The sequence below is a fragment of the Cornus florida genome, unplaced genomic scaffold (assembly GCF_030987335.1).
Source record: "Cornus florida cultivar Cherokee Brave unplaced genomic scaffold, ASM3098733v1 CherokeeBrave_3.0.0_Hap2_Chr04, whole genome shotgun sequence".
In the NCBI taxonomy this organism is placed as follows: domain Eukaryota; kingdom Viridiplantae; phylum Streptophyta; class Magnoliopsida; order Cornales; family Cornaceae; genus Cornus; species Cornus florida.
Genome location: NW_026775574.1, coordinates 85481372 through 85553460, shown reverse-complemented (window position 1 = coordinate 85553460; position 72089 = coordinate 85481372). Strand labels below are relative to the sequence as shown.

The window sequence follows — 72089 nt, the reverse complement described above, 5'->3', positions numbered from 1 at the left end:
CTTTTTCCGTGATAGAACCGTTAAGTTGTTGTGAAATGACAGTAATGCCCTTGATAGGATGATAGTATTTTATAAAACATTTTTGTATAATTTTGAAATGCCAAATATGCCCTTTGTGTGAACCAAGAAAAATATGCACAATACTAAAACTAAAATGATGTAATCCAACCGTTAAGTTGTTGCGAAATGACAATAATATCCTTGATATTATAATAGTATTTTATAAAACATTTTTGTATAGTTTTGAAATGCCAAATATGCCATTTGTGTGAACCAAGAAAAATATACACAATACTATAACTAAAACGACGTAATCCAACCCTCAAATGTAGCTTTGTGCAGAGGGTCTGAAAATGTCCATAGTTGTCTCCATCCCTCTTGCTCTAACCAACCAACCATGTTTTGTCTCACCCACCCCTCTCCACCTCCATTTTCTCTCTCTCCTCTCTTACCCCTTCGACTACCCACCTCTCTTCTCTCCTCCCGACACTGTTCTCGTCCACTCCTCTATGCTCCCCGTCGGCACATCCCATCAAGGCGATCTCCGGTGTTTCTTCGCCAATCCTGGCCGACACATCTTCAAGGATGTTGTTGTCTATCTCCTTCGTCGGCCTTCACATCGTCGAATCCCCCTTGTTATCATCAAAATCACGCAAAATTAAAGGCATAACCACCATAATCGGTGGTGGCAACACCACTATAATTATATATTTCAGAAAATAAACCACTACCACCACAGCCTTCAACCCCCATCCACAGCCTGCCCAAACCCAAACTTAAGACTCATAAATTCTACGAACTGATCGTAGAAACCAGTCATAGGACCTAAGACCCAGCACTGTTCGCCTCGTTATAGCACTGTGCCTTCGCCTTTGCCAGAATTTTTACACCATCATCAATCCATTCATCCTCAAACACATGAGAAATTGCTACTGGAATGAATGGACACCATGGTCACCAGAATCCATGGAGCCTCTATAGTCGCCATGGTTAATCACTGGAATCAATGGACACCATGGTCATCGATTCGATTTGCAAAGAGGCTAGGAATTGAGCATATCAGCCATTGGCATGGGACATTGTTAAGACTATGAACCCATGGACGGAATGACAGATCGACTTGGGTTTGGTATACCAATCTCATCCAAGCCTTCTCTTTTTCCCTAGCCAAATTTGTCAATAATGAAATCAAAACCGACATTATCAGTGACGTAGAAGGTCACGTGCAATCCTTGTGGTGTAAGAAAGGGTAGTTTGGTCATTACGTCATTACAAAGGTAATTTTGTCAATTAAAACTACTGTGATTTGCTAATATAATAGTTTATTTAATTGAGAAAGTTAGTTGATAATTTTTGTAAACAACAGGCAGTTTTAAGATTTTAACCCTAAAAAAAAGTCTATATCTCCTCTTTTTCCAAAATAAAAGATAAAAGGTTTGAGTCTTGAAGTGTACAGTAGGAGTTATTTATCAGATCCAATATATGTCAAACAAATTTAATTTATTGGAAAAAAGAAAAATAAAAAAAGTTTCCAAAGTCAATAATCATGCAAGTCCAACCATAAATAGAACAAGAAAGAAAAATGTTTCAGCTAAAAATAAAAAATAAAAAGTTTTATAATTAGCCAAATTTTGACAAAACAAATTCAGGAACTACAAAAATCAATGAAATTAAAAATTAACGGAAACTCTCTAAACCTGAATATCCACCCGAATACCCTACTCTTGCATGCACGAGATCAGCTGCCGGAAATCGGGCCCCATATGCTGATGGATCAAGTAATCATCACCGGGTGATAAACCAAAATTCATGTTCTGATGATGAAGAAACTGTTGGTTTCCTTGATTGGCCTTTTGGAGCTCCTTTTGCCTCCGGAGCTCCATCACCTTCCGGTGCGAATTCGAGTGTTCGGTCAGCACAAATGTTGGGCTCGCAGCGGGCCGGTACTCGGGCACCAGCCGACCCGACTTGTACCGGACTCCACATGCATTACAAAGCGTTTTCGGGCCCATTGGCCCGGTACGCCACTGTGGGGTCTTATCGGTGGCGCAATGCAGACACCTCCGCCCGTCGCCGCCATCCATGGAGGCGGTGGCATTATCTGTTTCTTCTTTCTTTTTCGGTGTAGCTTTCACTGCCTTCTTGCCAGTGTCGGACTCTGTGGACATGGTTCGGGTTGGAGAGAGGACTAAGAGGTGGGACGTCCAGTTGCATGGGGCAGCGCGCGAGCGTTTGCTGCGTGCTTTACCGGGAACTGGCATATCGGGATGAAATATCGGGGCATGTCGGCGAGTTCCGGGTCGAGATTTCTCGGTTTTGGATGCTTCTTGGGTCGGAGCTTTCGTTCCGGTTATGAGATGCAGCTTCTGCAAATCCTCGGTTGAGAATGATTCTTCCACCAAGTTTGATAGCCACTCCAGCTCAGCTAAATCATCAGACTGCATGTCAAACACAATATCAACATATATTTTGTTAAGCATATGTATAATATATATTGTTAGAAAATAAAATTTTGAACTCTTTATTTATTTTTGGATACACCACAATTATCAAAAGAATCACATGTGACAACTTCGTTATGTGACATCATTTCTGTCATGCATGCAATTAAGGCTAAAAATAAATTTGCAGTGAAATTAATTTTTGTTGTTTGAAAGCTCAGAAATATATATATATCTATATATATATATATATAAGAACTATAATGCATGCATTTGCTTAATAGATTAAATTAGGAAACCAATACGACATGCCATGCATACGCCTAAAAACTTATTTTCTTATCTTCTCCTTAATTTCCCAACTAACCAAACAGACAAAGTTTAAGTTTTATTAAAAGTCATAAAAATACACGACTCCTTCAGCATTTTATTATTATATAAATAAATAAACCACTTACCAAAAATAATAATACAATAAACTGTTGAAACCATACACAAGAGATATATATACATATTGATATATAAATATACAAAAATATTTACTTGCACCTGGTCAGCAGAAATATGCATGGATAGTATTAACCGTCCGATTCAATTGAATAGTTCAAAATTTAATTCGTGGATGAATTTAGTGAGCAGGTGAACAGTTTTAATAAAAATATATTCATATATTATATATATATATATATATATATATATATATATATATATAAGGGTATGTATGTATGAAATAATTGAAATTACCGGCACACAGAGGTCGCCAGAGAATTGGGACTCAGTAACCCGCCCGCAACCCACATCACGGGAAAAGTGAGGTTCACTCCCAGAGACGGAGGAGTTGCAGCTGTCGACGACGGTGACGGTGGGGGAGGAGTCGGTGGAGATGATTCCGGTGACTGTATCTAAGCCACCCTCCAAAACGATTGCATCGTCTTCGTCGTTGGGGACATCGAGGAGGAGGTCTTCGACGACGAAATGGTCGCCGGCCTTGTTATCGGAGTGGCATTTTTCCGGCGTGTAGTGGGTGTTGTAGTACCCTCCTACCAAGAATTCTGGTGTATCCATTGAATTTTTTTTTTTTTTTTTCCTACTTTTTCAGAATAGTATATGATAAAGAAGAATAATGTGGAGAGAGAGAGAGAGTTTGTAGTAGAGAGGTAATGTTATGGAGGAGAGAGAAAGAAGATAGAGGGTTTATTTGCGTTTGAAGGGGACAGGGGCATACAGCTAAAATGGAGGATTTTGACTAGGAAAATATTTGGCTAAAAAACAAGCAGAGATTTGATATACATACAAATATATATTGATATATATGAAGTTTCTTTATTCGTTATCGTATGTAATCACAAATAGAGAGAGATTTTTTATTTATTTTTTATTTTTTTGGTGCTGAAGTTACATTAGTGTCCTTGTGATGGCCGGTGGTTGAGATAATGTGTGTGATTTACCATTTTTGTCCTTTCATGGAGATTTGAAAAAACTGCTCATGAGAGGTGATGATCATGACTCATGACCATACTAGAGGTAGGGACCAAGATTTGTTGTCCCAGTAATAGTTGCAGTCGCAATGTAAAAGATTTGAGTGAATATTGGTATAAATGGACTGAATTAATCTATTCATTAAGAATATATAATAATATCGAATCCTTAAAAAATGACTACAAATCGGGTGATAAGTCATTTATCCTAATAGGACCCTTCAATAAGGAACTTCTCCTGACTAGTAAAGTGAGATATCACAAAATATTTATATCTCTATTTAGGTTCGAACTTTGGACCTCCTTTATGTGAAAGAGGACTTATACCATTTAGATTGTTATCTATCGAAAAGAACTATGAACTTCTTAAATCAACCACTACGAGGGCATAAATTTTCCTTATTTTGAAATGGCTCGATCTAATTAAATTTATTTAGTAGATACTAATTTTTTTTTTAATAAAAGAACGATCCAAATGGCTTATACTTTTGAAGTATAAAAAGAAAATTGAAAATTAGAAGTGATCAATGTTTCAAATTCAACCACTAGGAGTCGATCTAGTAGCTAGGTTTGTTTGCAACTTCTCCTGAATTAGCATCCAAAGTCTACATCGCAATCCCTGTCCCTTTCATTTTCCCTAGGGACTAACGCTTTAAATTTCATAATTTAATATAAAAAATAATTTTTAACCCTTATTTTATTTTCCACCCTTATCTATTCAATTATTTAATTCAAACCCACACCACTTGTAAGCCGGTTCTCAACTTTAGGTCATTTATTTTAGAAATTTAGGTAAGTATATAGTACATGTAGGACCGATTCAGAAATTTGTCCAAGTAGACATGATAAAATAATTTAACAAATCGACGCAACAAGCGAAAAATAAAAGCGTAAATAAATTATATATATATATATTATTAGTTTTATTTTTTATTTTTAAATATTCTCAATATAAAAATAAATACTCACTACCTCTTAAAATAGATGACTGTTTTACAAATTGTAACTCACCTCCCACAAAATTTTGTCCGCTTACACTTAAGGACGCGTATATAAAGTTAGTCTCTAGTTAAAAAGAGGTTGATAATCGACTATTTTTTCTTTTTATTTTTTTATTTTCTTGAAATTTTTGTTAGATAATGTAACATGAATGTGATCACTGGGTACAAAATCGAACGTGATAGGGATGGAGAATGTGTCGGCAATCCATGTGAGTGCTTCTCGTCTCGAAAGTCAAAAAAAGTCGGTGGTCAACAAAGAAAAAGGACACGTGGCGGGAATCTATACGGCAGCTTCTTACGTTATCGATTGTTTCGCTTAAAAAGTCCATTTATTGACCCACGATAGAACACGTGTCTTTCGGTTACGTAAGTTGGTGGGGAGTGGGATGTTCTGATTTTTGTTTTTTATTTTTAAAATTTTCTACGAGTCCAATATTGAAATATGATAAATAAATGTCTAGATAGATATTGCAAAATCCATTATAATTTGGCAAATGGCAATGCATCTTTTTTTCTTTTTCTTTTTTTCCTCAAGTAATACATCTTTTAGATATCTCTCTCATTCTTGGTCCAAAATTGGCTTTGATATATTTTTTAAGGGTTTATTATTACTTTATATTTAAGAGATTTTTTATTTTTTTTTAAAGAGATGGATCAAAAAAGAACTTCATATATAAAAATTAAAATATAAGAATGTATAAAAACTAATGGGTACATTTGAGCCATGTGTACAGTCACTTTGCTATGTTGTATAATTGTGATTTTGGTAATTCATGCACAGTTTCTCTAAGATTTTTGGAAATTAAAATTCTTTTTAGGTGTCTCGAGTCTCATTAAAGATGAGGCAAAGCTTAAATAATGCTCGTGATTTACATTCAAAATTTTACAAACCTTTTGAGAGTTAAAAATAAGTACTAATGGATGAGTTAATTCTACTTTACCATAATTAAAGATTTATTTAATGAGATTAAACATGTTACAACAATAGCAAAACACTATCCTAACTTTACCGGAGCATTTTCTTGTCTAGCTAAAAAGAAGAAGGGAATAAAATAAAATAAAATAAAATAAAAATAAATAAAAAAGCAAGAATGCATAGTTGGTTAAAAATAGCATGCGTGCTTAAATGGAAAAGGATGTAAATAGTCCAATTTATATACAAATAAGAGGGAATGTCAATTTGTTGAAGAGAAAACATATATGTTATCAAAATATACAAGAAAGAAAAAAAAAAAATAATCCAAATGCCTTTTTTTTTTTTTTTTTTGGGAAGGTATTTTCATGCAAATGTTAAGAAATAAGAATAGTTGTATGTAAATGTGAATGTGGTGTGATAGTCCAGTGGTAAGGCATGTGGTACTTGTGGCCAAAGACCCAAGTTCGAATCTCCACTCCATCACTAAGTTTGCTTTAACTTCCAAATTAATAAGAATAATTGTATTCCTCTATTTTTTAATGATATATTTATTGAATAATTTAGTGTTATGCACGTTTATTGTCTCAGTCTAAGTTGTCCTAATAGTCTTTAGGGGTTTGGTTATTATGTTTATGCAAAACATGGTCCATGTTACTTAGCTTTCATGTAGTTGGTTTAGCATGTTAGTGTCAATTTTTATATTATTTATGTTGTGTACTAGCCTATATAAAGGCTGCAGAGCCCAGAACTAATATAATGGAGTACAAATTCTTTCTCATGCTCTCTCTTTTACACTTTTATCTTCTTTTTCTTGTTATCATTGGTATCAGAGCCAAGTTGCACAAATGGCTTCTGAAAATTTTGTGCAGCCGGCTATTCCATGTTTTGATGGCCACTATGACCATTGGAGCATGTTGATGGAGAACTTCTTGAGGTCTAAAGAGTACTGGCGGCATGTCGTTGAATCTGGTGTAGCTGCACCTGAGATGGCGTGACATTCACAGATGCGCAAAAAGCAGAGCTGGAAGGACTAAAGATAAAAGATTTGAAGGCAAAAAATTACTTTTTCTAGGCCATTGATCGATCTATCTTGAAAACAATTCTTAGCAAAGAAACTTCCAAAGATATTTGGGATTCAATGAAGAAAAAATATCAAGGCTCGTTAAGAGTGAAGCGTGCACAACTTCAAGCCTTGAAAAGGGATTTTGAGACTTTACAGATGAGAGATTGTGAATCAGTTACTAGCTATTATGCAAGAACTATGGGGATAGCAAACAAAATGGGATTCAATGTTGAGAAGATGGAAGATGTTGTCATTGTTGAGAAAATACTGCATACCTTGGCACCAAAGTTCGATTATGTTGTCTGGTCAATCGAAGAATCCAAGGATATAGACGCACTTTATCATGCCCCAAAATTTCTAACACAAGAAACATTTTCCTGTATTAAAATCTGGTACGTGACTCACATATATCGTCCCCAATTATCCATGCTTAAATCAATAATAATAAATTTCATTTAAATATCCATCATTCCAAAAATAATATATGACATCCACTAATAAAATAGAATTTCCACTACTTTGGTGAACCTTATTACAATATGTTTTGCTAAGAAATAATAATAAAATAAATATGTGGAAAATCTGAAAAATCTCTATCTCCCCTTGAGCATCCTTTGCAAGTTAAATCCATGTGCACCTGAAAGTGATCATAAATGGGTTAGCTCACAAGCTCAACAAGAAATTGCTAAACACTGTTATCGTTCAGCAAGTCAATCCTTACTTTAAATTCGTATATACACACACACACACACACACATAATAAAAATGACCATGAAATATCTACAAATCATCAAACTAACTAATAATTAAAATGACTAAATTACAATTATGCCAACTATGATGTCCTTCAATAACATTAACTCAAATTAAGAACTTGTAACTCATCTAAAAATAAATTACTAAAATTCTACTTACTTCACATGAGCCTCGGGCAACCCTCAACCAGTTGGCATTCTATTGGCTTTACCTTACATGAGCCCTAGGCTCCAATCCAATTAAATGGTGTGAATTGCATAGTCTCAGACTACTAAATACACATATGTGGTTAGGTTGTACGTTTACTCACCTAAATGGTTCCCGACCACGTCCACATACTAAGGGCACATTTAGCCCAATGGCCATAACAAAGAGGTAATTCATTCTCGTAGACAGTCCCTGACCGAACTTAACAAAATAATTAATGGGTTAGTCCCAGACTATAGCTCCATTAAATTCAATTATCTCAGTTAAAAACCACAGCATTGCTTAATTTAATTAATGCTCTTTAACCTTTAAAATAATCCTAACTCATAAATCAATGAGTTCTTCAAGTATCTAAAATAATTAATTACATAAATAATAAATTATGTAATATAGACCCAATTTGTATACTGACTGCTTATACCATAATACTCTCTCTTAATAACATTAAATTTGTTTTGTCATTAACTGTACTAATCTTCCTCAATACCAAGGACATCGATGAACTATAACTGCCAATTGCCCATCAACCTACTCTGCCAAACCTTATTTTCCTCCGTACCCAATTAATCATGTACTCATCATCACATGCAATCATCTCACCAGTAAGTCACATGTCTTTCTTTCGCCTTTTCTACATTTCTAACATAGATTAAATAAAGTTTTTCTTTAGCCTTTTCTACACTACTGAAATAAATTAAATAAAGCATTTTCTGCATCTTTCCTCCCTCTCTATACTTCTCTATTTTCCTCTGAATACTCATCCATCGGACAAAACATACATTATATATATATATATATAATACTCCGTATACAATTAAAACCAAATCCATGAATCCCACTCAAACACAAAAGACAAAATGTAACTAATCACCTCCTTGTGATGCACACAGCCAAAGCCAAAAAAATTTAGTCAAATAATCTTCTAATGGGTCCTGCCACATCATCATTACCCTTATTTCATTCCAATTCTTCTCCACCTTCCACAAATCTTTACTCCCTTCTTTTCCTTATTCTTTTATCTTTCCTTTACTAAAACTAACACTAAAAGACAAAATACCAATAACCCAAAATCAATCCTTATAAATCTAAGCTAAACACAACATATCTGAAACTCCAATTAACTAAGTCTCCAATCATAATTAAACAATTAATTTTAACAACAAAAAGAAATAATGAAATAAATATAAATTGAAATTCTAATCAATCAGTAACTCCATGTATAATCTCCTTATTTTCTAATAAAAAATAATTATCATGAGTTTTACAGTTAAATCATAGATATTAATCTAACAATTAAGATATAAATATATATAGAGTTACAAGTAAGAATTAACTTGCGTGCAATCGCAATCATAACTTGAGCTTTTCTTTGCTTCACAGCAATGAACGTGTAAAAATCCCCAGGATAGCAACGTAAGTAAAAAAACTAAATATAGCTAAGTCTAGATATATACATATATATATCTAGTGGTTGAGTTCACCAAAAACTCTTTTAAATTTCAAAATAAACTAAATGATAACTCTGTTATCTCTTTTTAAATACAATCATTTATCTAAATATTAATTAAGGATAATGTCTAAATAATAACATGCGTCCATATATATATATTACTTATTTAGGGTGTATTACATTCTACCCTCCATAAAAGAAATTTCATCCTCGAACTTTACATACCTTCATTTAGAGTTTTGAAGCATCTCCTTATAATCCTCTTCAAGATCATCCACTTCACCTTTCATTTCGTTAAGACGAACTAGGTTTGCATTGGGTCCACAAAATGAAGGCCAATCTCGTACAGAAGAAACCTTTCTCGGTTTGTACTTTGGGATAACGCCTTTTGGAAAAATTTTTTTGATATCCATTCCTACTTTTTGAGTTCTCCCTCGCATACAAGCCGGTAAATTATCCTTTTACTTCTGTTTGTCTCATTAATTTTCTTTCCAGTCATCCTGATTCTAAAATGCAATCAGATATAATAAAATAAAAGCCACCTAACTTTTCACTCATAAAATAATGACAACCATCCAAAATTACCAATGAATGTACAAGATCTATAAATCTAAAATTTATTCAGGTTAAATTGCAAAGAACAAACCAAATGTTCAAAGAAAAACAATGTTTGATAACCATTAATAAGTAACCCTAAACCTCTATTTTATTCCTATGCCAATAGCTAGAAAGAAATAATAATAATAATTATACTAATAAATTCCCACTTCTTCATTCATAATATATTCCTCCTACTTCTGCGGTTCCGTTTCACCTGTCTCAGAACTCTTATGTGGCTTTGGACAAAACCTTGCCATATGTCCGCTCTCCAAACAATTATAACATTTCCCCTAGAATTTATATGGTTCGTATCCGGTTTTTGTCGGCCCTACTGATTTGATTTGACCAGAACCTTCAATTCTTTGTCGCTTCCATTTCTGCTCATTTTTTTGTCTCTTGTACCCCATTGACCACGTTGGAACTGATCACTCTTACTTCCTTGAGCTTCTTGGAAAGTACCCTTTTTTTTTTTACTGTTGCTCTTTTTTTTTTTTTGAAAAATATTGTTATTATTTTCTTCAATTGCCATGGCACATTCCACAACTTTTGCATAGGTGTCACATATATGCCCGACTACCAGTCTTTTGACATGGGAGATTAGACCCAACTCAAACTTTCAGATCCTGTGTTCCTCATTAGCCACTATGTGAGGAGCAAATTGAGAGAGTTCCGTAAACTTTGTCTTATAGTCACTAACCGTTATTGTGTTACTCTGTTCTAATTCCATTAATTCAACCGCCTTCTTTTCTCTCACGGAAACTCGAAAAATGTTTTTCATAAAATCATGTATTAAATTCATCCCAAGTCATAGCGGCTATGTCTACAGTATCCTAGTCATGGTCTGCCACCACTGGCATGCCTCACCCGACAAAAAAAATGCAGCTATTATCTTTTTCTGCACTTAAGTGCAGTCCATCATCTCAAAATACTTTTCCATATCATCAATCCATTTTTTGGCATCAAGCGGATTGGAAGCTCTAACGAACTCAATAGCTCCTAATTTGCGTATGTCTCTTATGTATGTAGTTATGGTTACTTGTTCCACATTAGGATTCAGCATTTAAAGTGCCTCGTCCATCTGAGCCATGCTGCAGCCTGCACCGCCCTAACCGGCGCCTCCCTAACCTTTGCCTCTAGCAGGTCGTCCTCAGCCTCTACCAACTCCCGACATCCTATTTAATAAAGAATGATATAATAATAAGTCTTAATGATTAATCAAACCTAAGATAGAGCATGCTACGAAAGCAGATAATTTACGTATTCCACAAAACATTTCATATCTTAAATTATATCCTTACAACATTCCCTTCACCTTGGTATTCTTAAACCTAGACTCTGATACCAAATTGTCAAGCCCCAAAATTTCTAACACAAGAAACCTTTTCCTGTACTAAAATCTGGTACGTGACTCACATATATCGTCCCCAATTATCAATGCTTAAATCAATAATAATAAACTTCATTCAAATATAATGAAATAGAATTTCCACCACTTTGGTGAACCTTATTACAATATGTTTTGCTAAGAAATAATAATAAAATAAATATATAAAAAATTCAAAAAATCTCCATCTCCCCTTAAGTCTCCTTTGCAAGCTAAATCCATGTGCACCTGAAAGTGATAAAGGGGTGAGCTCACATGCTCAGTAATAAATTGCTAAACAGTACCATCGTTTAGCAAGTCAATCCGTACTTATAATCCGTATACACACACACACACACACACACACACACACACACACACATATAAGTAACCATGAAATATATACAAATCATCAAACTAACTAATAATTAAAATGACTCAACTACAATTGTGCCAACTATGATGTGCATCAATAACATTAACTCAAATTGAGAACTTGTACCCCATCTAAAAATAAATTACTAAAATTTCACTTACCTCATATGAGACCTGGGCTCCCCTCAACCAGTTGGATTCTATTGTCATTACCTCACATGAACCCCAGGCTCCACTTCAAATAAATGGTGTGAATTGTATAGTCCCAGACTACCAAATACACACATGTGGCTAGGTTGTAAGTCTACTCACCAGATGGTCCCTGACCACGTTCATATACTAAGGGCACATTTAGCTCAATAACCATAATAAAAGGGTAATTCACTCCCGTAGACAGTCCCTGACCAAACTTAGCAAAATCATTAATGGGTCAGTCCCAGACTATAGCTACATTAAATTCAATTATCTCAGTTAAAAACCACAGCATTGCTTAATTTAATTAATGCTCTTTAACCTTTAAAATAATCCTAACTCATAAATCAATGAGTTCTTCAAGTATCTAAAATAATTAATTACATAAATAATAAATTATGTAATATAGACCCAATTTGTATACTGACTGCTTATACCATAATCCTCTCTCTTAATAACATTAAATTTGTTTTTCCATTAACTGTACTAATCTTCCTCAATACCAAGGACATCGATGAACTATAACTGCCAATTGCCCATCAACCTACTCTGCCAAACCTTATTTTCCTCCGTACCCAATTAATCATGTACTCATCATCACATGCAATCATCTCACCAGTAAGTCACATGTCTTTCCTTCGCCTTTTCTACATTTCTAACATAGATTAAATAAAGTTTTTCTTTAGCCTTTTCTACACTACTGAAATAAATTAAATAAAGCCTTTTCTGCATCTTTCCTCCCTCTCTATACTTCTCTATTTTCCTCTGAATACTCATCCATCGGACAAAACATACATTATATATATATAATACTCCGTATACAATTAAAACCAAATCCATGAATCCCACTCAAACACAAAAGACAAAATGTAACTAATCACCTCCTTGTGATGCACACAGCCAAAGCCAAAGAATTTTAGTCAAATAATCTTCTAATGGGTCCTGCCACATCATCATTACCCTTATTTCATTCCAATTCTTCTCCACCTTCCACAAATCTTTACTCCCTTCTTTTCCTTATTCTTTTATCTTTCCTTTACTAAAACTAACACTAAAAGACAAAATACCAATAACCCAAAATCAATCCTTATAAATCTAAGCTAAACACAACATATCTGAAACTCCAATTAACTAAGTCTCCAATCATAATTAAACAATTAATTTTAACAACAAAAAGAAATAATGAAATAAATATAAATTGAAATTCTAATCAATCAGTAACTCCATGTATAATCTCCTTATTTTCTAATAAAAAATAATTATCATGAGTTTTACAGTTAAATCATAGATAATAATCTAACAATTAAGATATAAATATATATAGAGTTACAAGTAAGAATTAACTTGCGTGCAATCGCAATCATAACTTGAGCTTTTCTTTGCTTCACAGCAATGAACGTGTAAAAATCCCCAGGATAGCAACGTAAGTAAAAAAACTAAATATAGCTAAGTCTAGATATATACATATATATATCTAGTGGTTGAGTTCACCAAAAACTCTTTTAAATTTCAAAATAAACTAAATGATAACTCTGTTATCTCTTTTTAAATACAATCATTTATCTAAATATTAATTAAGGATAATGTCTAAATAATAACATGCGTCCATATATATATATTACTTATTTAGGGGGTATTACATTCTACCCTCCATAAAAGAAATTTCATCCTCGAACTTTACATACCTTCATTTAGAGTTTTGAAGCATCTCCTTATAATCCTCTTCAAGATCATCCACTTCACCTTTCATTTCGTTAAGACGAACTAGGTTTGCATTGGGTCCACAAAATGAAGGCCAATCTCGTACAGAAGAAACCTTTCTCGGTTTGTACTTTGGGATAACGCCTTTTGGAACAATTTTTTTGATATCCATTCCTACTTTTTGAGTTCTCCCTCGCATACAAGCCGGTAAATTATCCTTTTACTTCTGTTTGTCTCATTAATTTTCTTTCCAGTCATCCTGATTCTAAAATGCAATCAGATATAATAAAATAAAAGCCACCTAACTTTTCACTCATAAAATAATGACAACCATCCAAAATTACCAATGAATGTACAAGATCTATAAATCTAAAATTTATTCAGGTTAAATTGCAAAGAACAAACCAAATGTTCAAAGAAAAACAATGCTTGATAACCATTAATAAGTAACCCTAAACCTCTATTTTATTCCTATGCCAATAGCTAGAAAGAAATAATAATAATAATTATACTAATAAATTCCCACTTCTTCATTCATAATATATTCCTCCTACTTCTGCGGTTCCGTTTCACCTGTCTCAGAACTCTTATGTGGCTTTGGACAAAACCTTGCCATATGTCCGCTCTCCAAACAATTATAACATTTCCCCTAGAATTTATATGGTTCCTATCCGGTTTTTGTCGGCCCTACTGATTTGATTTGACCAGAACCTTCAATTCTTTGTCGCTTCCATTTCTGCTCATTTTTTTGTCTCTTGTACCCCATTGACCACGTTGGAACTGATCACTCTTACTTCCTTGAGCTTCTTGGAAAGTACCCTTTTTTTTTTTTTACTGTTGCTCTTTTTTTTTTTTTGAAAAATATTGTTATTATTTTCTTCAATTGCCATGGCACATTCCACAACTTTTGCATAGGTGTCACATATATGCCCGACTACCAGTCTTTTGACATGGGAGATTAGACCCAACTCAAACTTTCAGATCCTGTGTTCCTCATTAGCCACTATGTGAGGAGCAAATTGAGAGAGTTCCGTAAACTTTGTCTTATAGTCACTAACCGTTATTGTGTTACTCTGTTCTAATTCCATTAATTCAACCGCCTTCTTTTCTCTCACGGAAACTCGAAAAATGTTTTTCATAAAATCATGTATTAAATTCATCCCAAGTCATAGCGGCTATGTCTACAGTATCCTAGTCATGGTCTGCCACCACTGGCATGCCTCACCCGACAAAAAAAATGCAGCTATTATCTTTTTCTGCACTTAAGTGCAGTCCATCATCTCAAAATACTTTTCCATATCATCAATCCATTTTTTGGCATCAAGCGGATTGGAAGCTCTAACGAACTCAATAGCTCCTAATTTGCGTATGTCTCTTATGTATGTAGTTATGGGAACTTGTTCCACATTAGGATTCAGCATTTAAAGTGCCTCGTCCATCTGAGCCATGCTGCAGCCTGCACCGCCCTAACCTGCGCCTCCCTAACCTTTGCCTCTAGCAGGTCGTCCTCAGCCTCTACCAACTCCCGACATCCTATTTAATAAAGAATGATATAATAATAAGTCTTAATGATTAATCAAACCTAAGATAGAGCATGCTACGAAAGCAGATAATTTACGTATTCCACAAAACATTTCATATCTTAAATTATATCCTTACAACATTCCCTTCACCTTGGTATTCTTAAACCTAGACTCTGATACCAAATTGTCAAGCCCCAAAATTTCTAACACAAGAAACCTTTTCCTGTACTAAAATCTGGTACGTGACTCACATATATCGTCCCCAATTATCAATGCTTAAATCAATAATAATAAACTTCATTCAAATATAATGAAATAGAATTTCCACCACTTTGGTGAACCTTATTACAATATGTTTTGCTAAGAAATAATAATAAAATAAATATATAAAAAATTCAAAAAATCTCCATCTCCCCTTAAGTCTCATTTGCAAGCTAAATCCATGTGCACCTGAAAGTGATAAAGGGGTGAGCTCACAAGCTCAGTAATAAATTGCTAAACAGTACCATCGTTTAGCAAGTCAATCCGTACTTATAATCCGTATACACACACACACACACACACACACACACACACACACACACATATAAGTAACCATGAAATATATACAAATCATCAAACTAACTAATAATTAAAATGACTCAACTACAATTGTGCCAACTATGATGTCCATCAATAACATTAACTCAAATTGAGAACTTGTACCCCATCTAAAAATAAATTACTAAAATTTCACTTACCTCATATGAGACCTGGGCTCCCCTCAACCAGTTGGATTCTATTGTCATTACCTCACATGAACCCCAGGCTCCACTTCAAATAAATGGTGTGAATTGTATAGTCCCAGACTACCAAATACACACATGTGGCTAGGTTGTAAGTCTACTCACCAGATGGTCCCTGACCACGTTCATATACTAAGGGCACATTTAGCTCAATAACCATAATAAAAGGGTAATTCACTCCCGTAGACAGTCCCTGACCAAACTTAGCAAAATCATTAATGGGTCAGTCCCAGACTATAGCTACATTAAATTCAATTATCTCAGTTAAAAACCACAGCATTGCTTAATTTAATTAATGCTCTTTAACCTTTAAAATAATCCTAACTCATAAATCAATGAGTTCTTCAAGTATCTAAAATAATTAATTACATAAATAATAAATTATGTAATATAGACCCAATTTGTATACTGACTGCTTATACCATAATACTCTCTCTTAATAACATTAAATTTGTTTTTCCATTAACTGTACTAATCTTCCTCAATACCAAGGACATCGATGAACTATAACTGCCAATTGCCCATCAACCTACTCTGCCAAACCTTATTTTCCTCCGTACCCAATTAATCATGTACTCATCATCACATGCAATCATCTCACCAGTAAGTCACATGTCTTTCCTTCGCCTTTTCTACATTTCTAACATAGATTAAATAAAGTTTTTCTTTAGCCTTTTCTACACTACTGAAATAAATTAAATAAAGCATTTTCTGCATCTTTCCTCCCTCTCTATACTTCTCTATTTTCCTCTGAATACTCATCCATCGGACAAAACATACATTAGATATATATAATACTCCGTATACAATTAAAACCAAATCCATGAATCCCACTCAAACACAAAAGACAAAATGTAACTAATCACCTCCTTGTGATGCACACAGCCAAAGCCAAAGAATTTTAGTCAAATAATCTTCTAATGGGTCCTGCCACATCATCATTACCCTTATTTCATTCCAATTCTTCTCCACCTTCCACAAATCTTTACTCCCTTCTTTTCCTTATTCTTTTATCTTTCCTTTACTAAAACTAACACTAAAAGACAAAATACCAATAACCCAAAATCAATCCTTATAAATCTAAGCTAAACATAACATATCCGAAACTCCAATTAACTAAGTCTCCAATCATAATTAAATAATCAATTTTGACAATAAAAAGAAATAATGGAATAAATATAAGTTAAAATTCTAATCAATTAGTAACTCCATGTATAATCTCTATATCTCTAATTAAAAATAATTATTATGAGTTCTACAGTTAAATCATAGATAATAATCTAACAATTAAGATATAAAGAAAATACAGAGTTACAAGCAAGAATTAACTTGCCTGCAATCACAATCACAACTTGAGCTTTTCTTTGCTTCACAGCAATGAACGTGTAAAAATCCTCGGGATAGCAACATAGGTAAAAAAATTAAATACAACTAAGTCTAGATATATACATATATTTATCCAGTGGTTGAGTTCAATAAGAACTCTTTTAAATTTCAATATAAACTAAATGATAATTCTGCTATCTCCTTTTAAATACAATCACTTATCTAAATATTAATTAAGGATAATGCCCAAATAATAATATGCGTCCATATATATATAATACTTATTTAAGGGGTATTACACATTTCCTCTTGATGAACTCCAGCTCTTTATTGGTCCACGAACAAAAGATGAACAGATTTCAACTACTGAAGAACAAGTTTTGAAGGCTTCTACTGTTACTCATTTCTCTAATGCTAGAGGAAGGGGTAAAGGTAGATGTGATACCCCTCGGATCTGAGACACAGGTTGATCAGACCCAAGTCCAAATCCGAAGGAATATCAAACAATTAATATTTTAACGAACACGGAATACAAATTGAATTAAAGAAATAAAAATAATAAGCTGAAATAAACTAGAATAAAAATCCTCAAAACATAATAATTTAAATCCTTTAATCCAAAACTCCATAAGTTTACAACTCGGGAATCCATATAGTGGACCCCTTATTAAAACCCAATAGAAACTAAAATATCTGAAATAGAATCTAAAGCTAAACATAGAACAGATTCCTACGTAGTCGGAGGAATGAATATCTGTATCTGCTTTGCATGTCCAAGCTCTAACTCTGGAACTGACGGACACCCGAAAAATAAAGAGTGGGTCAGGCCTACGTGCAAGTCATATTCTACTACGATCCAAACAGTAATCCGATACGCAGATACATCCTAGATAGCTCAACAATATCTATCTAGTCCATACATATATATATCCACACTAAGGGACATTCACTGGACTACAGTAGGGGTCACAACCTGAATAAAAGGCAACATGCAAAAACACACCCAAAGGTGGGCATGAGTACCTAGACTTAACAGGGTATACCTCAACCTACTTTAACTAGCTACGCATCCACTGCATATACGCACCCTAACCAACGAGTATGAGACTCAAGTTCATCTCATGGTACCATAAACATATATATAAAGTCCGTCCAAAACCAGGGTTTGTCATTCAAATACTTATTGAGATGACATACAATATACAAACTAGTTAGTCACTCAACTTATTCAGTTGATATGACTTAACTACCATCCATTAATCCAGGAAGCCATTCAACTTAGTCGCAGTTGATCTGACTCAATTACAATTTGGATTCAATATTTTTCAATCCATCCTTTGATCTATTCAGGTAGGTTTAAGTGTTTTGAGATAAACCGTCCCTAGTATGTCACCGTCCCATACCGGTGCATACAATCCTCCATATCTATGTAAATTACAAAATATAATAATAAGCTAGTAAATTACAATCCAAACCATTATCCATATCATTGCCGAAAAGTATTTAAAATTTCAGCAATATAAATCCCAGCATTAATTCATGTAATTGCACTAGATGATTTGATATTCCAACAATTAACATCCAAAGTATGCATAGTTCAAACCTTAAACATAAAATGATCTATCATGCATCCAATATAAGATTTATAATCTTATTATAATCCATTATGTTGCCCAAAATTAAGCTAAGCAATTTGGTTCTTTCCATCCATTATCAGTATGCTAAGTTGTATACTTTTATACTGATTTATCCTTTAAATAATTTATAAAAATTTATTTACATATCCGTATTGTCAAATTTCTTAAGCATAAGAAGTGTATTATGCATTTTAGAACCACCCAAAGTCCATTTAACCCATTTAGATTACTTAAAATAGGTTCCAAAACAATTCTGGGCAATTAAAACTAAGTTCCAGGTCGCGGCCGAACTTTGTGATACCCCTCGGATCCGAGACACGGGTTGATCAGGCCCAGGCCCAAACCCGAGGGAATATCAAACAATTAATATGTTATAGCGAACATGGAATACAAAATGAATTAAGAAATGAAAGTTTAAAGCTGGAAAGAAACTAAAAGATAATCCTTAAATAATTAAATACTTAAAGTTGATAAACCAAATATCCATAATTTGAACAACTCGGGAATCCATCTCTAGTGGACCCCTAATAAAAATCTCACACTAAATGAAAGTAAAAGGACAGATAAAACCCAAATCCAAGATCTGGAAAGAAATCCTACATCGTCGGTAGAATGGAAGATCGTCTCTGCACAGCACGAACAAGCTCAAGCCTGGAACTGACGTACACCTGAAAAATAGGAGTGGGTCAGGCCCACGAACAAGTTATATCCTACTACAATCCAAGCAGAGACTCGATACGCATGTACATACTAAATAGTTCAACAATAACTAATAATCCGTACATAAATATATCCACACTACTGGACTCTCGCTAGGCCATGAAGGGGGTCTCAACCTGGATAGAAGGCATCACACAATATGCACCTGAGTGGGTATGAGTACCTAAACCTAAACAGGGTATACCTCAACCTTCACAGTCAGCTACACATCCAACTGCATATACGCACCCTAACCGTCGACACTGAGACTCAAGCTCATGACACGGTAACATAAAAATATATCTAAACTCCGTTTCTATCCATCCACAAGAAATCCAGTAAGTCACTCGGCGTATTCAACCGTACCGACTTATATATAAGGAGGATTGTATTTTATAACCCGTGCCCTTACTCCAAAATAGGGAGGACTTAGCAATTTGAGCTAATCCAAACCTAGTATGTCACCGTCCCATACCGGTACATACAATCCAATCCGTCCAATAGTTGATAAAGCATCGATAATTATAACAACAATATCAACAATTCCATACTAAACATAATAGAATGCATTAGCAACCATTCTTAAAAATACCCATAATTGATTCACATTGAAAATATAAATATCAATGTCAACTACTCCTTACTATGCATATTGAAATAGCTAATCAACATGCTTATTTACATTCACAGTTGATAAAGTAATGACCATATAAATGTCAATACCAACAGTTCCAAACTAAACATGTTAGAACAGATTAACCAACATGCTTAAGTAAGCCAATTCAGAATCCACAATTTGATCATACAGGCTTTATTTGTAATTATGACCTATTCCCAATTTCCATAGAATTAACAGAGCCTAAATTGATATTTTCCCACTCAAATCTATAGCATGCAAAATAAATATAAGTAATCTATTATACTTATAGTTTCCTGTCCAACAACTTGACGCACTAACCGTTAAATTTAATCATCAACTAATTTTCAGTGAAATATAAATTTTTAGCATAATTTCTATTTCCATGAACATATAATTCGAGTGGACAAGCTCTCACAGAAAATTTCTAATATAATTAAGAAATTAGAAACTCCAAATCCACACAGTCTACAAGACATTCGTAATTAACTCCATGTAATCCTAATGATCAACGCTTTGTGTCCAATTCTATGTTAATCTGGTCTTTGCATATTTATGTTTACCCTAGACCACTCCTAAACCACCCATTACAGTATTCATTCTCCAATAAAACACATTAAAACAATCACTAGGAAGCCTAATCACTGAAAAATTGGAAAAACAACCAACAGAATCAAAAACTCACGAATAAACAACCTGGAGCCGGCTCCAGAATATTGGAGCCGCCTCCAATGGCCCTGGAGCCGGCTCCTAGACCATTGGAGCCGCCTCCAGTCCAAGGGGAGCCGGCTCCAATCCAATAGGAGCCGGCTCTCTCCCTCCTATTCTTCGTGTTCTCCTCTCCGTTCGCCGTTTACGCCTCCAACACTTCACAGTAGAGGTTTTCAGAGAGTTTCACTTAATCCTAGAAGATTCCAGCCCTTAATTCAGTCCTTATTATGCTACTAATATGGATTAAACCAAGAATTAAACAAGAAAGTTCAAAGTTTAAACAGTTTACAATTTTAAAGCAAATTCAGTTTCCGTGAAACTCTGAACATGAAACAGATAGCGTTTTTTATTTTTAAACATGTAATTCATCCTGGAACCATTGAGTATGCAAAGAACACGAGTATAAGGGAGAGAGTAAGGTTAGAACTTGCCTTTTGAGATTTTTGTTAAAATCTCTACGTTGTCTTCTACAATCTCCGGCGATTCCCACTGCAACTTCCTCTGTTCCTCGTTTCTAATTCCACAGACGTGTTTTGGTTGTATTATTTTGTCCCTAAGCAGACTTATCTTATATATTTATAGGCAACCAAAACCCTAAGTCCAATTATATCTAAAGTCTGAAACGCGGCCCATAAACACAACCTAGTTTATAAACCCTGTCGGCGCATTAAATTAAACCTAAACAGAACTAAAACCCTAACCACACTTTTATACCTAGTCACAAATTAAAACATGTAATTACTAATTCAACAATAAAAATTCGAAGTTAACTACTAATTCAATTAAAGAAACAATAAAAATTCCAAGTTAACCGTAAAACAGAAAATAACATACAATTTACAGAGAATTAAAGCCAAATAAATAATTAAAACAATTAACTTAAATAATCACAATTAATGTAAATAATTCAAATAATTAATTAAACCAAAGAAAACAAATAAACTAACTAATTAAGTCAAATAACACAAATAAGTCAAGTAAATCAAATCATTAAAAAGTCAATTAAAACATAATTCAAAACAATTAATGAACCAAAAATAATTAATGAACAGAAAACAATTAAACAAATTACCGAGACTATCCTTTTGAAAATTAGGGGTATTACAAACTTAGTCGGCTAAATTGCCAACTAAGCAGGCTAAGCTCCTAACTTTGTCGGCTAAGTTGCTAACTTAGCCAACTCAGTTTCCAACTGAGCGGCTAAGTTGCCAACTTAGTCGGCTCAGTCTCTAACTGAGTAGGCTAAGTTGGTGCTGATGTCGTCTTCTTCGTCCGTTCAGCCTCTGTAAACCCTAAAACTCCATTGCTAAGGCCTCTAAGCTTCAACCTACATCCCATACGTCCATACTAAATTATTTTAAGTGTTTTAACATGCAAAGATTCAATTTAAACAACAGTTCATGCATAAAGATCACAAAACTAAAGAAAACACGAACAAGTATGTATAACTCTGCAACCCTCTGTTTTATTTTGATTAAGCATGCATAATTAATTTGTTTTAGCATTAATTAAACTCCTAGAGTCTAGCTAGGCATGCACAGAACATGAATTAAAGGTAAAGAGCAAGAACAGAAACTTGCATTCGAGACTTTGGTTTAAAATCTCTAACTGTTGTCTCTATCAACTCCTGTAACGTCAGTTGTGTTACACGACCTCTGCTGCTCCTAGTTCAGTCCAGTAACATACACCAAACTCCCCTCCTTGATTTAGTCTTAGCTTAAGCCCAAAACCCTAGCCTTCCTCTCTTTAGCTTTCTCTGTTTCTCTCTGTTTTCTCTCAGCCTCAATACGTGAATATGGTTTGTTTGTAACCCTTATACAGATGTATAATAACATATATATAGGCTTCACACCACAAACCTAAATTCTAATACGACACCAACCCTAAGTCGGCTACACATACGTGACTTCTAAAACCCTAACTCCAATTTACGCCTTTAATTAATTAAACCAATTAGCTTACTTAATTAATTAAACAATTACCATAATTCAAATAAAACAAATAACAATAAAAACAATTTAATTAATTAATTCAAGTAATTTTAATAATAACAATTAAATAATTAAAAACAATAAAAATGTAAACAATTAACCTATTAACAATGCAATTAAACAATTAATCAATTAATTCCTATAATATAAGCAATTAAACAATTAATTTATTAAAAATGCACATAAACAATTAAATTAAATTTCAGAATTGTCCTTTTAAAATTAGGGGTATTACATTTTTCCCCCCTAACAAAATGAATTCCGTCCTCGGAATTCGCTCTTACCTTCTTCCCATAATTTAGGAAATTGCGAGCGAAAGACGTCCTCCTGTTCCCAAGTGGACTCAGCCTCATTGTGATGACTCCACTGCACACGACCCAAAGGGATAACCTTGTTACGAAGGATTTAATCCCGTCGGTCGACTATACGACATGGTGGCTCCAAATATGTTGCATCCGGCTGCAACTCAATCTCCCCAACATCGATATATTGATACCGATCCTCATCTCGTAGAAATTTTCGCAACATGGACACATGGAACACATTGTGGACGAGATCTAAATTATCCGGAAGTGTTAACTGATAAGCAACAGCTCCAACGCAATCTGTGATCATGAATGGATCGACAAACCACGGTAACAACTTCCCTTTCTTCCCAAGGCGCATGACACCTTTCATAGGCGACACTTTGAGTAGAACCTGATCCCCAACCTGAAACTCCAAAGCACGTGTGCGTCAATCCGCAAAACTCTTCTGCATACTTTGGGCAGTACGCATACGATCCCTAATAAGAGCTATCTTCTCAAAAGTATCCTTGATGAACTCAGTACTCAAGAATCTGCTCTCACCAACCTCCATCCAACAAACAGGCGATCGACATGGTCGGCAGTATAACGCCTCAAATGGTGCCATCCCAATAGTTTTCTGGAAACTATTGTTATAAGCAAACTCCACAAGTGGCAAATAATCGTCCCAGTGGCCCTTGAAGTCAAGAACACACGACCGAAGCATATCCTCTATGATCTGATTAACTCTCTCAGTCTGTCCATCAGTCTGAGCATGATAAGCAGTGCTAAGATGTAACTCTGTACCCAAAGCCTGCTGAAAACTCTTCCAAAATCCTAACACAAAGCTCGAATCCCTGTCCGATATAATAGATAATGGAATACCATGCAGCTTCATAATCTCCGAAACGTAAAGCCTCGCCAACTGCTTCGTAGTGAAGTCAGTGCGAATAGGCAAGAAATGAGCCGATTTCGTCAGTCTGTCCACAATAACACAAATGGAGTTATGATCCTTGAAGAAATTTGGCAACCCTTCCACAAAGTCCATAGAAATGCTCTTCTATTTCCACTCCGGTATCGGCAGTGGCTGTAGTGATCAATCTTGACCATCTGACAAGTACTGCATCGGGAGACAAAAAGAGCAATGTCCCTTTTCATACCTGTCCACCAAAACTACCGCTTCATATCCTGATACATCTTATCGCCTCCCGGATTAAAAGAAAACTCAGAGTGGTGAGTCTAAGTCATCACATTCTTCCTCAAATCATCCGCATAAGGTACCACTAACCGTCCCTTATACCTCAAACCTCCATCAGCCCCAACATAGTAGAATGGAACCTCTCTAGAAGCTATCTCTACAACCTTGTCAATGCACTACTGATCCGTGAGTTATGCCTTCAAAACCTTGTGAATGATAAAAGGTGTAACTACCATACAAGCCATGAACGCATCCGATAATTCATCTACCTTCTTCAACGCATTCCACTCAGTAGTGAATAGAGCAGAAAGACTACCAACAGGTCGGCGACTGAGTGCATCCGCCACCACATTCGCTTTCCCTGGATGATACTGTATAGAAAAGTGATAGTCTTTCACAAACTTCAACCATCTACGCTGTCTCATATTCAGCTTCCGTTGAGTGAACAAGTACTGCAGATTCTTGTGATCACTAAATAATCTGAAGGATTCACCCAACAGATAATGCCTCCAAATACGCAAGGCAAAGACCATTGCTGCCAACTCCAAATCATGTGTTGGATAATTAAGCTCATGAGGCTTAAGCTTCCGAGATCCATAAGAAATCAGTCGCTCCTCCTGCATCAACACACATCCAAGACCCTGCAACGAAGCATCCGTGTAAACAAGATACTCGATCCCGCTCTGTAGAGTAGCAAGAACCGGTGTAGAAGTCAACTTTTTTTTGAGCTCATCAAAAGCTCGCTGACAGTGCTCATCCCACACAAACTGTACGCATTTTTAAGTTAGGTGCGTGGGTGGTCCAGCTATTTTATAGAACCCTTGGATGAACCTCCGATAATATCCCGCCAAGCCGAGAAAACTCCGTATCTCGGTAGCTGAAGTAGGCTGTCCCCACTCAACCACTGCTGAAACCTTGGCTGGATTTACTGCTATCCCCTTTTCTGACACCATGTGACCAGAAACTTCACTTCCCGCTGCCAAAATTTACACTTCTCGAATTTAGCATACAATTGGTGCTCACGAAGCGTCTGCAAGACTATCCGAAGATGTCTAGCATGATCGTCCTTCGTCCGAGAATAGATCAAGATATCATCAATAAAGACAATGAAAAACTGATCCAAATAAGCCCGGAAAACCCTGTTCATCAAGTCCATGAACACTGCTGGTGCATTAGTCGTCCCAAACGGCATGACACGAAACTCATAAGAACCATATCTCGTGAGAAACACTGTCTTAGGAACATCCTGCTCCCTAACCCTTAACTGATGATATCCAGAACGCAGATCAATTTTGGAGAAGTATGTGGCTCCTCTTAACTGATCAAACAAGTCATCAATCCTGGGCAAAGGATACTTGTTACGAATCGTAACCTTGTTCAACTCCCTATAATCTATACACAAGCGGAACAAACCATCTTTTTTTTTTCACAAATAACACTGGTGCTCCCAGGGTGAAGTACTCCTGCGAATGAAACCCTGGCTGAGTAGCTGCTGAATCTGATCCCTCAGCTCTCTCATCTCCACCGGTGTCGTCCTATAGGGTGCCCTAGCAATAGGCGCAGTGCCTGGAGCTAAATCTATCACAAAATCGATCTCGCGACTAGGTGGCAACCCTTGAATCTCCTGAAAAACATCCGAAAAGTCTTGTACAATCGGTATGCGATCCAATGACATAGTAATCCCCTCCTCCTTTTCCTCCTCCACATGGAACAAATAAGTGCTACCTTCACCACTAGGACGTGGCATAGCTACTACATACATAACCTGACCAGATATGGTGAACACAATAGACCTATCAAAATAATTAACTTAGGTATGGTCGTGAGATAACCAATCCATCCCATGCATCATATCATAAGTGTGCATGTCCAGGACCAAAAGACGGCTAGAAATCTGAGTCTGCCAATATCTAGTGTCACAGGCACATTACCCTCAAGTAAAATGACAATATAACCTAAAGGTATAAAAACACCATAAGGTCTATCGCATACTTGTGTCACCAATTTAAACTATCCAAATCAACAATGTTGAATACTCCGTAGGGCAAAACACATAACATATACAATATACTCCGAAATCTACTCATAGTTAGAACGTCATTCTATTTTGAGAATTCTTCCTTTAATATCAAATTTATCATATTGATTTAAACAAGTTCTTTTATAACTCGTTAGCAATCATCACGTCTCAACCCAACGTACCAATTATCAACTATCTGTTTGCCTATCAAAACCAAATCACTCCACTGTGATATTCTTTTATCATCGCATCATACACAGTCTAATATAGTCTAATAAAACCATATGTGTATATATCTCAAAAATGCTATCACAAAACACAATAATGATAGCCAAAACCGCTAGTTCACTTTATTAAGAACTTTTCTAAACCGTAAATTGTCAAACGAATAATCGTAAAATATTCTTTAACATAATCCTAGTGCACACGATTAAATCCGTACTACACTTTTATTAATACCTCCTCTACTATAAGTAATTAAAAGTACTCTTAAAAGAGCAGTCATCCTTGAACTCCGGTGCCCCTACATCTTGGATGCTCTGGTATCTCCTCCATCCTGATCTTCTTCGGGGTCTTCCTCTCCGCTTCGAGCAGCTTCGAGCACCACCGAAGTTGTGTTAGGTCCACAATATGGTGGCCAATCTCGCACACAAGAAACCTTCATTGGCTTGTACTCCGAAGCAACACCTATTGGAACCAATTCCTTGGTTTCCCATTCTGCCTTCTTGGTCGGCCTCCGCAGGGGAATCATCGGAGTAACCTTCCTTTTCTTTTGGTCCCTCTTTGCTTTCACCGTGGACCATATCCTTCTCCTAGTGTCAAACATTCTGAAATTACAGAATAAACTTGACATCAGTACTTTCTAAACGAACCGTAAATGAATTCAATGAATCCTAAACTTAAGCTATAATCAAGAGATAACGCTACGCGGAAGACTTAATACAAAACACCCTAGAGACACTTGAACTTAGAGTGCTCTGATACCAACTGTGATACCCCTCGAATCCGAGACACGGGTTGATCAGGCCCAAGCCCAAACCCGAGGGAATATCAAACAATGAACACGGAATACAAATTGAATTAAAGAAATAAAAATAATAAGTTGAAAGAAACTAGAATAAAAATCCTCAAAACATAATAATTTAAATCCGTTAATCCAAAACTCTATAAGTTTACAACTCGAGAATCCATCCAGTGGACCTCTTATTAAAACCCAATAGAAACTAAAACATCTGAAATAGAATCTAAAGCTAAACATAGAAAAGATTCCTACGTAGTCGGAGGAATGAATATCTATATCTGCTCTGCACGTCCAAGTTCTAACCTTGGAACTGACGGACACCTGAAAAATAAAGAATGGGTCAGGCCCACATGCAAGTCCTATTCTACTACGATTCAAGCAGTAATCTGATATGCAGATACATCCTAAATAGCTCAACAATATCTATCTAGTCCATACATATATATATCCATACTAAGGGACATTCACTGGACTACAGTAGGGGTCTCAACCTGAATAGAAGGCAACATGCGAAAACGCACCCAAAGGTGGGCATGAGTACCTAGACCTAACAGGGTACACCTCAACCTACTTTAACCAGCTACGCATCCATTGCATATACGCACCCTAACCAACGAGTCTGAAACTCAAGCTCATCTCGTGATACCATAAACATATATATAAAGTCCGTCCAAAACCAGGGTATGTCATTCAAATACTTATTGAGATGACATACAATATACAAACTAGTTAGTCACTCAACTTATTCAGTTGATATGACTTAACGACCATCCATTAATCCAGGAAGCCATTCAACTTAGTCGCAGTTGATCTGACTCAATCACAATTTGGATTCAATATTTTTCAATCCATCATTTAATCCATTAGGGTAGGTTTAAGCGTTTTGAGCTAAACCGTCCTTAGTATGTCACCGTCCCATACCAGTGCATATAATCCTCCATATCCATGTAAATTACAAAACATAATAATAAGCTAGTAATATACAATCCAAACCATTATGCATAGTTCAAACCTTAAACATAAAATGATCTATCATGCATCCAATATAAGATTTATAATCTTATTATAATCAATTATGTTGCCCAAAATTAAGCTAAGCAATTTGGTTCTTTCCATCCATTATCAGTATGCTAAGTTGTATGCTTTTATACTGGTTCATCATTTAAATAATTTATAAAAATTTATTTACATATCCGTATTGTCAAATTTCCTAAGCAAAAGAAGTGTATTATGCATTTTAGAACCACCCAAAGTCCATTTAACCCATTTAGATTACTTAAAATAGGTTCCAAAACAATTCTGGGCAATTAAAACTAAGTTCCAGGTCGCGGCCCAACTTAGTCGGCTCAATTGCTAACTGAACAGGCTAAGTTCCTAACTTAGTCGGCTAAATTGCTAACTTAGTCGACTCAGTTTCCAACTGAGTCGGCTAAGTTGGTGCTGATGCCGTCTTCTTCGTCCGTTCAGCCTCTGTAAACCCTAAAACTCCATTGCTAAGGCCTCTAAGCTCCATACTAAATTATTTTAAGTGTTTTAACATGCAAAAATTCAATTTAAACAACAGTTCATGCATACAGATCACAAAACTAAAGAAAACACGAACAGGTATGTATAACTCTGCAACCCTCTGTTTTATTTTGATTAAGCATGCATAATTAATTTGTTTTAGCATTAATTAAACTCCTAGAGTCTAGCTAGGCATGCACAGAACACGAATTAAAGGGAAAGAGCAAGAACAGAAACTTGCCTTCGAGACTTTGGTTTAAAATATCTAACTGTTGTTTCTATCAACTCCTGCAACGTCGGTTGTGTTACACGACCTCTGCTGCTCCTAGTTCAGTCCAGTAACATACACCAAACTCCCCTCCTTGATTTAGTCTTAGCTTAAGCCCAAAACCCTAGCCTTCATCTCTTTAGCTCTCTCTGTTTCTCTCTATTTTCTCTCAACCTCAATACGTGAATAGGGTTTGTTTGTAACCCTTATATAGACATATAATAACATATATATAGGCTTCACACCACAAACCTAAATTTTAATACGACACCGACCCTAAGTCGGCTACACATACGTGACTTCTAAAACCCTAACTCCAATTTACGCCTTTAATTAATTAAACCAGTTAGCTTACTTAATTAATTAAACAATTACCATAATTCAAATAAAACAAATAACAATAAAAACAATTTAATCAATTAATTCAAGTAATTTTAATAATAACAATTAAATAATTAAAAACAATAAAAATGTAAACAATTAACCTATTAACAATGCAATTAAACAATTAATTCCAATAATACAAGCAATTAAACAATTAATTTATTAAAAATGCACATAAACAATTAAATTAAATTCCAGAATTGTCCTTTTAAAATTAGGAGTTTTACAGTAGAGGTAGAGGAAGGGGAGATCGAGGCAATAGAGATGGCAACAGCAACAGGCAACATCAAAATGATGATCAATTTCTAAGAAAAGGCAAGGGACGGGATCGACAATTTGACAAATCCAAGGTATAGTGTTTTAGATGCGATAAATTCGGTCATTATCGTTCCAAATGTTATACTAAACTGCCTAAGGACAAAGAAAAGGGAGAAAGATTGAATTTTACAGAAAAGAAGGAAGTAGAAACTTTGTTGATGGCTGTTCAAGCCAATAAGAAACCTGAGTCAGATGTGTGGTATGTAGAGACAGGCTGCATCAACCACATATGTGGAAGTAAGTCTTCTTTTATTTACTTAAATGAAAGCTTTCGTTCTACAGTGAGCTTTGGTGATTGTTCTACTATGAATGTAACAGGAAAAGGTGATATTAATATTAGAACTAAGAATTGTTTTGTAGAAACAATTTCCAATGTTTTTTATGTTCCTCCTGACTTGAAAAGTAATTTGTTAAGTGCTGGACAATTGTAAGAAAAAGGTTATGTAATAACTATTCAGAAGGGTGCTTGTGAGATATATGATCCTTCTAGAGGAGCTATTGATGTTGTTCAAATGAGTTCAAACAGGTTGTTTCCATTAAAGATCGAAAATGCCCAACCTTACTTAATGGCTGAAGTTAAAGGCCCTTCATGGTTTTGGCATTTTCGCTATTGCGACTTGAATTTTGGTGGATTAAAGACTCTCCAATAGAAAAATATGGTGATAGGTCTTCCTCAAATTGTTATTCCTTCTCAAGTTTGTGAAGAATATGTTGTTGGCAAACAACATCGTTCTCAATTCCCTTGAGGAAAGTCGTGGAGAGCAAAAAATGTCCTGGAACTGGTTCATTCCGACATTTGTGGGCCGATAAATCCATCTTCTAATGATGGTAAAAGCTACTTAATTATCTTCATTGATGATTATACTAAAAAAACTTGGGTTTATTTTTTGCAGGAGAAATTAGAAGCTTTTAGTACATTTAAAAGCTTCAAGGCGCGTGTTGAAAATGAAAGGGAAAAAGTCATTAAAACTCTCTATACTGATCGTAAGGGAGAATACTGCTTAAAAGAATTTGTAGGCTTTTGTGATGATCAAGGTATTCGAAGGGAACTCTCAGCTGCTTATACACCGCTACAAAATGGTATATCGGAGAGGAAAAATAAAACCATCCTCAACATGGTGAGAAGCTTGCTGGTAAGAGGAAAAATTCCAAAGAGTTTTTGAATGGAGGAAGTGAATTGGAACATTCATGTGTTGAATAGATTTTATACTTTTTCTATTCAAAACATGACACCATGGGAGGCTTGGAGTAGGCGGAAACTCGTTGTAAATCATTTCAGAATTTTCGGTTACATTGCTTATGTACATGTCTCAGATGAGAAATGGAAGAAGCTTGATGATAAGGGTGAAAAGTGTGTCTTTCTTGGTATAAGTAAAATGTCCAAAGCATATAAATTGTTCATTCCACTCACGAAGAAGATTGTGACCAGCAGAAATATCATTTTTTATGAGGAGAGCACTTGGGATTGGAATAGGCAGTAGCCTACTCTAATGATATTTGATGGAGAAAACAATGAAGAAAGGCAGCAGCCCCTATAACAACAAATTCCAGCAGTTTCTATCCTTGAAAATCCACCAAATAAAACTCAACAGCCGCTGAAACTTCACCAACAGCAACCTACCGATGCAGCAGCTGAATCACGTCTTCACCATGTTCGAAAAAGGCCTGCATGGACGACAGATTATATGGTAACTAGAATTGACCAAAATGGAGATCCAATCATTCACTTTGCTTTGTTTTCATATTGTGATCCTATAACTTTCGAAAGTGCTGTCAAAGAAACAAAATGGCAGAAGGCGATGGATGATGAAATTGCAGCCACTGAAAGAAATGATATTTGGGAGCTATCTGATCTTCTAAAAAGGCACAAAACCATTGGTGTGAAGTGGATCTTCAAAACAAAACTAAAGGAGAAAAGTGAAGTTAACTAATATAAAACACAATTCGTGGCTAAGGGATACAAGCAAGAGTTTGGAATCGACTATAAAGAAGTTTTTCTCCAGTTGCAAGGCATGATACAATCAGGCTGGTAATCGAGTAAGCAACACATAATTCATAGTCTATCTTCCAGTTAGATGTAAATCGGCATTCTTGCATGGAAAGTTGGAGGAACAGGTATTTGTTGATCAACCTCATGGTTATATTAAGATTGGAAATGAGCGTAAAGTGTAGAGACTAAAGAAAGCTCTTTATGGATTAAAACAAGCCCCATGGGCTTGGTATAATCACATTGAGACTTATTTTTTGAAAGAAGGTTTTAAAAAATGTCCATTCGAGCACACACTTTTTATTAAAATTGGTGATGGAGGGAAAATGCTCATTGTCTGCTTATATGAAGATGATCTTATATTTACTGGCAATGATAGTGTTATGTTTGAAAAGTTTAAAATTCTATGATGGTTGAATTTGAAATGTCTGATCTTGATATAATGCATTATTTTCTTGGCATTGAAGTGGTGCAGTCTGCTACTGGAATCTTTATTTCTCAAAAGAAGTATGTGCGAGAGATTTTGAACAGGTTTTAGATGAAGGATTGTAATCCTGTAAGTACTCCAACTAAGTTTAGCTTGAAGCTAAACAAAGATCATGATTCATGGAGGAAAGAAGTTGGACATCACACTGTATAAGCAAATTGTGGGCAGTTTGATGTATTTAACTGCAACAGGATCAGACATAATGCACTTTGTGAGTCTAATCAACAAATATATGGAGAATCCAACAGAGCTACATCTTTTAGCTGCCAAGAGAATCTTTCGTTACTTGCAAGGAACTAAAGATTTTGGGCTATTCTACAAGAAGGGTAAAAGATCATATTTGATTGGGTTTACTGACAGTGATTATGCAGGAGATTAAGATAATATGAGGAACACTTCGGGTTATATTTTTATGCTGGGCACATGGGCTGCGTCATGGTCATCTAAGAAGCAACCAATTGTCACTTTGTTAACCACTGAAGCTGAATTTGTTGTTGCAACAAATTTTGCTTGTCAAGCTATCTGGCTGAGAAAAATTCTTGAAGAGCTGCATTTCAAGCAAGTGGGAGCTACTACAATTTTTTGTGACAACAACTCAGCCATTAAACTCTCCAAAAACCTTGTGCTACATGGAAGAAGCAAGCATATTAATGTGAAGTATTATTTTTTAAGAGATCTCATTGGAGAAATTGAACTGAAGTATTACAGAAGTGAAGATCAGCTAGCTGATATATTTACTAAACCCCTCAGATCTCTTCCCTTCCACAATCTGAGAAATTTGCTGGGCATTTGCACTTTGGAGAATCATGCTTGAAAAAAAATGTTGTATAATTAAACTGAAGTCCAAAAGCTTTCAGTTTAAGGGAGGGTTTATTGAATAATTTAGTATTCTGCATGTTTATTATCTCAGCCTAAGTTGTCATAGTCTTTAGGGGTTTGACTATTTTGTTTTTGCAAAACATGGTCCATGTTATCTAGTTTTTAGGAAGTTGGTTTTGTACATTAGTGCCTATTTTTATGTTATTTCTGTTGTGTACTAAAATAATATACAGAAAGTACAAGTTCTTTCTCCTGCTTTCTCTTTTACACTTTTATCTTCTTTTTCTTGTTATCAATATTTGCCTTTAAAAAAAAAAAAACACACACACACACACACACAATATCTCGACTCATGAGTTAATTGGCCCTTTAGAATAGAGAAAATTAAATCTCTACTCAAAATGAGTAATACAAGGCTATAGCCATTGTTATCTCTACTTATAAAAGGAAAAAAGAACCATACAAATATCATGGGCATTCCATATGGGCCCACACAACAATGGGCAGAAGCCCAAAGCAAAAAAAAAAAAAACATATAGGCAAACGTCCAAGCCCATACCAAAAGCCTGTGGTCGTATATGATGTAATCGCACAAGTAAGGATGACAACAGTGTGGGTATGGCACGGGTGTGCCTAAATTCATACCCACCATATTTAATTATGGATAGGGATGGCAACGGGGGCGGGTTTGGGCGGGTGTACCCTCCCCCGCCCCCACAATCATTTAAAAATCCCGTCCCCGTCCCCACCCAAAACCGCAAAAACAAGGGAACTTTCCACCCCATCCCCGTAACCATTTAATATATTTACCCCCGCGGGTACCCGCCCCGCCCTTTTTAAAACCATAATTTAATTAATGTTGAAATGGATTTGCTCTTTTTTTTTTTTCTTTTTTTCTTTTTTTTTTCTTTTTTTTTTTCCTCATTTCCAATTCTTCACCATTACAACTTTTCTTTTAATGAAATTCATTTGTTACTTTAATATTGTTATATAGAGTATTTAATATATAGTGAAAAATATACATACTAATAAAATAAAGGTACTTAAGTAATTTGCCTATCTAGACGGGACGGGGCGATGCGGGGCGACCTCCCCCCGCCCCCGCACCAAACCTGCGCGGGTTTTTATTGCATCAAATCATCCCCGCCCAAATAAGCAAAACGATTCCCCAAAACCGTAAAAAACGGGGCGGGGTGGGGCGGGTAACTACGGGGGCGGGTCAAATTGCCATCCCTAATTATGGACAAATCCATATCCATGGCGGGTTTAAAGTTCGCAGTCCATCTCGGCCCCGTTGGGATATGAGTGTACCTGTGTCTGCTCGTTTACGTTATTGCTTAACGTAGAAGAGCTTGAAACGAAAAAAACTGAATGATTGAGTTCAATATCAAAGAGCACTAAAGTTATAAATTATTAAAAAGTTAAATCTGTTATAAGCTTTTTAGAGAGAGGAAATTATATCATCTGAACTAATGTCATTATCTAACACCAACCAAGTATAGTTATTATTTTTGTTTTTCATTTATTAAAGTTTAAATATAAGAATAATAATTTCTGTAGAAGGTAGTGCTCTCAAGTCTTCTCTTCTAGTGGACTAGAGTTTGCCAAAAAAAAAAAAAAAAGAAAAAAAAAAATCTAATTTAGCCGAACGCTTCTACCAAAATAAACGTCGAATCTTACGTGGCTTTGTCCACGTCAAATAAATAAATGTTTCTTTATCCTTGCTCCTTTTTCAAGATCACCTACTTTTTTCTATTCATAAATCTTCCAAGAATAAACCTTTTCAATTCCAGATGAAAAATATGCAGAAATTTTTTTTTTTTGGATAAGTAAATATCCACACAAGAGTTGTCATTAACCCAAAGAAGAGAAACGGATGAAACTTCTCAAAATTTCTATTTGATTTTTATGGATACAAAATCTGAAAAAGGGAGACAAAACCAAAATCAAAGATAAGATTGAATACAAAAGAAAAATCGAGAATGAGAGGAAGAGAGGAGAGAGAAGGGAAGAGGTATGAGTTATCTTTTTAGAAAATAATCTGACGTGGCTGAGCCACATTAAATTTAACTTTTTATTCAGTTGTTTGATTCGATTCTCTTATCATTTTCCTATTAAAAAAATACTCGACCAAAAACATTTTTATGATTCTATGAATGGCAGCGAATGGGCCATTCTTAGTGTCAAGCCATACATATTTAAGCAGGACCAGCAAACCCAACAGGCTACATGCCCCCTTAAGCCCAACCTTCAACTTTTTTTTTAGGCTCCTTTGTTTTGATGAATTTTTATTTTTTATTTTTATTTTTTGTGTTTGGTTATCATAAAATATTTATAAAAAAATAAATTAAAACCTAAAAAAAATAAATTATTCATCAATCTTTGACAAATTATTTTGTACGCTCTGCCTGATGAACTTGACCTCATCCTTAATCTAAATTTTTACCAAACACACAAAAAGTAAAAAAAATTTATCTGAAATAAATTTTTTTTTTTTTCTCTAAAAACATATTTTACGTCAAAACAAATTAACCCTTAAGTTATTTATTTATTTATTATTTTTTATGTAAGAATCCGAACTCCGAACACAGAACCATAGAGGGGTTTGGAGTCTTTGGAGCACTATCTTTATTTGTATCAAATGTGGAAGTTAGGGCTTGGACCACTTCGTTTGCAGCCCAAATAAATATTGAATAGGGCTGGAATCGGGTTCGGGTTAACCCCTAAATCCGGGACGAACGGGTAAAATTTCCATCCTTGGGTTCAACCGTCGAGACTTGAGAAAGAGCTGAGAATGGAGACTCCACAGAAAACAAACATATTCAGAAGAAAAATGGAGGAGAAGCTTCCAAATTGACATGTGAAACCCTATAAACCGAACCAAATCAAAGGGCGCTTACAGAGAGAAAGAATGGAGAAGAACCAGAACAGTAATGACAACCAGTATAATCCGATCAGAATCCTAAATCAAATGGTCTCAGAGCCCTACTACCTCTTCCACTTCCTCGCTTTCTTTTCCTATATTCCGGTCCGATGCTCTGCATCTCAACTTCTCTCTCCTCACTTCAACTCTCGTCTTCTTCACCGAGTATACCATCTCTCTCTCACACACAAACACATACATATGTATGCATAAATTTGAGATTTACCATTGTATATATTCGCAATCCAGATCTATCTTTATGTGTTTTTACAATTTTATTCCTTTCTTGTATTGAAATTTTCAATGTTTTTGAGTTCGTACATATCATGATGTGTTAGTGTTTATTTCCTTTTTCAAATTTGTGTGCTGATGCGCAAGTGATTTGACTGATCCAGCGGATCAGTCTGTGATATATATATATATATATATATATTTTTTTTTTCCCTTATGATTACTGGTGATTGAGTTATTAAATTTCATACATTGTTGTGTTTCCTTGTTAGGAACTTCAAGCGGTTCTTGCATTCTGTGTGTTGACTGTTGTGAAGGTATGATTTTACTGAACTTTATACAAAAGTTGCTACTAATAAATTAAATGCTTATTATGTTTGAGTTTGCCTGCCTTCATTTGAATTAATTTTGATTGCTCAGATAGGTTCTTCTTACTATATGCTCATTTCGAATGTTAATTATTATCATAATGAATTTAGTATTAAATTTGAGAAATTGCTTTTAAGTTGTTAATATAAAGGTAGAGTATAATTGTAGTGTTGATGTTCACTTCATGCATGGGGCTGTACAGTCAGAATTCTTGATAAACATATATACAATATGAATATATCTTCGGTATGTGTACGGTGACAAACTGATCTTTTATTGTCACACGAATTCATATAGACGAAAAATTGCCCTATGATTTGCCAATGACAACCAACCAACCAGGTTATCAAAAGTACTATGTCTCGTGGATTTTTATGTAAATAAACTAATATTTCAGTTTTTATATGTAAACTGTAAGTAGTTTAAATATACTTTGTTTTGAAGTGGTGATTTGTTCTGCCTTTCGATTTTTTTATGTTTGTGACAGATGGTGAGAGAAGAAACATGGGAGGCCTTCACTGCAGAAATTCTGTTTTTCGCAAAGGTAATCCCTCTCTTAATAGCAGATGCACAAAGACTCCATTACCTGAGCTTTTTAACCCTAGAAGTCTGCTAATATTTAAATTTTTGATCTCATGTAAGACGGGTCTATGTTCTAGTAGTAATTAAACATTTCTAAATTGCATGGGCCAGTGAATTATTAAACATAATAGATTTTATTTTAGAGTTGTCATTGAGCTCTGTACTTCCGTTGATCACTGAAAATTTTATTCAGTATATTTAAAAGGAGCCCGATGGTGTTTGTTGGTTATTCACAACATTCATTTTTTCATGACAAGATGAGAAAAAAGGTAATGATAAATTTAGCACTTCTGTGTCATTTTTTTTTTTCTGTCTTATTTATGGATTACTTGGATGTCTTCCTCTTTGATCTATTATGTTGTATAGTTCTTGGATAAACATAATTTTTTTTTTTTATAGGTCTACTGTGTACATAGGTGCAACCTCCTTTTGGTACTTCTGCTTAGTCCCCTTTTTCTTGTCTCTACGTGTGTGTGTGTGTGTTCATGCTGATGAAATCTAGTTAATATGAAAAACCTGAATCTAGCAAGAATCTAGTGAACGATTTAGCCTATTCATTTTCAAGAGAGTTTTTTGCAGGGAAGATTAGAGAATATGCTCTACATCCTCCCTTTTCTTGACATACCGTGATTCTTAATATATGGTGTATGAACCTGCTAAAAAAAGAAGGATGGAAATGGAACTGGCTAAAATAGATTCAATAAAGCCTTTTGTCATTACTACTTGAAAGCTTCACGAAAAATATTTTTGAATCCATTTGTGATCATCTTTTACATCACAGCATTAGCCTTGTTATCACTATTAAATTGAAACAAACCACTTGAATTAGTGCACTGATTGTTTGTATAAGTACATGCAGTCATGTCATCCTGGTTTCATTATTAGGGAAAAGTACCTAATACTTGTGTGTTATCTTCCCGGAAAAATATTAAATTTTGGTAGATTGGAGTAAACGCAAATGACTATGAAATTTATTGAAGGTGGACATTCAAGAGGAACACGATGCATTATTCTGGATTTACAAGGATGGATATAATGAAGAGGATGTCAATCATTTTGCTGAACATGATAAGATGAGAGTTATAGCTCAAGGTCATATACTTAACAATTTGAATGGATGATATATGCGATGAGTATTGGATCAACCAAGCTTTATGGTGCTAGAAGTTTGGTGGTTCATGAATCAACATGGTATGAGAACTACTTAAAACCTAATCAATAGGTATTTAGTGAATATAAATGGGATATGTGTCATTTATCAGATTGATTGACAAGTTGAATCTCTATTGATTTAGAAAAGAAGTAATGGTAATTGATTGAACTCGAGTTAATAAATGACATTTGTGCACCCTTGGTTCACTAATACTACTTTAAATGGTTTATTGATGTTATGGTTCAAGTTCAAGGTTTTGGAAGTACAAGGGGAATGCTATTAGAACCTTGAGTAGAGTCTATGATTAAAAACACAGTGAACAATAATTTAACAAAAAATTACAGTACTGGCAGCTGGATCTAGGAGAATGACAACCAAATGGGTCAACCTCGTGCAGTTAGGAGACGTCTTTTCTGTGTTGAGCTGAATTGGTATATTAACTGTGATACTTATTTCTTTATCTGCTGACTTGAGGTCTATTTTTTCAGATTTTCCTTGTCGCCATCGCTTTAGTCATGGATTATCACTTGGCTATTTGGTACATGTTGGTATTTTTAGGTAGGCCTTATTGTATTTTCTTCAACTTCTACTTGTTAACTAGGAAAAAATAAACATAGTCAAAATAAGGATTATAGTATGTCAATTTCGCACAAGTATGGTTCGAAACTAGCATTTTGCCTTTTGTTGTTAAATCTCACCTAATGAGGTAAATTCATGTTACCTTTTTATTATATCATCTGTAGTAGTTAATGTTACTTGGGGTGTGGCCGATCCCATCCATATGGGATAAAGGCAAGGATGATGATGATAATGAATATTACTTGGGATGTTATGATCAGAAAGTTTTAAGGCCTGCTTGGTTCAATTTTGTGAGAACAAAGAAACCTGGAGAACAAAATGTGTTTGGTTGACAATTTTTTGAAAACTATTATCTGTAAACTGAGTTTAAAAAGCCAAAATTTAGAGAACTGATATTTTTAGAGAAGTGAAGCTAATAGGCCCTTACTCTCTATCTTTCCTACATCATTACCATTTTAAATCACTTTTCTTATTTTGACAGTTTGTTGTTGATATTATGCACTCAATTTTAGATGAAAATGTTTGGTGAATCGAAAACTGATATATTGCACCAACGTAGTCTAATGGAACTTCCTCACCTTCCAAAGTAGAAGGTTGAGGGTTCAAGTCCCAAAAGGGACAAAGTGGGTGTGTGAGCGTGTTTCTTGCCAATGAAAAAAATCAATTATATATTGCCCGACACAAACAAATCAAAGGGGCAACCAACACTTTGGGAGCCTTAAGATGCTCAGATGTAGGACCACAAGAGGTCCCACATCAGTGCATCCTAAGACTTTCAAAGGAATCGGTGACCAATTCGGATGGTTTATGTCAGCGGAAATAGCACTGTTCTTGCTGAAAACATGACATTTATCACGTGTTGAATCAAAGTTTTTCATAAGATGATATATATCCAATGATTTTGATCCAGTTGCTTTCTGTAATGTGGTTTTCCTTTTTTGCTCCCAGTTATATATATTATAGCGCAACAACCTGCGTACAACGGACTAGGTATGACATGAATAAATGATTATGCTCCTTTTAATTTTCTTTCCACTTTTTTCCCATCTACTTTTCTGCAATCAAGTTCATTTTATGACTTACAATTATAACTTGCTTCATGATTTGATAAACTTATTTTTTATTTAATTTTTTCTTTTTATTTTACTTTTGTAGGTGCGTCAAATCAATTGACACCACTGCAGTTGGAAGCTTTGCTGACTGAGGGGACCACATCAAGATTTTGGCTGGTTGGTTCCAGACTTGTTCTTACAATTCTTTATATCATGGTTTCCGATTGAAACATGTTGGATTTAGGTTAATGGACGTATGAAACACATTCAAATCATTAGTTTATTACTTCTAATTGTAGAGTCCACAAACACATACACTGGTAATACTTTCACTTAGTTGGAGGCTTTCAGAACTTAACTTGAGTTAGATCTCCTCCAGTGCATTGGGATTGAGATTCTCATGCTGATTTTGTCATATGATGATTTAATTGTTGAATGAATTCTAAACAGTGACATGCCTCTCCTAATAAATTGAGCAAAAAGATCTGGGAATTTAATTCACAAATCACAACCACTTGTCCAGTTACTGCTGCACGATAATTGTACAACAACTATGCCCGCAAAACGGAGTTACTCGGCCTTCAGCGTGATGAGACTAAAATCCAAGGGAAGATTCTATTATATATTTATCATCGAGAGAGAGAGAGAAAAAATCTCAAAGAACTACCTTAGTTATTTATGCAATATAACTAAAATACTTGACTGATGTTTCAATTTCTGACAGGAGTCGCAATATACTTTGAACTATTATATAGTATATACTATTATATCAATAATTTTTGATGGGAAGATTATGCTCCACATCTTAAGGGTTTGACAAGAGAAGAAACTTACTGCCTTTGTGCTGTTCTGTCTACTTAAAAAGTATTTTACTTTGTCACCAAGTTTATTTATTTATTTAATTTTTTTTTTTTTTTTTTTTTTTTTTTCTCATAATATAAAATATCATTGATGATGTACCCAGTAAGAAATCATTGTACTAATATCATTTTTTTTTTTTTTTTTTTTCTCATAATATAAAATATCGCGTCGACTTGTTCACTAGTTAAGTGTTTTTCCAACTGACCAAGTTTGTTAAGTGGGCTCAGTGGCTTACCTAGAAAGGTGTTCTGCTTCTGAAAGTTTTCTCAACATTACAGATGATTTGGCTTAACTGCAAGCAAATTGTGCTAATGCAAATACCCATAAATTTTCGCAGGACATGAGTTTGCACCAGTTTATGTCACGTGAATATCTAATCTTAACAAGTTGACATGCAAAGCTATATCTTTGTCTTATGTTCATCAGTATCTGTTTTCCTTTTTCTCATTTTTAAGTCATTCAATTTTGGCAGGTAGAATTTCGTGCTTTGTCTTCATCTACTTGCATACGTACCAGTCGGTTCTTTCCCGACCTCTCAATTACGTACGTGTTTTGCCTTACGATACATAGGAATTAAAATGTGACGTATCTAGCGAACTTGTATGGATTGTGAAAACAGAATCATTACCTAAAGTTAGCTGTCATTAGTATTTAAATGTATTCTCAAGTTTACTTTGACAGATACGCAAACAAAAATATATCTTTTGGGATAGTTGATCTGGGCCTCTTTCCAAATGCCGCAGAAAGATTTGGAATCTCTCTTGGTAAGTTATTTTAGCTATTGCCTCATGTCTTGCTTCTTTTGATAGTCCTACTTTTTAAGTAGATTGCTTGACTTTCCCGTAGCAAATAAACTGTCCTATTAATTTCAGCTTTGCCTATTCGTGTCATATATATTTGTTTTAGTGATCCATTTGGGGGATTATACTTATAGGGAGCATCGGCCAACTTCCAGTGTATATATTATTTGAAAATGCAACGGAGGTTACACGCTTTCCTCAGGTCAATTTTGAAGCAAAAGCTTCTAATCCTCCTATAACGAAGGTATCTTCCTCAAACTACATGCATATCTTAGAAAGTTTATGACGTGCCTACTTTAATACTTGTGTATTTTTTCTTCATTGAAACAATGACTGCATACTCTTCAATTGCTTTTACTTTCTTGTATGTATCAACTTGCGTACTTTGTTCACTTCAAAAGTGAATGCTCAAAGATGCTTACTGCTAATTGGTAATTTCTAATGAGTTTTTCTTATTTTTGCCATGTGTCATATAATTAGGCTGCAAAAGTACCAAGCCTGAGCTGGGTGTATCGCTTCTCGAGCTCAGCTCAGTCAAATTGGACCTTGTTTAAGCTTGGCTTGAGTTCAAATCGGGCTGAGAAGTAGGTCTTTGAGCTTTAGCTCATTGACCACTTGCCAAACTCGAGTTCAACTTGGTTAGCTCATAAAATGTATTCAGGAAAACGATTTTTATATTTTCTAGTGTTTTTTTGTGCACAAAGGTGGTAAAATGTTTTACACATGAATATATTTTACATTCCTTCTCACAAAAATGCTTACGGATGAAAAAATCGTAAGTCAATTTATGAACGGTAGTCTCAGCTCTTACCCCTCGTACATGTTCTCTGTGAGATTCTCAGTTGATACTTTTAGTCCCTTTCTGTCTCGTGATAAATCGTTATTATATATATATGTGTGTATAAAATAGTAAACAGTTATATATATATATATATATCTTGTAACCCGGTATTTAGGGTTTGGAGTGGGATTAGAGAGAACACTGAAAATCTCAGAGAAAGAGAGTGAGAGTAAGAGCTAGGGTTTGGGAGCAAAATCTTGTAATCTCCTTTTTTCGCATGGTGAAAACTTTCGCTGGATCTTCACCGTGGACATAGGCACAACTTGAGTCGAACCATGCTAAATTTTGTGTCTTATGTGGTGCTAGTTTTTGTCATGCTTCGTGATTGTTTCTTGGTTTGTGGCTGTTTGCCGTAATGCATATCGTTCTGCATATCTTGACCCTTTGCCACTGCAAATCGTTTGTTTATATGTATTTATGGATGTATATCATATGAACAGTTTGCAACAAAGCAACCCTATGCCACTGCAACCTGCAAACCGTCTGAAGTGATAAGGCTTGAAAAAATAGAAAATATCTACAAGCATGTGTGTATGTCTGTCTGTATGGGTGCATATATGTATATATACGTGTATTAGAATGTGATGATAATCCCATAATTTTTTATTTAGAGATCTCGCCAAACATCAGAAAATAAAAGGGGAAAAAAAAGAAGTTTATTTTCAATTCAAAGTTTTATGTGAAAAATGTTTTACTGAGGAAAATATTTTTCATTGAACAAATGGAGCCTTGAGTGTCTGTTATTCTTTAGTTTCACCGTGCAACTTATTCTTGCTGTGAGATTTTGACAATAATAATCCCTGGCTTATGTGTTGCAGAAACTTCTTTGCCAGCTTTTTGAGCTTGACCGACACCTTCTTCAATATGTGAATGGTAATTAGGTAAATTGTTCAGCATTATAAGTTGTGTACAATAGATCTTTTCATGTTCCAATTTTTCCTCTCTGTTGTATTACATTCCATTTAAACGCTATCTCCCATATAGTATAACTATTGGTACGTGCTTCTCCGAAACAGTTTGGGGATTTAGGAATTTCAGCTGGTTGCAATGTTTAGTTACAGAAAATCCATGTGCTAGTTAAAATATCACTGACCTTTTTCATTTGCCAAGCAAGGAAATTTGACATATTGTCAAGGTTACCTATTGACACTGATTTGTGGCTAGACCATTTGATACTTTGATGTCAAATTTGTTGACAAGGGGCAAGATTTTCATTTATTCAAATGATTATAGTTCTCCAACTCCTGAACGTCAGTTTCAGTGTGGGGAGAATGGAATAGAATAGAAAATATTATTTATACGAATGGAATAGAATAGAAAATATTATTTATACAAGTCTAGACGAGTCCACACTATTCTAGAGAGCTTCGGAAGGGTCCGCACCTGTGTAGAGAAGCGTAGAAAGTTTTCCATGCAGACTGTCATGTCATGTCTATTGTATGCCCGCATGGCGTAACCTCTTGGTGCGGAACTTAACATTAGGTTCCGTTTGTTTCAACATAAAATATTTTCCTCTTTTAGGTAATATATATATATAAGCCTCGACCTCGACTTTGACCTTTGCCATATATATTTATTCTTCCGTGTTTGGCAAAGGTCAAGGTCGAGGCTTAATTTTTTTACATCCAAACAGACAGAGGCTTAATTTCTCTCATATTGTATATTGCCGCTACTTTTATTGGTAATTAACCGGGGTTTCGGTCAATTGTTACCACATTAAGTAAAAGTTTCTTCAAATCCAAGTACCATATGACTGTTATGGAGCTGACTTATTGTCCCATGAGGTGTAAAGTCTGTCCATGTTCAAGATATGCTGCAGATCATCTAGTCTCCTTCCCGTATCATCAATCACTTTAATTTTGGTTATTTTAATATCCCTTTGAAAAGAAAGATTCTCATCATTTTTTTTTTTTTGTTGCATGAAACCAAAATTGATTTTTGTTGATTGTTGGAACACCACATCACTAATAAATTAATCATATTACAGAAAGAAACAGGTGGGATACTAGCATACTACTCTCTTAAGTATGATTGCTTGTTGATTTATTCCAAGTAGGATCCTATGGACATAAACGGTACCACAAGATCTTAATGTAGTAAACTACGATTTCAAGCCCTACTCCGGTTTGGGTTCGGGTCCGGATCATGATGGATCTCTCAAAAATTGTAGACTGTCCCATTTTGGCATGGGGTCAAAATTAAAATCCAAGTCTGGTCGGTTGGATTTCTGAGTTGAACCAGAACCAAATTGATTATAACAGTCTAGTGAAAATTGAAACTGAACTCATAAAAAATGCCTAAATTGAGTTGTATAAGAATCGCGTAAGATTGGCTGAGTAAAAAACTCAGGTACTGTTTGATTACTCAATTTTTGAATGTATTAGGCGTTTATTTAATTAAGTGCATTTGATAACGCACTTTTAATATTATTGAAAAATGGTAAGCGTCACTTAAAGTGACATGGACATCACTTCTCATTGAATGCTAAACTTTGAAAATTTAAAAAAAAAATCAAAAAATGTTTATTTTTTAATTACCACTTAAAAACTTTAGCATTTAAAATTCTCAATATTTAATTTTCAGTTTTATCAAAAAGTTTTGAAAATAACTAGGTGCAACAACCCTCACTTTAGCCAAAGGCAATATTGTCCGCTTTTGGCTCTCCGATCATTTTTAAAATACATTGTGTCATAAAAGAGTGTTGAATCTATATATAGCACTTGTCCCATTCACACCTAGGCGATGTGGGATTGTGCACCTGTAGTTCGCCCAGTGTGGTAGTCTACTAATGTCACCTGCACACGTTCACATGCACTCGCCTACAAGGTCGTCACAATCAACTCCCCCGGGGGTCCAACGTCGTTGTTGACCACCCTTCCGAAGGGGTTAGGCTCTAATGTTATGTGTAACAACCCTCACCCTGGCCCTATGACCATGCTAGCCACACCCAAACACAATCTTTTGAACTGACAAATATTTATGGACACTCTGACTTGTAATGTCTTTGCTGATTGCACCGAAAACAAACGACGCCAATCCTATTACCCCTATGCTTTTCGGGTCAATTAGGAGTCGCGTCGTCTGTTTTCGGTGCAACCAATAGGGACACTACAAGTCATAGCGTCCACATATATCTGACAATTCAGGAGCTTATTTTGGATTGAATAATTTAGGCCAAACCTAAACATAGCAATAATGTAATATTCAAACTATAGTCTATAACAACTTTATATGGTTATGTGGATGAGGGTTAATGTTAAAATAATAATAAATAAAAGAGGTATGTATGTAGTCTTGGGTTTAAAGGATACAGTTTGGATTAAATTGGTCTTTAGAATGGAAATTAGATTTGAATGAGCATCCCATATAAGATTTTTTTATTTTTTTCACCCAAGCATCTCATATAAGTAACCATCCAAATTATGGGAAAAAAATTTAGGAGTGATCTTATGGAGACTCGAACTCTTGATCTTATGAGGTGAGAGTGTTCTGTCGTGGAGCTATTTTTTTGGGCTTGTTTATTTCGCCATTGTAGTTGGTCAAATTCTTGTACTTATTTGTTCCCATAGGGCTCAAACTCTCACTCCTACTTTGAGATGCATTTGTTCTTAGAGTTGTGAGAGAGAGTCTAGAAAGAGCCTAAAAATTGGATTTTAAATTTTGTTTGGTTCAATTTTTAAAAAAATAATTTTTGATTGTTTGAGAACTGAATACTATATAAAAACTTCTTTGTTTTTGAAAATTATTATATAAAAATTCAGTTAAAAAAAGTCAAATTTTAAAGAAAGGTCTATTATAGTTTTTTGAAAATAATTTTCTATTTTTTCAAATTCATAGAAATTGTTGTTTTATTTTTTATTTATTTTTAAATAACAAACAAAGTAAATCATTTTACTCTCACTTCTACTTTGAAACGAGGTGACACCACTTTACCTACAACACTTATTATTAAACTCTTTTTATTATAACAGGCAACATCAAGATTTTCAGTGGGTCCGGCTTGATCAACGTGGCGAGAAAATGGCGCCGCCGCATATTCGGCATTGACATTAAAAAAAATGAAATGAATGCGTAGCACCGAATCATAATAAGAATCCAGGTGCGTGCTCGCTTTCTAAAGATCCCGCCGCTTTGTGGACCCCAAGAATTCCTTGTCGGCTCACGCTAGGCCGACCCACTCACTATTTCTTTTTCCTTCTCCGCGTGCCATTAGCTGCCCTATGGATACGTTATGTATTTTTTTGATTTTTTTATTTTTCTCTAAGAAAATTTAGGGTAGTAATACATAAATTGAATTGTCAAAGTGAAATTGTTTCACGGACTATTTTGATTGGTTATATTTATCAAATGTAATGATTAATTAAGAGTTGTCGGTCAAGCAATTCATTTTGATAATTTAGTCTAAAATTTATTTTCTTACTAATTTACTGGCTGGATATCATTTGATTTGTATTTGAGTTGTTCGAGTTTAACTTGAATTTATTTCGTCGAGTTCGACTTTAATTTGCTGGTTTAACCAATTTTGAGTTCAATATGGAATTCAAAATGAATAGTGACAGAAGACAAAAATCACTTATAAAATCAACAAGAATCTAAAAACGAGTGTTGTTTACAAGTATTTGTTTATGAATATTTATGGGTGAAAACCTAATGATGGAGTCAAATTATTAGGTCTATGGGCTTGTTTTGTTTAAGAAACTCGAACCTGTTTGTTTGCTTTGTAAATGATTTCAAACTAAGTTTTAATTGAACCAAGTCTTACAAATGAGATTGCCATAGAATAATTATCCGGTGTGAACTTACATCCTCAATCGTAGAGTCAAGTGAACGTGGCCATGTACATCTAAATATGCATTCGTAGACATGAGCTCAAAGATGGACTAGTCTTTGAGAAATGTTATTTTTTCTAGTTTTTTTTTTTTTAGTAGGGGTGACAATATTTGACAGGGCATAAGTCGGTTTGGGTTTTATTTTGTTATGCTCGTCTTAAATATATAAATGAATATTGTATTGCATTAATAATGTAATGCTACGTTTGGTGTGCAGGAATGGAATGGAATCATTCCAACCATTTATTTATTTGATGTGCAGGAATGAAATAGAATTACAATTCAATTGGAATGAAAATCCATTACAGGGAATGAAAATTCATTCCACTACTAAACTTATGAAATGGCCATTCCATAATAAGATTAAATATTTTTGTAATATTTCCAAAAAACCCTTCATCACATTCCAATAAGGCAAAAATCTTTGGTATAGATAAAAAAAATATTTCACATTCTATTTTTCAACTTCTTTATTAGACGTGGTAAATGCCTTTCACTTTCCCTCTATTCTGAATATACCCAGCAGGATTTTCAACCAAATTACAAGTATTAGTCTCTTTATCTTCTGAGTATATCATTTTTTTTTTCCTATCTTTGTGTTGAAACATTTGTGTGATTTCTCCATCTTTCTTTCTTCAAACAAATATATATGGAACAATGATAATATAAAATAAAAATTAACAATCATCTGGAGTTAAAAATAATATTTTATTTTATTTTAAAGTTTTTCTTTATTTTTTTCAATGGCAGCATCTTATAACATTCCATAATTCATCGTCAGAATATTAATTAAATTCATTTTATTAAAAAGTAATGTAAGCCAATGAAAACGGTATTTTTGAGAATGTAAGCCAATGAAAACGGTATTTTTGAGAAAATTCATTCTATCCCAGATCTAATAATGGTCAACCAAACAATAGAATGGTAATAATCATTAAATTCCATAACGATTCACCGTGTCATACTAAATAACGGAATAATATTCTCATTCCATTCCATTCTCATTTTTATTCCATTCCGAGCTGCATTTCATTCCATTCTTGCACACCAAACGTAGCCTAAGAGCACAGAGGGGTTTATATAGTATAGGATATGTGTGGAGAGCAAGTAAACCCTATATATGGTAATGGTATATATGATAACGAGATTAGGTGAAGACAGTTAACCCTAACCCTAACCCTAATATACAATAGACAATATAATCTAATAGCCCCCCTCAAAATCAAGGTGGGTTATATGGAGCCATCTTGAGTTTGGAAAGATCATGAAAACAGCCTAACAGAAATTTGATGGAGATGGGTTTTCACCCATGATGCAGATGGAGGCACGGTTAATAAATAACGTGGTAGGTGATGGGGCATTATTGTTGGTTGTGTCTGACATGGCATTACTGTTGGTTGTGTCTGACATGGCAACTGTCGTGGCACTACTGATGGCACTGTAGTTGAACATGTCTAAGGATGAAGCGCTGACGAGGCGGAATTATGGCATTATTGTCATGTAACTGCGTTGATGTGTCTTGGAGGCTGATTGGGTGGCCAAATAAGGTTTTTGCTAATTATAAACTTAAGATTGAAGGTTGAGATATGAAAGCATAAGTTTAAAGATCGCTGCTGAGGATGGGGATGATGGTGCCATCCCCGGCGGTAACTATGATAAACTGGTAGATTATTTATCAGGGATTGAAAGGCTCTGATACCATGTTAAATATATGAATGGATATTGTAGATTATTTATCAGGGATTGAAAAGCTCTGATACCATGTTAAATATATGAATGGATATTGTAAAGCTCTGATACCATGTTAAATATATGAATGGATATTGTATTGCATTAATGATGTAAGAGTACAAAGAAGTTTATATAGAAGAGGACATTTGTGGGAAGCAAGTAAACCATTTATATGGTAATTGTATATATAGTAATGAGAGTAGGTGAAGACAATTAATCCTAATCCTAATCCTAATCCTAATCCTAATAAACAATAGACAATATAATCTAACAGTTCTGATTGTAATTGTGTCGACCCGAATTGAAATGCTATATAAACTTGTCAAATTTTTGTTTGACTTATTATTAGGCTTATAACATATCCGATTAGATATATTTAACTAAATTTGTCATATTTGTATTTAAAATAACTTATTTAGCTAAACACATTGATGCCCTATTCAGGTTATAACCTAATACTATGAAATTATATATTAAACGTAAAATGTTGTGTTATGTCAGGTCTTAACTCATTTTTTAATCTAAATTATGCGAATCTTGTCATGTTATTTGTTTAATAATCGTGTAATATTCGTTTGAACTAATATAATAGGATACTTATGTCATGACATGACACGAGTAGAACATGAAAACACACGTTGTCATTCTTATTTTTTGGTAAGAGCATCTTCAGTAATGTATTAAAAGACTCATTTGTGTAAAACTTTTTTTTATCTCCAGCATTATGTTAAGATACATTGTCACCCCATCTGCAAAATTGTTGTATATTTTGTACAACCCCTTTACACAGCCGCATTAGCATATTTTTTCTCCTTATTCTTTTTCATTTCATTAACAAATCAATTATATGTTAAGTAAGTTTGTATTGTGTATGACACGTGATTGATTGTTATTAACATATATATTTTTATACAAAAGATATAAAATAAATAGTCTAATTTTTTTTGTATAAATTTATTAAGGCACTTCAGATATACACCAAAAATATATAAAAATGATATACAGACAACCATCGGATATGGTCTAAGAAAGTGTCTGTAAAAATAACTATCAGTAATACTTCTTACAAAAATAATAATAATAATTATTATTATTATCTCCAATACAATTAATTTGAAGTGCATATGGAACACCATTGTATAGACGAGGCAACATACAAGCAAGAGATTTGTTTAAAAAATACAACACACATGAAAAACATCTATTTCGGAAGTGCAATAATTTACTTTGAAGTTGTGTTGAATTAAAAAAATAAAAATAAAAAAAAAAATTTATAAAATAAGATTATACATTACCGTACATAAAAGGTGGTGTGCCATTGTCATTGGTAAAAAAATCCGAAGGGTGAACGTGCCATTGTGAGAGGGGAATAAGGGTAAATATGTCTTTTAACAAAACAGCGAGAAGGAGACAAACGGAGTTGGGTCATGTCACAGCAACGGAGGACGAGACTTGCTATAGAGGTGTGTTTGGTTGACGAGAAGCAAAAGGGGTAGAGAGTGTCCTTTAACCGGCGCCAACTCTGAGCTGTGACACGCGTACCATTCTAAGTGGTCCCACACTTCCTCTATGCCTCTGTGGGGCTCACAAACGCGATTCTCGCTGCTTGTGCAAGATCATTTTCGTTTTGGAAACCTACTCTGGGTAGGTATAATACCTATTATACTCGCCTCTTAATATTGACACGTGTCCATATTGATTTTGAATTTTTCTATAAATTGACTTGAAATTTTCAATTTATGAGGTCATATTAAATTTGTATTACGAAAAAAATCACCAACTTGTTCAATTATTCGTGAGATGATGTAGGTGATATTATGAAATATATCAAAAGGGTACTTAGTTTAATGGTATAATTTTTGGATTTAAGTCTAGTTTTGAATAAAAAAGTGTGTGTGAGTGTATTTTTTTGTCAATAAAAAAAATATTAAGAGACCGGTCCTAATGAATTCGTCTCATACCATCAATAAGGTTGAATAATTTGTGAACTACGAATACTTTTTATTTTAAGCGAATTAAATTCAAAACGTCTGAATTTATCATTTTTGTGAGATATTATTCGTATCAAAGACTTCTAAAGTTCAAATGTTTTAAACCAATTCAACTCAGACTTTTCGATTAAGAAAATGACCTCACAATAGTACATTAATATATTATAAAAAATCTCAACAACGAATTAAATTAAATTGATTCACCATTTAAATGATCTAAGTATTATCTAATAATTTCTCTCTTTTTTTCTTTTTCTTTTTTTAATTTATCATTTGCTAGGGTTGAAAATATTCCCTCCGTTCCAATATAAGTGTCACTTATGGAGAGGTAATTTTTAAGGGAACATGTGGAACCATGTATTGTCTGTCTAAAAAATTACTAAGTTGCTCTTTTAAGTTTTGAATATTAAAATTTGAAATTTAAACTCAAAGAATATTTTTGAAATAATATAAAATATATTGTTTGACAAAGAAAAATGGACACTTATTTTAAAACAGATAAAAAAAAAACATAACATTTAGCGAATGGAGTATATTATTAATTGTGTGCAAGGGTACATTTTAAAGCTTTTAACGGGAAGTATGTATAAAAGCAAGGAAAAAACAGAGGGAAATGGTACAACTGGTTGGCTTGTGAATAGGAGCACGTTATAAAGTTGTGGCAGGCTTCACGCGTGCGGGCCATATGTGGGCCCACATAGATGGACCACCATCTAAGATTTGTTGGGGGACACGTGCTTAGCTGTGAGAAATTCAAAATATGATTTAATAAAATAAACTTGAAAATTCTCATGCTGGCACACTTTTCAACGGCACACAAGCGCGAGTGGCGGGGCATGTTATCGCTTTTCTTGGGCCCACTCAGCGCTTTTGTCACACCCTATTCAATGAACTCTTCATATTCATATATGTTTATGGTCAAATTTACCCCTCATAATATTTATTTTTTAATTTTTTATTTTTGGAATGGAGAGGATCGAAATAAATCAAACCTTGTCAAGTCAATTTTTTTTACTTCTTTCTGAACTAGTATAATGAAAAAGTAGTTGGAGTGAAATTTTTTTCTAAACAAATGAGTCAAAATTAAGATTAATTTTTGAACTCAGAGCTGATTTCAAATATGATTAAACTCGGCTCGTTTAAGCTGGTATGTATTTATGAATAAATTATTAATTAATTTGATGTAAAGTTTAGACATATATCTGCAATCTTTTTCTTATTTTATATTCTTTTAGTCTTAGATTACTAAATACAAAATAAGAAATTAATGTATATAATTTTAATGATTTTTATTTATAAAAATATATATTTCAAAAAATGACAATCTTATATTTGCTTGTGAATATTATTTTTATTGTTGTTTTAAACCTTGAATATGACAAGGTAAAGAATGTGGTTGTTATGAAATTGAACCAAGTAGGATCGATGTTTAATTGTGAACTTTGCACGTGTCTGGATAGTTCAATGGGTTAGTGTCTCTATTAAATTTTGAAGTGTCAGATTCTGAATCTCTGTATTTACTAATATAATTTTTAACACTTTTTGTCTCGGAAAAAAAATTAATAATAATTTGTGAACTGCCTTTTTTTTTTTTTCTTCTTTTTGTTTTTATTTTTATAAGAGTGTGCTCAGTTGTATGGAATTGGAATTTTGGAAATAGAATTTGTGAAATTTGAGAAAATTTTGGTTCAATTTTTTGAGTTATTTTTTTCAAATTTCATAAATTTCAAAATTCCAATTATATGCAATCGAACATACCCTTATTTATTTTCACATATTTTTTAGACTTGCCATTGCAGAATTCAGAGAGCATTAAATGTATGTAACTTTACCTCTGCATATCCTGACTTGAAGTCAATTAAGAAACCTTAGAACATTTCCAGCAGTCTTTTAAAATACTATTTTGTATATAATATACATTGCCACGTATGATCTGTAATTTTATTTTATTTTATTTTTTTATCTCCAGCAGTTTGTTAAGATATACTGTAACGTTACCAATGTGTAAAATTGTTATGTATGTTACACAATTTTTTTACACAGTCACATCAGCATATTTTCTTTCTCCTCCCTCTTTTTCATTCCATTAACAAATCAACCATATTAAGAAGGTTTGTAAAAATTATGTAGGTTCAGGCATGACACTGGTTTGGTTTGTTGTTATTGGGGGATATATTTTTATACAAAAAGTATAAAAGTTAAAACAACTGAAACTAAAAATAAATAATCCAAATATTTTTGTGTAAATCTATTACTCCTTATGTCACAAAAAGAATGTCTCTTGTGGGTCACAGTTTCCAAAAGAGACAAAATATATATATATACACAATAGTTGGAGGTGTTGTAACTGATTTTTTATTTTGTATAATTTAAGTAATTTTACTGTTGTGCGTGCCAAGACTTATACTTAATGGTTTATTAATTTCTCTTACACTTTTCAAATTTGAATATTAATCACCTTTTTTTTTTTTCAAATCCCAAGTTTTAAACATGCATTTTATAAAACTTACCCAAAAAAAAAAAAAAAACATGCATTTTAGAAAGAATTATTGTTAGATCAAAGAATTAGGAAGTGAACCAGTCGAAGTATTCAAAAGAAATACAGTATTTTACTCTAAAATATAGTAATCAATTAAAAAAAAATGGAAAATGGGTGATTCTTATATATTATTTAAAGTTTTCTCATATATTTTCTCCTATTTTATTCAAGCCAAGAAACAAACCGTGTGAACACTGTTCTTCTTTTTAAGTGAAGCCATTGGTTTTTGATGCCACCTTATCTTATAAGTTAGAACTTTTCCAATCCTCAGAGTCTATCCCTATACGTATAATGGGGAAAAAAGTGTGTTCGAGAGAGAATTTTTTTTAATACAAGTTGTGTTAGAGAGAGAAAATGGGAGGAAGAAACACGTTTATTTAAGTCTATATTTGAATGCTTGAAAATGGATTAATCAAAGGCCACTTATATTGGTCTGCCATTACTAGGTTTTTAAACCAATCAGTTATAAACACTGACTTTGTTCAAGTCTTTGAGAATGCCCCATTTTGAGGAAGACCAGCATATGATTTGGCAATTGTGATCACTAAAAACCTGCCATTGACTCATTTGTTCAAGTCTTAGGAAGAGAAATGGTTGAATATATATATAAATATATATATATATAGCTTTTCTTTAGGTAGCGTTCAAAATAAGGTGAATTGGTTAATTTTGTTTTGGTAGATAAGTAAACGCGTATACGCTTTACATTACTCGAATACGTGTACTTATGGACATATTTTAACTCGAACGCATGCTCTTACGTTATTATTTTTAGCCGACCTCGAACACCTAACGCCTCTTTTGAAAAAGAGAAAATATCATTTAGACTAAGCAATTATAGATGCATAACAAAACGTCCTAAAAAAATATCTCTAAAAATTTATGAAGATAGAATTATATCTCATCAAGAGAATCGGTGGTTTACTATCAATCACAAATTTTATATTGAACGCAATATTCATATTAAAAAAATATAATTAAGGATTACTTTATCAACAATTTATACAGCAATTTATTAACTATCATTTTAAAATAAGAAAATGTTAGTGTCAATGTATCGATTATCAATCATTTGATAAGGTTCGGAAAAAAAAAAAAAAATCATTTGCTAAGGTGAGTTTTATTATGAAACCCACATCATATATTCAGTGATTGAAATAATTAGGTATAAAAAAGAAAAAAAGTAATTGAAATCATATTCCTCTTTAAATTAAAAAGAAAAAGAAAAAGAAAAAGAAAAATACTACAACACATAGAAGGTATTGAGTGAAAGCGAGTTGGATGTGAAGTGTAGAGATACTCATCCAATCATAATAATTATCAAAAAAAGATGGCAGACTAAGTCAATTTTCAATGTCATTCTTATTTATACAACTATTTTCCATTTTCAATGTATTGCACTATTGTATTCAAAAGAATAATATATGTTTCATTTTCAACTATTTACAGTACTATTGTTTGCAAAACAATTGACCCTTTATTTTCTCTCTTTAAAATTGTACTTAAAGGTCAACTTTTGGAGTGAAAGTTCTTGTTTCTAACCAATATTAATAAAAAAAAATTTAAATGACTTCAGTGTGACCTACTAATGATGATTGATGGCTCACAATAGAATATTACTTGTGAATAAAATAAATGTTTTAAAAAAAATTGACATTAGCCCTCTAAAAAATGCCTTGGTCACTACTTTTCGTTTGATATTTGATTTAATTAAGAAGTAGAATTACAGATAAAAAATTTATTTTTCTTCGAGATCCAATATTACATATCCCTGAAAATTAAATTCAAAGAAGTCAATATTCATAAGCTTTTCTATATATACTTACAGTATGACTTGAGAGTGTGATCTACAACGAATAATCGTGGTTAAAATACGTCGTCGTTTGAATAAATAAATTAAGTTTTCTATTCAACTTATACACTCATTTTTTGCTCTAGCTTATACCAACCATCAATTTTAAAATGTGAAAAATACCACTAGATTCCCATTCATGGTAGCTTATTTAAATGAACTTGTTTTCTACGAAAATATATAATCTAAAAACTATGTACTGTATAACATATATTTATTTTATATATATAGAGAGAGAGAGTACTTGCCAATGATAGCGGTGATGCCGTGATGGTGAAGGGAGAGCAAAGGTGGTGGCATGCAAAACACCTTCATTATTCTGTCCTCACTCTTCTCCCACCAACCTCTTCGCTTCTTTTTCTCTCTCTCTAAAAAAAACGAAAGAAAAACTCTCTCTCTTCCGAGCATCCTCTTTTCTCTCCTTTGCCATTTTCGTAAATTTTGTATTTTGTTTGGATTTTCCATTTCCTAACTAGGCATGACATAAATGGTATGCCAAATACCCTAATTTTCTCAATTACTCAGCTTTTTTTTTTTTTTTTTTTTTCTCGAAAATAAGGAGGAGATGGAACTTGGGTATATTCGTTGGGAGAGTTCGACGTTTTACCAACTAAGTTATTGAGTAATGTCTCTCAAATTACTCACCCTAATTTTTTTTTTTTTTTTTTGAAAATAAGGAGACGGGACTTGGGTATATTCGTTGGGAGAGTTGGACGTTTTTCCAACTAAGTTACTGAATAATGTTCCTCAAATTACTCACACATTTTTTTTTTTTTTTTTTTTTTGGCTCTCTCTCGAAAATAAGGAGGAGACGGGACTTGGGTAAATTCGTTGGGAGAATTGGACGTTCTACCAACTAAGCTACTGAATAATATTCCTCAAATTACTCAAATTTTATTTTATTTTTATTTTTATTTTTATTTTTTTTTGCTCTTGAAAATAAGGAGGAGACGGGACTTTGGTATATTCGTTGGGATAGTTGGACGTTCTATCAACTAAGCTATTGAGTAATGTTCCTCAAATTATCCACTTTTTTTTTTTTTTTTTTTCCCTCTCGGAAGAGATGGGACTTAGGTATATTCGTTAGGAGAGTTCGACATTCTACCAACTAAACTATTGAGTAATGTCCCTCAAATTACTCACTTCATATTAAATTTACAGCCAAAATAGTTATTTTATTGTAGACCTAAAAACGTCTTGTATTACATGATAAGTCCGACAACACTTGGCACTAGTATTTCTAGTGCTTGCTAAATCTACAAAACAATTCAAGCATATGTTTTTATTAATTTCTTTTTCTAAAAAGACGCCTTATACTTCATATATAAGTAGGCATATCAAATTTTTTCCAAATTTGAAGTTGGGTCGTTGAATTCAATTCAAATAGGTGGTTAGAATAATTTGAGGTACACATCCTTCAAATTTATTGGCTAAGACAATATCAAGTCATTGCTTTTGAAAACTATATTTTCTTCTTCTTTTAATATCTTGACAAATAGCCCACGCAAGATTAATTTGGTGTTTTTAAATATTAATACAAGTTAGAATATATTATGGATTATGTACCACAAATTATGACAAATTAAAAAGGATATAACAATATTATTCACCAATTACCTCGACTTCGACCACTACTTGCAAGCTTATTTGGATTTGGAATCTATTTATATTTTAACTATATATTTAAATATATAGAATAAGGTTGGAGACTTAGTATCTTACATGCGAAGAAACTTGGGTGATGATTAGGATAGGTTTTTGGAGACTTAGTATCTTACATGCGAAGAAACTTGGGTGATGATTAGGATAGGTTTTTGGTTTGGATTGTTTGAAAAGTGGTAACACTCTTAAAAAAAAAAAAGAAAAAAAAAAGAAGAAAAGCCTTGAATCCAATTTGACATTTGGATATGTATTTCTAACATTGTACCAAAAGAAGCAATCAATGTACTAAACTCTTCTTGAACTGTTAAGTGTGAGAGCACAAAAGCTACAAAATTTAAGTTTTGATAGATTATGTGATCTAGTTAGAAAAAAAGAAAAAAGAATTATGTAACTTTGCTCAAAATTCATAGCGAAGAACAACGGGGAGAGAGTCATGTGTACTGACTTTGCATTTTACTTTTCTTTTTCTTTTTGGTTTTTTTATCAATGTATTATGTACTAAATTAGAACTTAAAATAAATCTAAATTAAATAACAAAAACCCAAAGTTTAAAGTAATGCGATCAAAAGAGCCTCTCACAACAAAAATAATGAGCTCTCCATTCTTAACTACTAGTACTAAATTCAACATTAAACAGACTTTCAGAGCGGCGTTGGTAGGAATTCAAGAGTTAAGTCCTTAATGTTGTGTTTGGTGTGCATGAATAGAATAGAATACAAGTAGAAATGGAATAAAATGATCATTCTAATTCTATTATTTGGTTGTAAATATACATGAAATGTACAACAATAGAATGATAATAACCATTTTAGTGTCTGGTTGGATCAATTTAAAATTTAGAATGCAATAAATTTCAAATTGAGTTCTCCAAAATATCTCTCTTAGTGACAAATAAATTAAATTAACAAAATGATATTCTTCTATAATTTTAAAAAAATAAATGGTGGCAGTGACGATGGTGGTGCAGGTGGAAAGCGGTAGTGGTGTAGGTGGTGGTGTTAGAAGGCAGTGGTGGTAGAAGGCGGTGACGGTGGTGGTGGTGGAAGGCGGTGACGGTGGCGGTGGTGGAAGGCGGTGGCGGTGGTGGAAGGCAATAATAGAAGGTGGTGGCGGTGAAAGGCGGTGGCGGTGACGGTGGTGATAGAAGGTGGTGGCAGTAGCGGTGGTGAAATGCAGTGGCGGTGGCGATGGTGGTGGAGAAAGGCAGTAGCGGTGGTGGCAGTGGAGAAAAACAGTGGTGGTGGTAGTGGAAGGTAACGGTGGTGGTTGTTGTGAAAGGTGGTGGCAATTGTGGTGGAAGGTGGTGGCAGTGGTGAAAGGCGATGGCAATGGTGGTGGTAGTGGTTACGGCAAAGAAAGACAGTGTCGGTGGTGAAAGGCGGTGACAGTGGTGGTGGTGAAAAGCAATGGGCGATGGTGAAAGTCGGTGGCGATGGTGGTGGAAGGCGGTGGTAGTGGTGGTGAAAGACGGAGGTGATTGTGGTAAAAAGGTAGTGGTGGTTTTTAGACTTGAAATATGAGGGTTTTTTGGGAAGTTGATTTTTTTTTTTTAAAATTTACTTGGCAATGGAATGGTCATTGCATAAGTTTAGTTGTGGAATGAATTTTCATTTTCATTTTAAATTACATACCAAATAAAAGAATAGTTGGAATAGGTATTCTATTCCTGCACACCAAATATAACATAAGATCTCGCTTTCAAATCATACTCTTAACTTAACTTAAATGGTACATATATTATGGGCCGGTATATCATAGTGTGCACTGATTTTTGGAGTGCTCTAAGAAAAAAACATAAAAAATAAAATAAACATTAAACAACGTGTTAAAGGCTTTCTTTTACACTTTTTAAAATCCGTGTGGCGCCTGACTTGTAGGGGTAATTTTGTCCAATAACAGGTGCCGTCAAAAAAGTGACAACACGCGCTTGAAAGGGAGAGTGGATATGGATTTTCTCGTCTCTGACCCGAGAGACATTACAGAGGGAATGAGTAGCTTTAAGTCCACAACACTGTGGTCTGAAATGAAAGGTGCCCAAAAAACACAACGAGTGTGACAAAGCCTGCAATTGAACGCCCCAAAATTGGTCTCCTCTCCCTTCTGTCTGGTATTTGGGGTCTTCTCTGCAACTATTCCACTACCCCTCTCTCCTCCTATATACATACATACATACATACATAATTCACACATACATAACTCACACATACACACATACATAATTCACACGCACGCATATCTCTCTATACATATACCAGTGTAGTCTACATATCTATTACCTCCTCTTCACTTCTGCATATTTGAATTTTTTTTTCATTTTCCCTTCTCTCTCTCTATATATTTTCTGAGATATATATATATATATATATATATATATAGGGAAAGTTGTGTACTATGCTCCTGAAGACCGTTCAATATATGGTTTCGTAGACGTCTGATCTCGCGATCCGATAATGGAAGATCTATGTTTCGTGTTTGATGCTGCTGCGTGCTACTGAGGGAAGAAGACGACAGCGTTTCCGTCTAATTTAAGGTACTGCAGTGGTGTGTCCCCTGCCTCCCCCACTCTCTCTCTCTCTATATATATATCTCTTTGAACATTCAATGCTTCAGACACAAGCTTCACAAAAATTAATAGTATAATATATATATTATGTCTGTATAGATACATACTTCTGTGTGTGTGTGTGTGTATATATATATATGTACACACACGAAGGCAGTTTCTTGATATATGATGGAGATGGTGGTTGATTTGAATTTATTGTTTTTAGCATTTGATGCAAAGTTGTCACCTTTGTGCATTGTAAGCGTTTGAATAATATATCAAAAGAAAAGAATTGCTTAGTTTGATAGTAGGAATTGCAGATTTGGCCTTTTAACCTTCTTCTCTAATTTGGAGAGAGGTTGAATTTTTGGTAGATAGGAAGAGAATTGCTTGTTTTGATTGTAGGAATTGCAGACTAGGGTTTGGTTAGTCTGAGCTGGTTATTGCTTAATCACCAAAAAGAAAAGAAGGGTTTTTGTTTGGTTTCAGAGAAAATTGAGTTTTTGTCGTGATTTTGGTTTTTGAAGTGATGATGGCGGTAAATTCGGCCTGCAAGGATGACAACGGCAAGTATGTCCGGTACACTCCGGAGCAGGTTGAAGCCCTCGAGAGGCTCTATCACGAATGCCCGAAGCCGAGTTCCTTACGCCGACAACAGTTGATTCGTGAATGCCCAATTCTCTCCAACATCGAGCCAAAGCAAATCAAAGTTTGGTTTCAGAATCGAAGGTATTGTGGTGAATGAATTGGGGTTAGATAAAGTTCTCGCCTTTTAGGCATCTTTTTAGTGTTGTTCTGGAAATACAAATGTTGAAATGCTTACTAATTATCTGATATGTGTTTTTTGTTTAACCAGGTGCAGAGAGAAGCAGCGGAAAGAGGCATCGCGCCTCCAAGCTGTGAATAGGAAGTTGACGGCTATGAATAAGCTGTTAATGGAGGAAAATGATAGACTGCAGAAGCAAGTGTCTCAGTTGGTGTATGAGAATAGCTACTTTCGCCAACAGACTCAAAATGTATAGAATTATTCTTCCTTTGCTTTTTTAGTTCTACCAAATGCTAAGAAAACAAACATAGAAAAAGAAAAGAATTGGGAATTTTGAGTCTGAAGTTTTCATTCAGTTGGGATTGGAGAAAACATAAATACATGGTCAACTAGACTACAACAAATATTTGGTTTAGTCGAGCCGAGAGCTTTTGTTTAAAATTAAAATTGTGTGTGATTTTTCTTTTCCTCAGTTTTCTTGGCTGCCCAATGGATGGGAGTGAAATTTGCAATCCAGTTTAATTGACAACGCCACCATTTTCTGTTTATGTTTCTTGAACAGTTGGTATTGTAAACTGATATTTTCGTGTTGCAGGCAACCCTTGCCACCACAGACGCAAGTTGTGACTCGGTGGTGACAAGCAATCAGCATCATTTGACTCCTCCGCATCCGCCAAGGGATGCAAGTCCTGCAGGGTTAGTGAAAATGCTTCTTGTTCTTGTTGGGTTCATTGCAGATTTTGTTATTTACAGTTACTTTGTTCCCCACAGCTTATGAGATTGTTTTTGTATGCTTTCCAGACTTTTGTCCATTGCAGAGGAGACTTTAACAGAGTTTCTTTCGAAGGCCACTGGAACCGCTGTGGAGTGGGTCCAAATGCCTGGGATGAAGGTTACCACCTTCCTTAGTGTGTCAATTTTATATTGTGTTAAACGTTACTGGCTTAATCAATACATCTTCTTTATATTATTATCTATAGACACTATTAAAAAAACCAAGAACCTTGCTAATCTTCTAAGCAACACCTAAATCGCACCATCATCCCACATTCTCACTTTTTTAATTGATAAATTCCTTTTTGTCCTATTATTCTTTTCTTCTTTTTCTTTTCATATCTTTTCTACTTTTCTTTAAGAAGACTAGAGAATGTTTTTCATTATTTTATTTGTTCTTTTCCGAACCTTCTTTTGGGAAATAAGGTTAGATTCATTGCGAATTTTTGCTTAATAAATGGATTATAACATTTTTTACTTTCCCATAAACTTCAACTTTGTTGTACAATTTCTATTTTCCCGGGGGAAAAAAGTGAATTTTTTGGTGTGCCCCCAAAGGATTTCTTTTGTTTTACTCCTTAAGAGCATGGAAGGGGATTTACTAATTATTTCATATCTCATTGTTTTCTGATATTGTTGTTGTTTTGTGATTTGTTTTTCTGTTCAATACTAATTTCGTACCTTTCCACCTTCTTAAAGAGTATCTTTTTTATCTGTGTGCGCAGCCTGGTCCGGATTCCATTGGAATCATTGCTATTTCTCATGGTTGCCCTGGTGTGGCAGCTCGTGCATGTGGCCTTGTAGGCCTAGAACCTACCAGAGTAAGTCCTTTCTCTTATATATATTTTTTCTTTTTTCTTTTTTGATGAAATTTGGAGCAATATTAATTAATGATGTTCCATTTAGGTTGCAGAAATTCTTAAAGATCGACCTTCATGGTTTCGTGATTGCCGAGCTGTCGATGTTATTAATGCGCTGACCACTGGAAATGGTGGAACTATTGAACTGCTTTACATGCAGGTTGGTGCTATTGTTTTGTGGTGGTTGTGTCTGCTCACATATAAATTATTTGACTTCCTGAACAGACTTCTACACTGTTTACTTGATTTAGCTCTATGCACCTACAACTTTGGCATCAGCTCGTGACTTTTGGTTACTGCGTTATACATCTGTTTTGGAGGATGGTAGCCTTGTGGTATGTATATCCTGACTTCTACTGTTGCGAGTACAAAAATTATATAGAAAAAAAGGTCGAGCTGCTTTCCTGTTATCTTGCCTAAAATACTTTGTATGAAACTTGTGTAATTTTGTTTCACGTATTAGGTCTGTGAAAGGTCCCTGAATAACACACAGAACGGTCCCAGTATGCCACAAGTGCAGCATTTTGTGAGAGCAGAAATGCTGCCAAGTGGGTACCTGATAAGGCCCTGTGATGGGGGTGGTTCAATTATTCATATAGTTGATCATATGAATTTAGAGGTATGTAAGTCAACAACTATTATTTATATCAAAGCAGGAGTTTTGCTATGCTTGGAAAATAACTGTTTTAACTTTCTGCTAAATTCAATCAGCCATGGAGTGTACCCGAAGTGCTGCGCCCGCTATACGAGTCATCAGCATTGCTTGCTCAGAGGACGACAATGGCGGTAAGACTGTCTATCCCACCCTTGTGAATGTTCAAGCACTCATTGTTTTAGTGAGTTGAATTAATATTACTGATTTTTTATTTTTCTATTTTTAACTAGGAAAAAAAAATTATATTACTTATTTTTGCAAGTTGACTGACCTTTTAATTGTAGGATATATATTAAACTGAAATGACTTGTTCCTTTATTGTAGTATCTAGTGGTGCATGATAAGTATTATATAGGGAGGTACTTGTTTCATAATAATATAAAGGGAGTGGTAACTGGAACTCTTGTTCTATGCTCAAATATGACATTGGCCTTTTCATTCAGGCTTTACGCCAGTTGAGGCAGATTTCACATGAGGTTTCTCAGCCAACTGTCACTAGTTGGGGTCGAAGGCCTGCAGCTCTACGTGCACTTTGCCAGAGATTAAGCAAGTAAGTTGTTAGTTCTTGTGTTCCGTTCAGCAGTCACTTGATCTTGATAAATGATCCTGTGTGAAATAATTTATCATGCAGGGGCTTTAATGAAGCTGTTAATGGATTCTCGGATGAGGGATGGTCAATGATTGAAAGTGATGGCGTCGATGATGTTACCCTTCTTGTGAACTCATCTCCTGGCAAAATGATGTGTGGAAATCTTTCTTATGGCAATGGATTTCCATCTGTGTGCAATGCTGTGTTATGTGCCAAAGCTTCCATGCTTTTGCAAGTAAGGCTATTAAATATGTTGCATATTGTTTTCTAATTGTTTCAAAAATATTACAAGAATTTGAAATGCAGAAAGAGTTTCTACCTATGTAGCTTATGACAATGAGACATGATACTTGTTATCTCTATTATTATGCATGTCGGAGGGCAAAAAAAATGTTTGGTTGAGTATATTATTCAGAAGGTTCCAAATCCTAGTCACACTTAATACGAACTTCTCATTAACAGCGAGCCTGAAATGATGAACTGAAGCCAAAACGCAGTGCGTAATCTTCAGCATACTTTTTTGGGGTAAGAGGGAATGAAAGAGAGAAACTGCAATTTAACACTAGCTCCTTGTTTAAATATGATGCCAGCAAGTGTAGTTGGGTTTGTGGAAAGAAAATATGATGGTAACCAGAGATGTGGATCTTGATGGCAGAACCTTTGCAACCAAGATCCAGGAAAACTGAGTTAGCTAATTTGTTGGACATTTCAGTTATAGGCAATATTTAGTTCCAAATATAAAATCCTTCTAGAATACCACTTCATAATAGTCCCATAAAAGAAATTCGGAAGTCATTATTATTTAAATACTGGTTGTACTTTCCTGTTCTGTTTCTCTCTCTTTTTCTTTTAAAGCATCCATCTTTCTTCTATCACCGACTGTTTCTCATTATTCTCTCCTTTGCTATCTTCTTATTTTGGCAGAATGTGCCTCCTGCAGTACTTCTCAGATTCATACGAGAACACCGATCAGAATGGGCAGACAGTGGTATTGATGCCTACTCAGCTGCTGCTGTCAAAGCAGGTCCTTGTAGTTTACCAGTTTCTCGAGCTGGAAGTTTTGGTGGGCAGGTTATTCTTCCATTGGCGCACACTATTGAGCATGAAGAGGCATGTAACTTGGTTATAATTTATGGCTATTAAAAATGTTACTGTCATTTTGGGTTTTATTAACATTGTAGAAAAACATCTGTGGAATGTCCCATTCTGTAATGCTCTGACATATTTATTAATTTCTTTATATCGCATTTCTTCAAAACAGTTCATGGAGGTTATTAAGCTGGAAAATCTTGGCCACTATCAGGAGGACATGATTTTACCCGGAGACATCTTCCTCTTGCAAGTGAGTAGTCTTTCTTCAGGTGATTCATTTAGTTATTATCCTACATACGGTACTTCCCAGTAGATATTTTTCAAAGGATTTCTGGCTGCACTTCTGCTTATCAAAGTCTGATTTTACTGATAACTTGTAATGCACGTCAACTATTTTCTCAAAAAATAAACCGACGGAGGTGATAGACTACCAAAATAATTAATTTCCCAGAATTTCGTTACTGATAACTTGTAATACAAGTGAGTAGTCTTTCTTCAGGTGATTCATTTAGTTATTATCCTACATACGGTACTTCCTAGTAGATATCTTGTGTTCATAAAAGCGTAGCCTCCATTTATACAAATTTCACTTTGTTCTGTTACTCACCAATTTTTTTAAAAAAGTAGTGGTATTTTTCAAAGGATTTCTGGCTGCGCTTCTGCTTATCAAAGTCTGATTTTACTGATAACTTGTAATGCACGTTAACTATTTTCTCAAAAAATAAACCGACGGAGGTGATAGACTACCAAAATAATTAATTTCCCAGAATATTTATTTTTAAGAAAAAATTAAAGTGACTTGCTTCCTGAAATTTGTTCTAGAAAATTAGCCTCTTAATATTTTTGCATTTAACTTTCTTTTTTTCTTTTCTGTATTAATTTTTCTTTTTCTTTTTCTGATCAAGGAGTCAGATGTTAGCGTAAGTTAAATGTGTTCTTGAGTTGGTAAAAAAATATTTAAAAAGTAATGTAACTTGTGGACTAATTGATGCTAATGTGCTTTGATTTTTATCACTTGGCGAGTTAGTCCGTAAATTTTTTAAAAAGAAACTGTAGGCCCCTGTGGTTTCATTCCTTTATTTGTTATATTACTTTGATGTAATTCTAACCTTGTTTTGTCTTTAAGTAACGAAAACGTGTAATTTATAAATATATTCAATGGTTAATTATCTCTTCTCCATTACCTTCATTACCCAGCTCTGTAGTGGAGTGGATGAGAATGCTGTGAACACAACATGTTCAGAACTCATCTTTGCTCCAATTGACGCCTCTTTCTCTGATGATGCACCTCTTCTACCATCTGGTTTCCGCATCATTCCTCTTGATTCTGGGGTGGTAAGTGTTGATCGTGTCTACTATTTATGAAAATATGTTTTGTAGTGAGATCTTGCCTTCCATTCTGTTTGTTGAGTTTTAGTGGATGATATGCAGGATGCCTCCAGCCCAAATCGTACACTTGACCTTGCATCTGCTCTTGAGGTTGGTCCAACTGGAAACAGAGGATCAGGTGATTATTCTAGTCACTGTGGGAGCACAAAATCGGTGATGACAATAGCATTTCAGTTTGCGTTTGAGATCCACCTTCAAGAAAATGTAGCATCCATGGCTCGGCAGTATCTACGCAGTATCATCTCATCAGTTCAGAGGGTGGCATTAGCACTTTCCCCTTCTTCTTTTGGTTCTGGTGCTGGTTTGTTGTCACCACCGGGTACTCCTGAAGCAAACACGCTTGCCCGTTGGATCTGTCATGGTTATAGGTGCGTCACACGAATCATGTATTGTGCGTTTGTATTTATGTCATCAGAAGTAATATACCTAGACCTGATCTTTACCTTACCATGGCATGGTGGATTTGAAGTCCCAACACAAAATTTGATAAGTAGATTTCAATATTAGATGGAGACTGGGAGAAATATATGGTATAATTGCTTGATTTGCATGTTGGTTCGAATGGCCACCATTACCATAACCATTATTTTATTTTTTTCCTGAAACCAGACCTCGAAAGTGTTTTATGGTGCATAATCTTTTAGTTTGTTTCCCTCCTAAAAACTAAAGACATGCCAAATCCAATATGAGAGGACATATAAGATGTTGAACTTAGTTCGTAAGTTTCTTTAAAATCAATTGGTTTGTTTATGAAATATATATTTCTTGTTTGAATTTATATTTTTCACGTGGCTTCAAATCATAAGCTGGCTTCTGGGAGCATATTTAATTAAGTATTATTTATCACTTGGAGGAAAAAAAAATATGTAGTTGCAAACTTAAAAGAGTGAAGTCAAATTCTTGCCCTGCCCATCCATGATCACTCACCACCTGCATTAGATTATAGATGGGAGCTACACATGATCAAAGATGGGTGCCCAACCAATAATGTCTTGCTACACAGATTCTCGAGCACCCTAATTGAACATGTGTGACTTTTGCCAAAACTGCTGACTATATAATCCTTGATCTCAAAACATATCAAATCTAATGATGTTTGTAGAGAAAGTTGAGCACTGGTATTCTGCATCTTCATTGCTGCTTTTGACCTAAGTTAGAAAATAGCTCAGCTTGTTAAGCAGAATATGGTTTTCAACCATCGTATGAAGGCGTCACCTATAACAAAGTTCAGTCCTCTTCAATACAGCTCTATAGTGTGCTAACTATATTTACTGTGGACCTTACCTACTTGGTCCTAATGGAAGACAATTTCTCCAACAAGAATGGTCCAACATAAATGTGGAAATTGCTCTCAATTTTTGAGGATGAAAGTTTCTTTTGATAACCAAATATAGCATCTTCAATCCATGACAAATTATTGAATTCACACCCACCCACTATATTTTTTCCCTACCGGGACTCGAACACTCTGCCCTTTGGGAAGGAGAGCTTATACCATCTAGGCTAGTGCCCATTGGTATAGTAGCTCAAACTTGTTGCCGGTATTTCTTTTACATTTAATAGAGTTGTCATTAATCTACTTTACAGGTGCTATTTTGGTGTCGAGCTGGTCAAACCTGTTAATGAAGGCAGTGAATCCATTCTTAAAACACTTTGGCATCTCTCAGATGCTTTATTGTGCTGCTCTTTAAAGGTAATACTCTTTCTAAAAATTCCTGTTTTCTGTCTATGCTAAAAGTTCAGAGTCTGAATGTTTTTCAATTCTACATTTTACTGCTTGTTCTTTATATAATTGATCATTTATTCATTTCATTCTTTGAAGGTAATGTTTTGAACGCCTAGTTACTCCTTTTGAAAATTCTACTTTGCTGTCTATGCATGTGGTCCACATTCTGAATGCTCTTCATTTGCAGTTTACTGCATTTTCTATCTATGAATGATTGCTGCATTCAAAAATTCAACTGTAGGGATATGACCATGCACATTATTAAAGAAAATGTTTCTGTTTTTCTTGTTGAAACATACAAGGATTAATGAGTGGAACAATGTGAACGATATTTACAAGCTTTCCCCTTTTTTATGGGTACCTTGGGTACGCATCAACTTAGAACTGACAAAGTGCTACGCATTTCATTTTATAAATTTTGTTTTTTCAATTCTGGTAGCAGCTTGCAGTAAACTGTGTTATGTAGGCAATAACGGCCACTAACAGTTTGGAATTCCTCTTTTGATGAGATTTATGGCATTCTCACTGTGAGGGATATCTATTGAGGGTGTGGATTCACACTATTCATGTTTGACGTAAGATTTTAGTTTTCTTAAAAATCAAAAGGGAGTTTTCAATGTGTTTTGCATGGATTATTATTGTCACTAGATTTAATTAATAGGGAATATGTACTGTCCTTGTGTCGAAGTCATTTATTTTCTATTTCTCCAAAATTTGCTTCTGAAATCTTTAGAATACTTCTCTCTGTCAGCGTATCACTTTGCTCATCGGAAAATATTAGTGCTCGATGCCTTCTGTGTTTTATTGTTTTTTTTTTTTTTTTGCTAATAAGAACTGAATGATTATTGGAGTTTGCTTCCCTTCATTTGCTATGCTTATTCTCATTATAACCTACCTTATGATTCATGCAGGCATTGCCAGTTTTTACGTTTGCAAATCAGGCAGGACTTGATATGCTCGAGACAACCTTGGTTGCACTTCAAGACATTACTTTAGAGAAGATATTCGATGATACTGGGAGAAAGACCCTATACTCTGAGTTGCCGCAAATAATGCAGCAGGTTCGGTTTTTTAAATTGAATAAATGAATAGATAAACAAGTAATTTACATAAAGCTTTGTTTTGTTGTTGAGGAGATGGGTGAGAGCTGAATAACCTACAAAACCTTTACAGTATGCTTTGCTTTCCACTTACAAGTGGCCATATTCGGTTCTTATTTAGGTTTTTTACCGGTTTGAAAATGTCGAACTGATCTATTGCTTTCATCTCATTTTCCCCATGATTTTCTGGACAGGGTTTTGCTTGTCTTCAAGGTGGTATCTGCTTGTCAAGTATGGGGAGGCCCGTTTCTTACGAACGAGCAGTTGCTTGGAAGGTGTTGAATGAAGAAGAAAATGCTCACTGCATCTCCTTCATGTTCATCAACTGGTCATTTGTATGATTCCCTGGAAAAAGTGTAGGATGCAAAAGGGTCTTTTGTATGATATTCAGATCAAAAGATAGGATTCAAAAGGGTTTTTCTGTTTTATCTTTTTAATAGACAAAACAAGTCAGATTAGATTGATATCCCTTTTTTTTTTTTTTCAATATGGATAGGATATTTTTAAGCAAAGCTCCATTTTGGATTTGTCCTTGAATTTTTTTGCTCGTTTATGAGAACAGAATTCAACTTTCAAACATCAAACTGTTTGATACTACAAGTTTTTTTAAAAAAACCTGAACTTAAAAAACACCTGAACTCAAAAAACTCTGTTATGCTAGCTTGCATGGTTTGTAACTCTGAAAACTGTTTTATGTTTTCAGATAACTGAAAATAGAATATTGTACAAAAACTATCTTTTATAGTTAAAAATAATTTTATGTTTTCAGAGTTGCAATCCAATCATTCCCTTGACTTTCATTTTCTTAAAATCGAACCACTTTTGAGAAATATAAAAATTGGTTGACAGTTTTTTGAAATTCTAGTTAAGAAAATGTATGTTTTTAATGAACAATCTTTTACAGCTAATGAAAATAGTTTTTTATTTTATAAGTTTCTAAACTGCTTTTCAAAAACTGAACCAAACAAGTCTTTAAGAAATCACTTTTAATTGTAGCATTGCTCAGAGAAAACAAATATGAGTGAGAGCAGATTGATAAGAGCTTGTGATTTAAGTTTTGAGATGTATAGCAGTACTTTGGGGATTTTTTTTTTTTGTTTTTTTTTTTAAAGTTCTAAGGAAAACAAACAATAACCATATGATCATTACTTGTAAAGACAGGACACCTAACTCATCAACAAAACAATATATAGATCAACCACATCCATATGATTCATTTTGTTCATATTAAGATCCATAATTGTTATATCTAATATTAATTTTTTTTTCTTCACTTGTTCTTAAAGAAACAAATAAGGAAGAAAAAAAAGTGAAACAACAATCTAATGAATGCATCAATTTATAAGTCTTCTACATTATTACATGCCAAAAAAAAAAAAAAAAAAAAGATAATAATAAATAAATAAATAAATAAATCAACATTATTACATTACCTTGATAATTAGGTTTTACCAAACTTGTAGCAATGAGTTAAGATCCACACTCTTATGCCGTAGAGTCAGTCATAAAAGATTGTGATCGAAACATACACAAACATGCACTTCGTTAAGTGTTTTAATCACAACCCTTGATTGTTGCTTCCGTACAATACAACTGGAATCTTTCATTATTCCATATCCTCATACTTTTAACTCTCTCACTATTAGTTCAAGTGAATTTTATTACCATCAAGCATAAGTCTGTCTTTTCAATTTCCATCTTTTTTTGTGACAAGTCTGAATGTTCTTGAAAACAAAATGTCAATCAATATATCCCATCAAAATATTTGTTTCTTTTGCAGGGGGAATGAATCAATAATTCATTTCTCTTCCTCAAATAAGAACAAAAGTATACCTTAAAAGGGAAGAATGGTACATAAAGTTCTCACCATCAGATTGATTTATTCCTCTCTTTTTCTAAAAAAAATAAATTAAAAAATAAATAAAGTATACCTTAATTGAAAGAATGTCATTCAAGTCTTCATTTTCAGATTGATATGTTTTGGCTGATCTATTGAGGCTATAATTTTACCACTAAGTTAAATGGTGTCAATTCCTATTGGCTCATTTCATTAAGGGACCACATGAAATGACATTATTTTCTGTGTCTCAAGTAATGAGGCTGAGGAACATTTTAGTGACAAATTTGAGGACAGATTTGTCCTTAATTGTAAATTAAATATTTGTGTTTTATAGTGTTTTTATATAAGGAGACTTTCTCTGCATATTATTTTCTTTTTCACTAATGTCACCTAGCAAAGGAAGGATCATATCCCTATAAATTGTGTATATGTGTGTGTACACAATTATATATAGAGAATAGCATAATTTTTTTTTTTTTTTTTTTTATAAATATTTTTCATTTTATGCTACCTACTAAGAAGATATATCAATATTTAGGGAGAAAAAGTATAGTATATCATGCTTGGTTTAATCAAAAACATTTTTAGGTGAAATCCCATCCATCAAACATTTAATTGTTACATTTGAATAGGGGCCTTCTTCCAAATTTCTCTCCAATAAGCCCTTGTTTTTTTTAAAAAAACATGATTATTATTAGTAATGATGAAACTTTGGATGATGAAAATCTTTCTTGTCTTCATGCTATATATATATAGGTAGGAAAATGACATAAATGTCGGTTTTCGTTACCGACATATGTAGTAAATATAAAGACAAACACTCACACACTCAATTTTGTCTCTATGAGATATTTTAACCTGCGATCTTCTCCTTTAAAAAGTGAAGAAATACCATTAGATTACAAGAGAGAGAGTTTATTCTTATTCATAATTCAATGACAAAGACTTTTTGTTGAATACAGGTAATTGAAGCCCCCCACCCCCACCCAAAAAAAAAAAAATATAATGAAGAAAATTGATTTTTGCACACTTAAGAATGACAGATGATAAAATGTCACAAGCACTACGCTAGCTTTATTTTGCATTCATTTTGAATCACCAAGTCTCTTTCAATTCAAATTCTTCAACACCCAAGTCCTTGGGCTAGCTTTATTACAGATAAGGAATTGAGTGAGATGTTTCATTGCAGCACTCACCTTTCAATCATTTCTTCTCTCTCTAGACCATTTACCCTTCTATTGATCATTAAAGGATTATATATTCTGAAAAATTCAAGTGTAAGTCTTCATTATAACCTATAGTTGAATGGCATTTCTCACCCAATCCAATCAAAAGATCTTTTTCTTTTTAATTCCAATCAAACTCACTTCATCATATCAGATCCCATTTCATAGCTAATGATATTAAACCATCTATATCTATTGATAGATGTATGCACTTTGAAGTGCCTAAAGCTTCTAACATGGGCCCATGATTGTATTATATGGTTACTCAATATTTGACCCTTCTCCAAACTTTGCTCCCTAAATGTGGTGTATGATTGTTGTTCAAATAAAATTTGCCCCATTGGTATGGAGAATATCTTTCAAAGCTCCAATTAAAATTGATTATTAG

The 72089-nt window shown here is 34.2% G+C and overlaps 4 protein-coding genes across 6 annotated transcripts; 2 read left to right on the top strand and 2 right to left on the bottom strand.

The window, feature by feature from the left end:
* Positions 1–1331: 1331 nt before the first annotated feature.
* Positions 1332–2444, bottom strand: LOC132305261 (GATA transcription factor 12-like). The gene has a single exon (XM_059802931.1). It carries the CDS (start codon positions 2442–2444, stop codon positions 1719–1721), a length of 726 nt encoding a protein of 241 aa, XP_059658914.1. The 3' UTR covers positions 1332–1718.
* A 347-nt stretch (positions 2445–2791) lies between these two features.
* Positions 2792–3909, bottom strand: LOC132305259 (uncharacterized). Its single transcript, XM_059802930.1, has 2 exons — positions 3186–3909; positions 2792–2803 (listed from the first exon to the last, which is right to left on the bottom strand). The coding sequence occupies exons 1-2, from the start codon at positions 3504–3506 to the stop codon at positions 2792–2794; spliced, it is 333 nt and encodes a 110-aa protein (XP_059658913.1). The 5' UTR covers positions 3507–3909.
* Positions 3910–35912: 32003 nt separating this feature from the next.
* On the top strand, positions 35913–43753 carry LOC132303770 (uncharacterized). 2 transcript variants are annotated; one of them, XR_009481324.1, is made up of 10 exons: positions 35913–36232; positions 36571–36615; positions 37155–37211; positions 38891–38960; positions 39930–39971; positions 40137–40210; positions 41367–41437; positions 41576–41658; positions 41801–41938; positions 43354–43753. XR_009481324.1 is itself a non-coding variant. In XM_059801184.1 (10 exons), exons 1-10 carry the CDS (start codon positions 36056–36058, stop codon positions 43414–43416), a joined length of 792 nt encoding a protein of 263 aa, XP_059657167.1. In that variant the 5' UTR covers positions 35915–36055; the 3' UTR covers positions 43417–43753. The 2 variants fall into 2 exon arrangements, 1 of the variants encoding a protein (XP_059657167.1); XM_059801184.1 differs by having other exon boundaries at positions 35915–36232; positions 41829–41938.
* A 15410-nt stretch (positions 43754–59163) lies between these two features.
* LOC132303769 (homeobox-leucine zipper protein ATHB-15) lies at positions 59164–69099 on the top strand. 2 transcript variants are annotated; one of them, XM_059801183.1, is made up of 20 exons: positions 59164–59246; positions 59516–59669; positions 60212–60413; positions 60541–60700; positions 61046–61146; positions 61252–61342; positions 61950–62045; positions 62131–62244; positions 62336–62419; positions 62548–62703; positions 62796–62870; positions 63183–63289; positions 63371–63563; positions 64253–64438; positions 64590–64670; positions 65618–65755; positions 65852–66177; positions 67397–67502; positions 68447–68596; positions 68830–69099. In XM_059801183.1, exons 3-20 carry the CDS (start codon positions 60214–60216, stop codon positions 68974–68976), a joined length of 2511 nt encoding a protein of 836 aa, XP_059657166.1. In that variant the 5' UTR covers positions 59164–59246; positions 59516–59669; positions 60212–60213; the 3' UTR covers positions 68977–69099. The 2 variants fall into 2 exon arrangements, with proteins under 2 accessions (XP_059657166.1, XP_059657165.1); XM_059801182.1 differs by having other exon boundaries at positions 59165–59669.
* Positions 69100–72089: the final 2990 nt, after the last annotated feature.

What these genes read in the sequence shown, in the direction of transcription:
- LOC132305261 (XM_059802931.1), bottom strand. Translation starts at nt 2,444, where the DNA reads ATGCAGTCTGATGATTTAGCTGAGCTGGAGTGGCTATCAAACTTGGTG.
- LOC132305259 (XM_059802930.1), bottom strand. Translation starts at nt 3,506, where the DNA reads ATGGATACACCAGAATTCTTGGTAGGAGGGTACTACAACACCCACTAC.
- LOC132303770 (XM_059801184.1), top strand. Translation starts at nt 36,056, where the DNA reads ATGGAGAAGAACCAGAACAGTAATGACAACCAGTATAATCCGATCAGA. An exon ending in ACCTGCGTACAACGGACTAG is followed by an intron (nt 39,972 to 40,136) that starts GTATGACATGAA and finishes TTACTTTTGTAG; the next exon opens with GTGCGTCAAATCAATTGACA. An exon ending in TTTCCCGACCTCTCAATTAC is followed by an intron (nt 41,438 to 41,575) that starts GTACGTGTTTTG and finishes TTACTTTGACAG; the next exon opens with ATACGCAAACAAAAATATAT.
- LOC132303769 (XM_059801183.1), top strand. Translation starts at nt 60,214, where the DNA reads ATGATGGCGGTAAATTCGGCCTGCAAGGATGACAACGGCAAGTATGTC. An exon ending in AGGGATGCAAGTCCTGCAGG is followed by an intron (nt 61,147 to 61,251) that starts GTTAGTGAAAAT and finishes TATGCTTTCCAG; the next exon opens with ACTTTTGTCCATTGCAGAGG. An exon ending in TGCCGCAAATAATGCAGCAG is followed by an intron (nt 68,597 to 68,829) that starts GTTCGGTTTTTT and finishes TTTTCTGGACAG; the next exon opens with GGTTTTGCTTGTCTTCAAGG.